The sequence below is a fragment of the Cydia fagiglandana genome, chromosome 13 (assembly GCF_963556715.1).
Source record: "Cydia fagiglandana chromosome 13, ilCydFagi1.1, whole genome shotgun sequence".
NCBI lineage: Eukaryota > Metazoa > Arthropoda > Insecta > Lepidoptera > Tortricidae > Cydia > Cydia fagiglandana.
The window spans coordinates 12,988,358-13,050,355 of NC_085944.1; the positions used below are offsets into that span (position 1 = coordinate 12,988,358).

At 37.2% G+C, this 61,998-nt stretch overlaps 3 protein-coding genes across 6 annotated transcripts in view; 2 read left to right on the forward strand and 1 right to left on the reverse strand.

Annotated features, from left to right (window-relative positions):
* Positions 1-3,641: 3,641 nt before the first annotated feature.
* Positions 3,642-12,913, reverse strand: LOC134670302 (putative inorganic phosphate cotransporter). The gene is made up of 11 exons (XM_063528051.1): positions 12,704-12,913; positions 11,573-11,712; positions 10,954-11,133; positions 10,341-10,479; positions 9,550-9,764; positions 8,928-9,077; positions 6,853-6,997; positions 5,940-6,061; positions 5,381-5,503; positions 4,635-4,773; positions 3,642-3,739 (listed from the first exon to the last, which is right to left on the reverse strand). Exons 1-11 carry the CDS (start codon positions 12,765-12,767, stop codon positions 3,666-3,668), a joined length of 1,491 nt encoding a protein of 496 aa, XP_063384121.1. The 5' UTR covers positions 12,768-12,913; the 3' UTR covers positions 3,642-3,665.
* A 15,959-nt stretch (positions 12,914-28,872) lies between these two features.
* Positions 28,873-39,141, forward strand: LOC134669890 (putative inorganic phosphate cotransporter). Its single transcript, XM_063527507.1, has 12 exons — positions 28,873-28,894; positions 29,882-30,006; positions 30,157-30,336; positions 30,894-31,032; positions 32,267-32,484; positions 32,563-32,697; positions 34,295-34,405; positions 34,873-35,005; positions 35,468-35,592; positions 36,025-36,144; positions 36,864-37,008; positions 39,092-39,141. Exons 1-12 carry the CDS (start codon positions 28,873-28,875, stop codon positions 39,118-39,120), a joined length of 1,482 nt encoding a protein of 493 aa, XP_063383577.1. The 3' UTR covers positions 39,121-39,141.
* A 14,832-nt stretch (positions 39,142-53,973) lies between these two features.
* The window catches only part of LOC134670301 (putative inorganic phosphate cotransporter), a 22,629-nt gene continuing 14,604 nt past the window's right edge, over positions 53,974-61,998 (forward strand). Inside the window, exons 1-8 of one of the 4 annotated variants that reach the window (XM_063528050.1) lie at positions 53,974-54,094; positions 54,543-54,667; positions 55,367-55,546; positions 56,831-56,969; positions 57,732-57,949; positions 58,031-58,180; positions 59,606-59,738; positions 60,722-60,846. In XM_063528050.1, the coding sequence (XP_063384120.1) occupies positions 54,073-54,094; positions 54,543-54,667; positions 55,367-55,546; positions 56,831-56,969; positions 57,732-57,949; positions 58,031-58,180; positions 59,606-59,738; positions 60,722-60,846 (1,092 nt within the window). In that variant the 5' untranslated portion in view covers positions 53,974-54,072. The remainder of the gene's footprint in view (positions 54,095-54,542; positions 54,668-55,366; positions 55,547-56,830; positions 56,970-57,731; positions 57,950-58,030; positions 58,181-59,605; positions 59,739-60,721; positions 60,847-61,998) is intronic. The other 3 variants (XM_063528048.1, XM_063528049.1, XM_063528047.1) reach the window with 3 other exon arrangements.

Sequence of the window (61,998 nt, forward strand, 5' to 3'; positions counted from 1 at the left end):
ATACTGTGTAATATAATATAGTACCTATATACAATCAGCTGGCTGAAGATAGAACTACAAAGTGAAAAAATTTAACCTATATAACCTAACAATATACCGAGGGACTTTTACTATGGGACCAACCCTGAAATTGCGAAAAATTAATTTACCCTCCCATCGCAATTTCGGGGTTGGTCCCATAGTAAAAGTTGCTCAGTATAATCCCGAAACCTCCCTGGCAACGGGAATGCACTTAATTTTTTGACCATCTTGAATATTCCATCCTCCATTAATATCAAACCAATATTAGTGAGATTATCATTCAATTTCTTTTTTAGTGCTGGAAACAAAAAGTATTTAATAATTTATCAGATTCAAGGTCAAATAAAATACTTCCGCTAAAATACTATTCGCTTTATCTAAGTCTCGTGTCTAATTTAGGTAATGTCATCATCAGGGTCTGTTTACGTTTAAATTACCGCATCTCACTCAGTGTGACACATTGTATAACAACGTAACAGTTCATAGTTATTTGTTCAACAAAAGTGAAAAGGTAGTTTTTGCTGCGAGTGATATCTTTGGGTCTCAAGTGAGCGAAACTGCATAAAACTTTGGTCTCGTTTGGCACATATTAACCCGTATACAAACATCTATTCGCCTAAACACCCGTTCAACCATTCACGCAAACATCAATTCATCGAAACACCCATTCAACTTTCAAAATCCCATAATAATTACGTTTCATGCGCATTCCAATTTGGTAATAAAGACACTCTGCATTCTGAGATGCTTTGTCTGACGCTTGCAGATGCTTTTTTTTAGCCTATTTGTTTGTCCCACTGCGGGGCAAAGGCCTCTCCCCTGGTTTTCCATGACTCTCGATTTAGCGCTTCCTCCGGCCAGGAAGACGTCAAAGTCGTCCCGCCATCTCCGCCCGGTCCTGCCCCGTCCACGTCCACGCTTCTTCGTCGGCATCCACTTAGTGGCTATGTTAGCCCACCAATCCGGATGCATGCGATGTGATAAACGTGGCCAGCCCAGTCTCATTTGAGCCCGCATAATAATAAATACTATAACCCCGCGGGGGCAGCTTGTGGCGAGCTGACGGTGAGTGGCGACACCGCGGACCCCTATTCCAGAGGCCTTCACCGGCCGGTCAGAGTGGAGTCGCAAGAGCGGGACCTATGCTCCAGGTTGGAATTGTAAAAAAGGCCCGGAACTTACGGGTCCGGGAGGTAATTTTCTATAAATAAGACATTAGTGTTCTGAATGGGTTACTCTGAGAATTAACAAGCTCGTAATTCCTCTGAGGGCCACTTGCACCATTCACCAACCGGGGGTTAACCGGTTAAACCTAGAGTTACCATGGTTACCAGTGCAATTTGACTGTTAGTGAATGGTGCGGGCCACTTGCACGCAGATATAAAGAGATACGTCAGTGTGCTCCAGTTTCAAAAGTTTATTTTGTTTGTTATATTGTTTTAATTATATTTTTATACATATTTATATATTTATTAACTTCTCTAAGAACCCTAAGATACAGGTCATCCTCAAACACATTTATTTCCTAACCACTGAACAACCGAACGAAAATAGGACACAGCCAAATCTTAATAGCAAGCAACAAATATTTCAAGAAGAATTTGAAAGACTTATAACTTTTAGGGCGACGTAAACTTCCTAAGAATTCAAGTACACTTTGTATACTTACATTTATTTTCAAGATACTCTTGAAAAGGGTTTGTTTAGGTCTGAGCAAATCTTTTCGAGACGAGTAGGTACAACTTATTGAAGCCGGATTTTCTTCTTTCCATAATATTTATAGTATATCAACTAAAGACTCAATTATTGCATAAAAAGTGCAAAGTCTGATAAAAAAATCCCGAGTTTGCTAGAAGAGGGCCTAGCCAAGATGGCAATCGTTTGCGCCGTTACGACCGAAACGGTAATCTCTCTCTATCACTCTTCCAACGATTAAACGATTGGCATCTTGGCTAGGCACCCTGAAGTGTACCATGACGTACAGCGCCATTTACATTTGAAACACGAAGCGCTATTAAAATTTTCTGCTACTTCTACCAAAACTGGTTTACGAAAGCGGATTAGAACAAAGAAGCGATTTGTAATGTCCGCTCTAATGCATCAAGTTGCAGTTAACTTCAGCCTTAAACGTTATTTGACGGATGTAACGGATGCGGCTTGCCCCAATTTCACCACGGTGACAGGTGCGACAATTGTAAAATATCACTTTTACTGACGTCACAGGCATCCATGGTCTACGGTTACCGCTTACCATCAGGCGGGCCGTATTCCCGTTTGCCACCATCATTGTATTATTAAAAAAAACCTTATTATATCGGAAAAAATACAGATATTTATCTTGCTAAGTTTATGATAATTGTCACAGAAACACTACAATTGTCACAAAATTCCGACATATAACTCATTACCTGTCAAAAATTACCTACAATTCTTCTAAATCTTGACAATTGTCAAAAACTTCGCAAGAGAAATATCTGTTTTTTTCCAATATAATAAAGTTTATTAAAATGATAATGATGGTGGCAAACAGGAATACGGCCCGCCCGATGGTAAGTGGTAATCGTAGCCCATGGATGCCTGTGACGACAGCAACAGTGATGTTTTACAATTCTCGCACCTGTCACCGATGTGAAATTGGGGCCAATGGCAGCAGTAGTAAAGATAGAGTGTGACCTCATTACTGCTACTTGATTGGCTTAAAACTTCCACTCATAAGGCACCGTCCCAATTAAGAAATACTACGTACTACGTACTGCTTCTATTTCGCACTGACAAGTAAAGAATGGACCTAATAAGAGATCTGTTTCCGTTTATTTTCCTATCACTGGCTTTATATAAATAAAATTTAGAATTCGCGAAGCGTCTGTTTAACGTACCTAACTGGTGATCGAAGACCTGACCTGGAATTATTGACTCGAAGTTTGCGCAGATCCACCTCCACCATGTCGCACCAGCGATATCTGGGGCGTCCGATAGGACGTCTTCCTGCTGGGTGGACCATGTATGCTCTTTTTACGTTCCGATCTTCATCCATTCTCTCAAGGTGGCCCAACCAACGGAGCCTGCGAGCTTTATGTCTCTCCCATGAAGTTAGGTTCAGCCACTAGGTCTTAGATTTAAGCTACTTATTAATTGAGTTTAGTAGTACCACAGTATATATATTTTATTATTATTATTATGAGCCTATATTGTCCCACTGCTGGGCAAAGGCCTCCCTCTTATTTCTCCACGTATCCCTATCACCTGAAGTCTCCCACCAGTCTCTCTCATAGGTGTCAAGCTCATCCCGCCATCTCCGACGAGGTCTGCCGTGACGCCTTACACTCTGTGGGACCCAGCGGGTGGCTGTTTTCGCCCACAGATCATCCGGCATACGGCAGACGTGTCCCGCCCAGTCCCATTTAAGCTTGGCGGCAGTTTCAGCTACGTCAGTGATTCGCGTTTTGGAGCGTAGTATTGTATTTTTAATGCGATCGGTCAATTTCACGCTCAAAATACTACGCTCCATGGCCCGCTGACAAACCAAACAAATATATATTTTACGCAAATAAAATATGTTTATTACTACAAGAAAAAAACAAAAAATCAAGGGAAAAGAATAAGGGTAGGAAACGAAAAACCGCTCTGCAATTGAAATTCGTTTATTATTGTAAGGGTCGGTCGTCCTTGGGCGAGGTCTTCGGTAGGCTGAGCTCCTCCAATTCTAGCTGATTTGCATCTGAAAAGGAATAAACACCCGTGAAAGCCTTTTAGATGGTTGTGAATAAATCTAGGCGTTCATTGTATGTTAAATAAGTTCAGCCGTGGTGCTATATAGTTATTCGACATGTAATGTATATTGCTTAAAATCTAGATAGAATAAGAAATTGAGATGTAGGTATTAAGGTTTAATAGTATTAAGAAGGTATATTTTACTGCCTTTAAAAAAAGGTAATAATTATTTAATTCTTAGACCTAGTGTAATAAAACGTACAGTCAGAAGTTATATTCGAAAAGTCATTTATTTACAAAATCGATGTGCTTCGAAAATCCGTACACTACGATTCTACTCTGGAAAACTAAAAATTATCAATTTAACACCATAATTATGTTTAGAATTTGCTGTTCAAGAAACGCATTGTTAAGGCGGGATTCCACCAGTGTGCGGCACGCGGCACAAGCATATTCAGTACAAAAATACTTGTGCCGCAAATTGCCGCAATATGGCGGAATCCCGCCTTTAGAAATAAAAGAAACGTTCTTCCATCGAGAAACTGGCGAGAGAAAGACAGCGCCGGCGCGCCAGCGAAGAATTGCCGTCTGAAACTTTTTAAGATTATGGCAGTCGAACTTTTCCTACTCTTGGTTTTGGTTGCCAAGCTCTCTAAGATACAAAGCTTTACGTTAAAAGTCTCTCAATTTTAGAATGGAATGGAACGTATGTTGTATCAATGAATTACACACAATGGAATTCTAAATTTAAAAGGGTGTTTACAGTTGTATGGTTATCACAGAGATGTGGATCCGTACGCCGCCGCTCTGATGTGTGCTCACGACAGAGCTATACATGCAATAATACGATAAGAATACAATATAAAACAAAATTACAATATTAACCACAATGTTATTCTTACCATTGTGGTACCCGAACTTGATCCGCTCTCGATCCCACTCGGCGCGATCCCCTCGACCTAGCACCGTATACAGCACGTTTCCCAATACTGAGAAACTGGCAAGGGAGAGAAACACTGCTCGCCAGCGACGGAAGTCCGTCTGAAATAAGGTTTTTCTTATCATTTTACATTAATCCACAAACTAACAAAACGCGTCTGTTACGATCAGGACAGATATGGCCGCTAGGTGGCGACAGTGCCACGCGCGGCTTATGCCTAGCCACCGAAATTGGTGTGAAACGGTTGTATTTGTAGCTAGCTGTTGCAAAGCGACGAAATCGCGGAGTGAGCCACGCCTGACAAATCCATCAACTTCGTCTTTATTTTTTCGTCGTTCGTCGTCGAACGACTTGTAGCTACATTGCAGACCTGATGAATACGTTAGTCGATGAGTAAGTAGTCAGTCCCTTACGAGTATATCATTTGACGTTTTTTATTTTGTATAACTTGCTTTCATGACTACTGTTAATGGTCTTCTGTACCACGTCATAACAGTAACAAAGGCGGCTAATTAGGTAAGTGGTATTTGTCTTTGGTGATCACCTCTGATTTTTTGCTTTTCAACTTCGATCATAATACCATTCCTATCTGAAAGCTTGTTAGCTTTACGCTACTATACGCTGTTGCGTATAGTAATGGTCAAATAAGAAAAACTGAACAAAAAGGCATATTTTTATTTAATATAAATAAACAATATTGATACTTACAGGGTCAGGACTCAGGATAGAGCCCGTGAAGAGAGGCACTCCCGCGCCAATGATGCTAGCGCCTGCGCTGCTCAGGATTACCAAAGTACCGTTGAAGTTCTGAGACAGGTTGCGATAGTTGTCCTAGTAAAAAAATATTTGTAAATTAATGTATATATCGGAGTGCAAACTCATCAACATCAAATATGAGTTCACAAGAACTTAATGGCGTCGCATATTAATTACTTTATCGTGTATTTCATTTACTATTTCTACTACATACTAGGTATTTGAATTCTTCTAATAGAATTGAAAACAAATGGTCAATACCACTCGATTTCCAATTTCAATCGCTTGCTTCGCTTTCGCTTTCAGTTTTCGAGTGACGAATTGAACGCTCAGAATGAAAAAATCGGCCCTCAAAATAGCAATTGCTACTGTAAACTATATCGGCCGCTCATCGAACGATAGCATTTTGTATTTTTAATAAATGTCGGTCACTCATTCACGCACCTACTCACCCGTCCTGAGCGGGACACATAAAAATAAATTGGTTTTAAAGCGACTTTTATAGACGTACCAGGAATCCAGAATATTGAAATCCAGTTACACCCAGTGCTATAGTCAATATGACGACAGCTATACCAGAGTCCGGGTTTACATTCGAAAGAACAGTCAGTCCAATTATTGCGCTAAAAGCTCCTGTAATTAAACAACATGTTCGTCAGTACGGATATGATGGTCATTCTTGTCTACGTGACAGCGTGATAAAACGGCGTTTGTCACCTTCTATCCCACGGCGTTAAAAAGTGACAGTTATTTTATCACGTGGATAAAGATGGAAAACCATCCATAATACGCCGACAGATATATACGAGTACATGGGAGCGGCTAACGTATTTAGAAATATCTAAACGCTGAAAAACATATCAAATGTATATTTAGCTACGTTTGGGAAAATTGGTTCAATATTTATTAAAACGATATTATAGCAACTCCAACAAATAGTGGGTTATACAGGTTAAGTACAAATTATTACAAAACGTGTAGGAATGAAAACTAGTGGGTGTTTTGAGCCGCCAAAACTGTCGGATTGAAATAGTTAGTATGTTTTTCGGGTTCCATACCCAAAGGGTAAAACGGGACCCTATTACTAAGACTTCGCTGTCCGTCCGTCCGTCCGTCCGTCTGTCACCAGGCTGTATCTCACGAACCGTGATAGCTAGACAGTTGAAATTTTCACAGATAATGTATTTCTGTTGCCGCTATAACAACAAATACTAAAAACAGAATAAAATAAAGATTTAAATGGGGCTCCCATACAACAAACGTGATTTTGGACCAAAGTTAAGCAACGTCGGGAGTGGTCAGTACTTGGATGGGTGACCGTTTTTTTTTGCTTTTTTTGTTTTGTTTTTTTTGCATTATGGTACGGAACCCTTCGTGCGCGAGTCCGACTCGCACTTGCCCGGTTTTTATTTTCGGTTACTCACCTATGGCATTAATCAACTTTCTGTAGTACGTAGTGCTGAGTACATAACTCATGAACCCCGAGTTGTATACCCACTCGATAGTTGGAGATGTGGTGAGATAGACCAACCACATCACCACAAAAGGCAACATTGCCAATACTGATGCCTGAAATTAATAATACTTATAAATATATTAATAATAAGAAATATCTTAAGTATCGTGAGAGTCAGGATGTATGCCAAAATAATGTATGCCTATTGTTATTTAGCAGTTATAATCACTGAACTCCAACAGTTTAGTATTATTTTATTACACTACCAATAGTCTAATATATCTATCTATCTATCTATATATATAAATGCAAGTGTCCTGACTGACTGACTGACTGACTGACTGATTCATCAACGCAGAGCCGAAACTACAAAAGATAGAAAGTTGAAATTTGCACACTAGATTACATTTATAAAGTGTACAAGAGATAAGAAGCGATTTTGAGAAATTCAACCCCTAAGGGGGTTAAAAAGGGGATGAAAGTTGTATGGGGTTCAAGTTTTATTTTAAGCTAGGAATTTGAAACTTCGTAAGAAGATATATTATTAAAATTCAAGAAAACTAATTTCAGCGTTTTTCAAAATTCATCCCCTAAGGTGGTGAAAAAGGGGTTGAAAGTTTGTATGGATATCAAAAAATTTTTCGACAGCGGGACTTGAATCTTGGTATTTGGGAATATTATTAAAAGACAGGAAAAGTAATTTCAGCGTTTTGTAAAATTCATCCCCTAACAGGGTTAAAAAGGGGTTGAATGTTTGAATCCACTACAAATGCTTTGAAACTTCTTAGAAAGGCGTAATAGCTGATTACAAAAAAAAGTAATTGCAACGTTTTTGGAAATTCTACCCCTAAGGGGGTTAATAAGGGGATGAAAGTTCGTCTTGGGGTGCAAATTTTATTTTAAGTTAGGAACTTGAAACTTTGCAAAAAGGTATTAAATTAAAATACAAGAAAACTAATTTCAGCGTTTTTGAAAATTCATCCCCTAAGGTGGTGAAAAAGGGGTTGAAAGTTTGTATGGATATCAAATTTTTTTTCAAACGCGGGACTTGAATCTTTGTATTTGGGGATATTATTAAGAGATAGGAAAAATGATTTCAGCGTTTTGTAAAATTCATCCCCTAACAGGGTTAAAAGGGGTTGAAAGTTTTTATCCATTACAAATGCTTTGAAACTTCTTAGAAAAGCGTAATAGATGATTACAAAAAAGTAATTGCAACGTTTTTGGAAATTCTACCCCTAAGGGGGTTAAAAGGGGGATGAAGGTTCGTCTTGGGGTGCAAATTTGATTTAAAGCTAGGAACTTGAAACTTTGCAAAAAGATATTAAATTAAATTACAAGAGAACTCATTTCAGCGTTTTTGAAGATTCATCCCCTAACGTGGTGCAAAAGGAGTTGAAAGTTTGTATGAATATCAAACATTGTTTTTTCAAGCTTTCAAGCTAGGAACTTCAAACTTGGTAAAAGGGCATTACATTATATTAAAAGTTTGTATTATAAAGTTTGCATCGATGAAAATTATAGGTACTCAAGATGATGAAAATGTTCAAGATAAGAGTCCACGCGGACGAAGTCGCGGGCAACAGCTAGTATTTCATGAGATTCTTTTTTACACAACTTAGCTGTGACATGCTAATCATTAATCAAGTAACCAATCTAATATTAATTAATCATCACGTAGCACTGGTAGCCTAGTAGTAAGAGCGTGCGACATTCAATCAGGGGGTCACGGGTTCAAACCCTGGCTCGTACCAATGAGTTTTTCGGAACTTATGTACGAAATATCATTTGATATTTACCAGTCGCTTTTCGGTGAAGGAAAACATTGTGAAGAAATCGGACTAATCCCAACAAGGCCTAGTTTCTGGGTTGGAAGGTCAGATGGCAGTCGCTTTCGTGGCTTTCGTAAAAACTAGTGCCTACGCCAGTTCTCGGGATTAGTTACCAAGCGAACCCCAAGCTCCTATGTGCCGTGGCAAAAAGCCGGGACAACGCAAGTAAGATGTTGATTATAATAGTTGCGTGCACATAGATTGTACTTACATCTTTTAATGACCTTCCAAAGATGGTAAAAAAGTAAGGCACGTCGAAAAGGAAGAAGACAAAAACAGCGTTGAAAGCTGCGTGGGCAGCAGCTAGACCCCAGAAAGGGGGCGAGCGAAGAATGTCGCGCCACGGGACTGGCTGTTGTTTCTGAAATTATATTTAAAAAAAGTAAGTAATTGAAGTATTCGAATGGTGGTGGTTGAGTGGATCTGACGTCCGATTTTCAATCCGGTGGTCGCGGGTTTAAAATAAAATCCTAGCTCGTACCAATTTATTTACCACAACCGTTTCAGTGAAGGAAAACTGCATACATCTGCGAAGGAATTCGAAAGTGTATAATAAAGCCCGCAACCCGCACTGGGCCAGCGTGGAGCGTGGGGACTAAAGTCCCCAAGGAGCCAAAGTTGCCCAGCAGTGGGAGATTTATATTTATATACTCAGCCAAGTTACTATCAGTCCCAATAGTATGATTATTATATTGATTAGGTATCTTGTACTGCTAATAAGAAGCTTTTAAAGCCTCTACTTTTTCGACTTACCTTACCTACTTATATGATTTTCTAATACCCATGGGTGTTGAGAAATCTAAAAATTCTGCTAACTCAAATTGAACACGCACCTTTTTATAAAACCCTTTAGCTTCTTCTATATATTCCTTCTCCTTATCCCCAATGGCTTGATGCTGCTGCGGAGTAGCTGCCGTTAGGATGCCCCATACAGCACATGATGACAATGCAGCCATGGCCTGCGCGTAGAAGATCAGTTCCCAGCCAAGTCGGTGCGCTGAGAGCGCGCCAGCGCATGGCAATGATAGAATCATGCCTAGAAACGTACCTGAAAAATATGACCAGTGCCCTAGCTGTTAATCAAAAGCTTCTAACTTGTAATGCAAGTGGAAGTACCTTTCTGGCAGCTTTTGTTAGAAAGGGACTTCCACTTATATTACAAGTAACAAGCTTTTAATAAACAGGACACAGTCCGTTCTTTCCGTCAATAATTAAATTTATCCTGAGTGACTTTATGTAAAACTGACTTGTGAGGATAATGGTAACATTCCATTTCTAACTGCAGCTGCACTACCGGTACTGAACGCGTCGCTGTCATTGTCAATTTCCATAGTAAAATTGACAGTAGTGCAGCCTGCTGTCGTTGGAAATGGAATGTTACCCTAAAGTATCAAAATTCATCGCGAACCAGCAATATGCACCTGGGTTCGGATAACTACATTAAAATTTTTCATCAGTAGTGGCAGCGAGTATCTATTTAGAAATTTCCCTTGAGTTAAGAAAATTTACTTAAATTTGATTACTGAAACTAACAAGAAACTTGTGCAGGAAATTTCTCATCGTCACATTCTTGCTTGTAAGTTGGCTGTTAAACTTATATTATTTTTATTATATACCACCTTACCTCCATAAACTATACTGCTAAAGAAAGTTTTTTCATTGGGAGGCATCCAGTTTTCGAGCATTATTCTATTTGCGGGAGCTAAACAAGCTTGAGACATGCCTAGTAGAAACTGGGTGTTGGACACTGCTATCCAGCCTCCCTGGAAATATAAAGATGGTATTTAATTATTTAATTTTTGTATTTATTTGTTTTTCATTTGTAGTGCTAGTGAGATTAAATATGCCAGCAATTTTATTAGGTAATGCGTTTCTATGTAATAATTTCCGTTCGTATGCAATACTTGAAAAACAAAAACTCTGCAATGCAATAGAAAAACACAAAATGCAATGAAATACAAACATTCCTCAGTGAAAATACTAAGTACTCATCTTCGTTATCCCGGCATTCTGCCATGGGAACCCGGGGTCCGCTTGGCAACTAATCCCGAGAATTGGCACAGGCACTAGTTTTTACATATGATCTTCCAACCCAGAGGGTAAACTAGACCTTATTGGGATTAGTCCGGTTTCCTTACGATGTTTTCCTTCTCCCAAAAGCGAATGGTAAATATCAAATGATATTTCGTACATCAGTTCCGAAAAATTCATTGGTACGAATTAAGATAGCAACATACCTTGTTCACAATATTAGGCATAGCTACGTTAAATCCGCCATTCATGGCAAGAACAGCGGTGACCAACATTTTGCTTCCAAACTGGCTGACGCAAAGTTCTGCTGGTAGCAGCATAAGAGCGTAGCCAAACAGAAAAGATGAGAATGTGGTGGATTGTGTTCTTCTGCCCCAATCGTGGATCTAAAAAAAAGAGTAGGCCGATAAATTCACGGTAGGTCATAGAACAATTTGGCCAAGAACTGTCTCATTTCAAACATAGACCTGATATTTAATCATACTGTATTTGTCTTACGTCTTACCCCAGTACATACTAACAAATAAAGGAAAAGGATGAGTATAATTTTTCCGGTTCTTACTGACTTGATTGTGTTTGCCAGATTATAGAAGATGAACCGACCATCAATCGATGATTTGGTCAATATCGCACGTTGTATTTGGATTAAAGCAGCGCACAGCCGCTGATATTATACTTGAGGTAGGTATATGGCGTCAAGCTTCCAAGGATTACAACGTGCACTAAAATCGCTTGCATTCGTTTAAATTGGGCGGGGCGGCGCATCTCGCTGTAGTTATCTCAGTTTGCACACGTAAAAGTTTTTCGACTGATACAATAACTTACTTCTATATATGTGTCGTTGAGTCGCGTTGGGTCGTTGATGGCCAGCATGGCTACACCGCTGCTGCCACGCAGTAGACCGAGCACAACGGAGACCGCGAACATGTAGAGGGCTTGAAGGTGACGCACGCCTATCTTGAACTCTGTAGAAAATGTTTATGATTAAAAAAATAAGATAGAAAAAAGAAACGAAAACATTTTATACTAAAAATCTTTGTGTTACAACATAATCTTACAGCCATTTCATGCCTCAGAATAAGTAGCGTTGACTAGCAACAGTACTGTTGTTCCCTACCAATTATGTATCTGCATAGAAAGCGATTTTTACCACGCGAATTGCAAGATTGCATAATCAAATGAACTGATCAACGTTATAATATATGCATTGCATATCGCTGGCATCCCTTAGAGAACTGTTGCACAAACATCAATCTTTTCAACAGTTCTCTATTTTTTTATTTTGATTTTTGATTTGATTTTGCATACTAACAATCTCCAATCCACGACTGTGATAACCGACCCTTAAAACTTTATCAAATTTGTCATAAAATTTCTATTTTTTCAGTTAAAATGCTAAATCATTTTTACATTCCAAGTTTTTAAGTAAGTAATTAAAATATTCAATTTTAGTACACTCCATAGCATTAAGTACGCATAATAATAAAAGTAGGTACTTAATTTGTTTAAAAACCGCGTAGAGACTCATAACGGTCTACGTGATCATATTTCTAATATTATGGTTGAGATTATTTAGTATGACTTTATGACTTTATAATAATTGTATAAGAACGTTCTCGAAAACGGCATAACTATAAGTATGACTTTCGTTTTTTAGAGCTCCGTACAAAACTTTGTTCATGGAGCACTTATGGGATCACTTCGGTCTCGCAAATCTGTTAAATGCGTTTTTCTCAGAGACCGTTTGACTCAGATATTTCTATTCGATACGGAACTCGAGCAACGAGCATACGCATACTTTTGTAAATATTTACCCGTTTTTTTTTACACTCATTGTTGACGACGGAAATGAATTAAATTTACTGGGGAAATTATAACAACGCACTAAAATTATAATAATTAGATATACAATATACATCATATACACATATTTAAACCCACTATTTAACTACTTACTTTTCTTCATAATAAATCCCTCCGCGCCATCTTCATATTTATATCTCAAAAACTCCACATCCATGTTGAAAACCACCTTTTCATTTTCATGTAATTTATTTAGTATCTAATTGTTTCTGATATTTGAAATAGTATTTTCTCCTATTCTCATTACAAACGTATCTTATTCATACACAATTCAACTGTATTTTCATAGACTACGTGGACATTATCTGTATGTATATTTGCTGAGCATCTGATGAACTTCAAATGAGATAAAAGGCCCTAGTTGCTATTTTGAACCTTAATTGCTGGTGTTAAAAACTACGTCATATTTTATCTCAGTGTCACTAGATAATATGTACCTACGTGCAGAGATTTGCAGACTAAGTAATTATTTTAATACCTCTGAGACGTTTTGGTTGCGAACGTGATGTGTTACTCGTATATTTACATGTTACAGCGTCATATTCAACTAGTTATAACAACGTCTACTGTCATGGCTACAGGTTTCATGAAAACTGCGTCACTGAGAAGAACTGTCAACATTTGAATCAAATCAAATCAAAATATACTTTATTCATATAGGCCTAGCAACAAGCTCTTATGAATCGTAATTAATCTTAATCAAATTTGCTATTCAAAGTGCAATAAAGAAAGAAGAAGAGGAAGGAAAGGGGGCTGAAGATCGCGACCACTGGAGGAAAACCCTGGGTGAAGGGGTGGAGCGTGGTTTAGCCTTCTTCACACTAGGCGAGAACTGAGACACCAGCGCGCCGCTCTCCCACCTTCGTCACCGGACACGGCTTTCTCCTGCCAGCTATGCGGTCGCGGCTGCCGCTCTCGCATTGGACTTAATAGTCATTTGCGGAAGTGCCGCACTCTTAATATAGACGCTGCTTAAACCATCATCTTATTGATGTGACAGGCCAATGATGATGATGAAAGACGTAGGGTAAGGTGGAAAATATTATCAGCGGGTTAAGACTATTACTTGTATGGAATCTTCATACTGTTTTTCTTGTCTTGCCCCGAGCAAAATAAACTATGTTAGTCTTACCCCAACTTACCTTAAATCTTTTGGAATTCTGATATAATAACGACCATGACACAAGGTTGTTCTCCTTGGTGGTTGTGCCTGCCTATCAGTGTCGGCGCGTCAAATATATCCATAGGCAAGCCGGGGCTAATTTGGCTTACATATTATTATGTCCTTTAGAAGTCTGCTCAAATGTCCAAAAACGGGCAAGCCGGTGGGAATCGGCTTTTATGGACGCGCCGCCACTGAGTGCCTATGCAGTTGAAGGCCTCTGGTTCAATTCCTGGTAAGGGCATTTATTTGCGTGTTTACCACGAGTGTTTGTTCCTATGATATGGATGTTTTTCTATGTTTATATATCGTCGTCTAGTACCTACAACATAAGCTTTATAGAGCTTACTACCTGTGGGACTAGGTTTATTTGTGTAAGATATGTCTGTTTTGAGACGCTCACACTTCCAATAGTTCGAAAACATACTTAATTAATATTAGGTATCTATTAGGTATCTATCTCCATGCAGTCAAGCAGCTGATGGAGAAAAGTTCTGAATACAACCGGCCCCTGTGCATGGCCTTCGTAGATTACGAAAAGGCCTTCGACAGTGTCGAACATTGGGCCGTGTTTGACTCTCTCCATCGCTGCTCGGTTGACACTCGCTATGTGGATGTGCTCCGGGAGCTATATAGCTCGGCAATAATGCAAGTTCGGCTTCACAAACTCAGTAACCCAATATCCATCCAAAGGGGAGTGCGTCAAGGGGATACCATTTCACCCAAGCTTTTTACGGCGGTACTGGAAGACGTCATAAAAACGCTTGCATGGGACAAAACTGGTATCAATATCCATGGTGTCTTCTTGTCGCACCTGAGATTTGCCGACGACATTGTTTTGTTTGCCGAGACCCTGGAAGATCTCCAAAGCATGATTGAAAGCCTATACCATGCTTCTTTGAAAATAGGTCTTAAGATGAATATGTCCAAGACTAAGGTTATGACGAACATCTCTAGTAAATCGATTCCAACCATTATGGTTGGGAACGAAAGACTGGAGGTGGTCGAGCAATACTTGTATCTTGGACATATTCTATCATTTGACAAAACACACCAGCAGAAGGAGATCTCCAGGAGAATCCAGCTCGGTTGGGCGGCATTCAATAAATTAGCGGACATCCTGAAACCTGCTAACATTCCACAATGCCTGAAGACTCGCCTCTTTAACCAATGTGTCCTGCCCACCATGACCTATGGTGCCGAGACATGGACGCTCACTAAGGGGGCTGTGCATAAAATCCGCGTAGCACAAAGAGCCATGGAGCGCGCCATGCTCGGTATCAAGCTTCAAGATCGAGTAAGGAATGTCGAGATCCGTCGCCGCACCAAGGTGCATGACGTGGGTTTCGTCATTACCAAACTAAAATGGAATTGGGCAGGACATGTTGCTAGGCAGAGTGATGGCAGGTGGACTAAAATGTTAACAGAATGGTGGCCGCTTTCAAATGAAAGAAGCGCCTGGCGTCCGTTGGCTCGTTGGGTGGACGACATCAGGAAAATTGCGGGTCACTGCTGGATGAGATTAGCTCAGGACCGGGACAAGTGGCGTACTAGAAGAGAGGCCTATGCTCAGCAGTGGGCGATAAAGGGCTGATATGATGATGATGATGATGAGGTATCTATTACACACCACGATATTTAAAAAATCAAACGTGTATTCTCAAATCTAGGTTGAGGTAAATGCCCAATACATGTTACATTAATTATTGAGGAGCATTTCTCCGTTTCATCGTGCCAGCATTATTTACCGAAGTTTCGCTTTGTGAATCACTTATTTACCTTGTTAATAAAGGCAACTTTTATATTAATAAAAATGGCCGTTCACGCGTTAATAATGAATTCGAATACATTTGCTTAATAAAGTTAACATTGAAATGAGTCCTTTTTAAAATTCATTGAGTACAAAATTACTGGGAGAAATTGGCTCAAATGTTTATTAATTTAATTTATGTTGGAACGTCTTTGATAAAAACTATTTATTCGTGACTGTATTTATAATGTTCAATCAAATATATGCTTACGAAGTTATAGACGCGGTATTTAAACGCTTTTGAAATTACAAATGATTATATTATTCCTTAACAGTTTGTAAGAAAAAAAATATTTTCCAGATCATTTTAGGATAGCATACTAAGCGCCACTTTCACCAACAAACCCGGGGTTTAAGCGGTTAAAGCATTAGCCCAGTGTCAAATTGTACTGCTAACCATGGTAACTCCAGGTTTAACCGGTTAACCCCGGTTTAGTGAATGGTGCAAGTTGCCCTAAGTTTACCCTTTGGAAGATATCGACAAAAAACTACCAACATATTATTTTTCCTTGTGTAATTTTTAGGGTTCCGTACCCAAAGGGTAAAACGGGACCCTATCACTAAGACTCCGCTGTCCGTCCATCCGTCCATCCGTCCGTCCGTCCGTGCGGTCGTCTGTCACCAGGGTGTATCTCACGAACCACGATAGAACCAGTTGAAATTTTCACAGCTGATGTATTTCTGTTGCCGCTATAACAACAAATACTAAAAAGTACGGAACCCTCGGTGGGCGAGTCCGACTCGCACTTGTCCGATATTTTTATTTCAATAATAACTAGAGCAGTCCCAATCCGCATTGGGCTAGCGTGGGGACTATAGCCCAAGCCCTCTCGCGCATGAGAGGAGGCCTGTGCTCAGCAGTGGGACGTATACAGTGTGGAAAGATAAGTCGGGCCCTGGAGGGAAACTACCTTAAATCCTTAAGCTGGCTCATTTTACTTAAAGGAGACATTCCTTTATTTTTAAAAAGATACAGAACTGCATTCAAAGTATTCTTAATTTTTTCCTCAATTTGGCTTGTCTAAAAAATCTTGAGTACTTAATATTAGATTATATGGATAATTTGTACGACAGACGAGTGTAAGACCTAATGTTTCTTGGAGAAATGTTATCATTAACATTAACTGTATCGACTAGTAGAATAAAATTGCAAATTTTTATTTTTTTGAATTTTTAGTCGGTTCGAGACCCGGGCGAGGCAAGCGAGTTTTAGAAAATATTTGAATGCAGTTTTGTTTCTTTTTAAAAATAAAGGAATGTCTCCTTTAAGTAAAATGAGCCAGCTTAAGGATTTAAGGTAGTTTCCCTCCAGGGCCCGACTTATCTTACCACACTGTATAGGCTGAAATGATGAATGATGAACTAGAGCAGTAAAGAAGTACAGCATTACCGCCTATAATAAATTTTCAATAACTGTAATAAATCCTTTTACGCCCAAAGTTTGCATCGATCATCAAAAAACCTTGTTATAACAGTGTACGAGTATAATGTTGTTAACGTATAGTAGCTTTCATGAAGCCATGACTTCGTTTCCAAGTGTCTTTATACCAAATGCTACTGAAATTCGATGTTTCATGAATGAAAGACTAATTGGGGATTGCCTGGTATCATAATTCAGCGCGCATGGAAAAGCTATTCAAATCAAGACCTTGTGAAATAAAGTGGACCTGAAATCTGAATCGTGAATTTAATCGTTGGGTTTTATTTATAAGTTTTAGTGTTTTTATTTAGTTGTTTGGGTTTATTTAAGTGGTCAAATGGGCAGCCAACTAAACTTGCTTTGAGTAAGAAACTGCAATTCTGATTTTGAAGAAATGACATTACTTTATTAATTATAATTACTTACAGCTCTTTACTGCTTTACAATGAGAACCAAAAAGTATTTTTTTTAGTTTCCGATTTTCCTTTATGAAAGCAGTTGTCATACACAGTAGCTGTGTGGTCAATTGGTCATACACCTACATTGTGCGGTCTCTTTCTGTTAAGATCAATTTGTTAGAACAAGGCTTAACACCCATGTTTGATGACACAGAACATTTAAATAATAAAAAGGCATAATGTATTTAGGTGTGCTCGCAGCACCTTTCGCTTCAATAACGATCAGATTTTGAAAATTAGATTTTTTATAGTTAACTATACATAATTATTTAATTCATTTGTGAAAGAAATTTATGTAGCCTTCGCATTAAAGTCCTTACAATTTCTGGACTGGACATAAAATACCATTTCTGAACGACTTCAACTCAAGCCATTAAGTAGCCTATCAAGAAAAACGTTTTATACGGGAAATGTCGTAAAAACTACACTGAAACCAGGACCCCTATTCGACAAGCGACGTTTGACGTATCGTGTTGATCTCCCGTTGATGTGGGAAAAATCATAAGTTCTCGAATACGTACAATGTCAAAATTTGACATTAACAATCCACAGTTAGGGTGACAAGCAAACGAAAACGAACCACCCTTAGTTTAGAGTGGAGTTTTGGTTGAACCAAATGATATTATCCACCGTTGATGGAATCAACACTCAGTATGCGATAAAATCAACTGTTGATTTGACGTGGATGCGAAATCTGACAGTTGTACGTGTCGAATTTGGCCCCAGCTTAATAGGTGATAAAATATGACCTAAATACTTTCCTATGAAATCGACGCTGTTAAAAATTAATGTTCCATAAAAATTAGTCTGATGTTTGAATGTTTCACTGTGAGTATTACATATTTTATTTATCCTTTTATTTATTTGATGTTTTAAGTAAATTTTAGGTTTAGGTCTACATTTAATTAAATGCAGTTGATCAAACCAATTGTATTTTCCAGATATACCGTTAAAAAAACGGTGGTATGTGTAAGTACCTACTTAGGTACTACCAACAAAATATATCAAATAATTCGGATACCCTTAAAACATTAGTACCTATATACAACCCTTATCTTCCCGCGTATTTCCTATTAATATCAAACTAGCACTTGTTTATCGCTTCTCCAAACAACCCATTCAGTAAAACAATGGCAGAATCACGTCAGACTTTCATAACTGATACGTCTTTTGAATACTAGACTTAGAAGAGTTTCCGTGTGTAGGAACATGCGAGGTGTAACATATCAAGTCATCCACGCAAAGCCACGTTCTGCCTGTTATCAAAACCGAAGCATAACCGTTTAGATGAAATAAAGAGAAGACACGTTTCTGAAAATTCGGTTGAGCAGAAGTTTAGTAACTTGGTGTCATTAGATTTGAGTAGGATAAAACTTCTGTATATTTGTCATGTAACATTCTAAGATTGTGTCGCCTTTAGGGCAACGATTTGAGTTGAGAAAATAACAAAACGTGACGTGATCTCGGTACAGCTGTCATATCGCAACTTATGCGATGTTACAGTCGTTCTATCGAATTCGAAGTTAGTTGTATTTTATAATTGTTGATGTAAGTATTGTTAAAATGTTTGCTTGTATATACATTCAATGTTGACGTGTAATAGTGCCCTTGTAGCCTATTTGCTGAATAAATGTTAAAGTTTGAAGTTTTGCAAAGGAATTTTATAAAAATAACGTTAGAATTGTATAAAACTTGAGGATAATGTAAGCCATTTTGAGAAAAAAATATGGTTGTCAGTAAAGACGGATTACGGACGATAAATTTGCGTGATAACGTTATGAGAAAACATGACCATTACATTACGTGACGTTACCATGGAGATCTGTCCACAACGTTACCATGGAGATTTGTACACAACGTGACACTTTTTCGTGCATGCTACCGGTGTTCATCGATTTATAAGACGTTATCACTTCAAAAACGTTTTTATTTATCATAAGATCCACTCAAACCCGTGCTCATCCACCAACGCTTGTAAATGGTAGCTAATATTTCTATATTATGTCAAGATAAATAAATATCTATGGTTTTTACATAAACAAAATTTTAACTCAAATAAGGGTACCTAAAGTAAGTGTAATGTGCCTAAGTAGTTCAAATTGGTTTTCACATTCTAAAAAGGGCAACTTACCTACATATGTATGAACAAATATTGAAAGTAATATAATAACCTTTTAAAAAGGACCTCTCAGATTGAAGTAGGTATCACGGCTTGTTGTCTGTCTTTTCTAGGCACAACAAGCTTACTTGGAATCGTGTTAACGCATAAGGCACGTAGCACGGACACTCTTGGGGTACTAAGTGGGTAAAAATCAGTCTAACCTCGGATTTTGGGCCGTGATACCGGGTATATTCCAGAACATTCTTTTTAGAGGACGACAAGGTTGTACCGCCCGACATTTTCAGATTTTGTTAACATTTTAACTGCGTTACGTAATTTGTTCTGGTAGAGTGGAATTGGACTTTTTTGACAGTTCGTGAGTTGCAAATTGTGTTAAAAACTTGACTGAAATTAAGAGGGAAGAGCACGTATTCGTCTATACAAAGAAGAGAAAACGTTTTTTCACTTCTAAATATTTTCCAATCTCCATGATTTTTAGTAGGTTATTGACACAATGAAAATCTAGGTATATAGGTTTTCTGTTTCTCAAAATTTGTAACCCATTTTTTTTTAAACTAAACCTATAAACCTAGAATGTATTATGCTGAAGCAATTGACATCAAAGTAATATTTTGTGATTCTGATAATTATAATGTCGTAGTGTATATATAAAGTAAGCTAGAAAATATCCAAGAAAAATCACTCTGAATTTGTCAAATTTGTTTCGAATCAGGCCTTATGTTAAGATTTAGTAAGTTTTCTCCCGATTTCTCCCTAAATGGAAATTGTATGAAAAAAGTACGTTTTGTTACTAACTTTACTTCCGTCTTCAGCATAATTATTTGTTAAACTTTATTATTTTAGATGAAAGAGTAAGAGTTTATAGACGGACAAAATACAGTAAAATCCCAACAACACTTACAACGATTTACGTCGCCAAAGGAGATTTAACGGCAATCCCTTAAACTCGTTTATAGTTATGAAGCCTGAATAGGCTACCACACAAATCAGTTACAAGCAATATGTTCTGGCGGAGCTTCTAACATATTTATTATTAGTCATGAGAATTTTATTACATCCAATAAGGTAAAACTTCTCATTTGAAATTAATATTAAGCAGTCGAAGGCATCCTTTCCCAGGCTTCTGAGCCGTCAAGGTTTCCAAACCGAAACTTCCACGTGGGATATATTAAGAAAGAAGCTATCGCGACGCGGACGACGTATTTTATTGGAATTTTTATATTTTGTCATAGGAGAGCACCATATTAAACACAGGAGAGCACCGCGAACGACAGAATTTATTGCATTATTCATGTCAAATTACCACAATATCAAGAAAATATCAAGTTGTGGGCACTGCAGCCTCACAACTACCGTTCGGACCAAAATCTAGCTGGGCAGTTACATTTCCGAAAAGCGGAAGAATTCATGGCAACAAATCCTTTAAGGTATGACAGCATGCATTTGTGGACTCTTAGGGACAAACCAGGATTTGTGAGAGACGCTCTCGTTCATCTATGTAAAAGCAAGAAAAGGCCCTAAATTTATTTGTCTTTGCACTTCGCTTCGCACGTTTGGCTAACAGGTCTGTCCCCATACGTGTTAGAGCCGTAACCGCCATTGGTAAACGCATTCAATTTTCTACCATACCCTCGTGCGCTAAATTCCAGATTCGAACTGACTTTTCAATGGCTCTAAGTTTTAATTCAAATGTAACGTGTACGTTGGACAGAATAAAGCATGGATTTATATGCAACACAGGGCTGTTAGCTCTACTTTTTTTCTCGTGTGTGTTTTTTGTGTGTTTACGAAGTAGGCTAGACAAGGTTAAGTGAAAAAAATTTTTTTTCTCAAAAATGAACGGCAAGGTTTTGCCGGTTTAAAATTTGGAGGTGAATTAGTTTGTGGTCAGTCAAAGCTTAACCCATCTATGTTTAAGCAAGTTCTCTCTGCCAACAAACTGTCCTGCAGATTGGCAGAAAAAAAATAGAAATAGGGTTTATTTCGCCTGTTTTTTTAAGTTAAGAACATTTCAGTCTCGATTTTGGCAACAGGAATATTGCACAAAATGCCATTACTTGGCGCCCCTCCCAAGGTTCTCCAATATCTAATATAATTATACTTGAATTAGTAGTTATTAATTTTGTATAGTGACACTATATTTCTCAAGGAGTGGTATGTATTAATAAATTCGAGATGTTTGAAATTAAGAAAATAAACTAACAATTATGATGCTACGGTACTTCAAGTACTTCATTATGGAAATAAAGAGGCTTTATTATTATTATTATGATGCTACGGGTGACTAGAGGGCTGGGTACTTCCTTGCCATTCAGCGCGGCAATGCCACCAGCCTTCTGGGCACCCTACCATCCGGCGCCGAGCTAGCTCCCATTTTTTATCTGTAAATATGTGTATATATAGTTGTTAGAGTTTAGTTTTAGTTTTAATTTTATTGTTTAGTTTAATTATTTTGTTAATAAACACCCATTTATAACTAACAATTCTAAAAATGTGTATGTACTTATTTGTGTGTTGTAGCGGTATTAGACGCTGCAGTCTTTAACAGCTTTAAGTACGGTATAATGTGAACATGAAATATTTAAGATAAAACCGTCTGACGGGCCCTTAAATTAAGGGCCTATCAGACTTTTACTTATTAAATTATAATTTTATTAGTGCTTAAACTCTGCTTTTGAACATAAAGATTTTACTTGTATTTTTTTTTTACTAATCGTTTAAAACTTCGTAGACATGAGATTTCTTTATTATTTAATGTCAAATTTAGTCGTACAGTTTTTACAGGCAATTTAAAGGATGACCCACACTAGACTAAGCCGGGGCCAGGCCGGAGCTTCTAACACGTCATTTATGTCGGCGGCCGATCGTAAGATCAGGCATATCGTGAAATTCCTAGGCATATCGTGAAACGTGAAAATCATTGATCGTTCCCTGAGTCGACGGAGCCCCGCTACGCGGGGCTCCTATTTCTAGGCAGTTTGCCCTTCGGGCATCTAATGCCACCTAACGAAGCTATTCTACCTATATATTGGTTTAATGTCACTATCGTCAAAACATTTCACAGGAACATTACGATCTGCCTGATCTTACGATCGGCCGCCGACATTTATATGACGGCTGATTTGTGATCACGTGGTGCTTTCAATTTCATTCTTAATACAAACGTCCTTAAAACGCCATATTTAGGTTCTTTATCTCTACATATTAATAAAATAGTTATTTACGATACAAGTGCAGAAAAGAGGGAATTCGAAACGAGTGGCGATAAATTAAAACACGACCGAAGGGAGTGTTTTAAATCGACACGAGTTGCGAATTACCTATCCGCACGTGTATCGTACAACGTTTAACAGTACATATGGCCCTCTAAACTTTTGACATCGCACGAAAAGGGCTATTTTACGCACTAGTGCGGGAAAATAGGACCATATGTACTGTAAATATATTTTTCGTGACCCACTTATAGGTTGTTTATTACAGCTTGATTAAAATCCCTGGAGCGGAATGCCGATAAGAGCATTTGTATGTTTATTACAGACGTCAATATGGTAATTGTATCAAGCCATTAATATTAAAGACATCCGAAATCAATTTCAGTGTTCTGGATACTTTACATTCCCAGCAGCAATTCAATCGACAGAAATGCTTTGACAAACCAACCGGGTTAGCATACGATTGGCGCGACAATATCTCGCCGCGAGATAGACTACCCGTCTCTCTTTATTTAATACAGTTAGAAATAGACGGGTAGTCTGTCTCGCGGCGAGGTACTGTCGCGCCAATCATGTGCTTGGCCTACAAATGCTACCTGAATGTGTTTGGGGCGAGAGGCTGGTTTATGTGTATCCTCTAGCCGCCCAGAGACCTATAAAAAGGTCTCCTCTTCCATTTTAATTTGAACTTTGTGTTGACTGAATCAAAGTTTCATTTTGCTTGGCAAGGTTTGACCTATGAGCGGCTAGAGGTTAATGTTGCCAATTAACTCCGAAATTAATTTTATTTCATCGAATTCATTTTGTCGCGGGTCATACTAACATTTATTTATTTTATGGTTTAATACTTGAGTATTTTAAAAGTCATTCGTGCGAGATGTTTCCGAGAGCCTCCATCTTCAAGCATTAACAGAGTGCATGAGCAGCGGCACAGAATAAATAATAGTATACTAGGGACAGAAGACTCACTCTCTAACAAAACGCGTCTGTCACGATCAGCACAAATATGGCCGCTAGGTGGCGACAGCGCCACGCGTGGTTTATGGCAAACCCCAAAATTGGGGTCGAACGGATGGAGTTTTAGCTACCTGTAGCAAAGCGACGAAATCGCGGAGTGAGCTACGCCTGGCAGCGGTCACGATGGCTGCGCGCTGCATGCCAATATATATAGGTATACTACTATGCTGTGTGACATGTGTAGATACTGTACTGTATAGGTATTTTATAGTTGTTGGATTCTGTAAAGAAACTTTCATACGCATAAACAGCAGGAATAAGTTCTATTAACAACAAATAACATTACAACACAAATGAGAAAAAAAAACATTTAAATGAATCCTAACAAAACAATTTTAACAGCTAGTTTCAGGAAAAAGCAGTGCTACTTTTAAATGAGCTATTAACATTCAAGGTAAGCATCTAAAGGATAGCTGACACGGACGAAACAACCTGTTTTACTATGAGAGAGGCGATGTAAGGCTCAGTTGGGATTTGTTTCGCTGAAATCTGGAGCAATCCAACTGGGGAATCACCTTGCAGGAAACAACGTCGAAAAATCACCGTTCAGTGGCTTGTTTCTGTGAAAGTAAATAAAACCGACATAAATTACGATGAGATCCTCCGATCTATCTAGTCTAATTGCAGCTTCAATGATAGCGACAAACCAAAGATCAAAAATAATAAACAAGAGAGCTACCTTTAGCGTGAGCACTTACTCTAATGGATTTGATAGGTATGTGGTGTCACCTCTATACATCAATAATCTTTATTGTAACCTTCGTGTATTTAAGGAGGAACATTAGAAATATAGTCAGTATTATTCCAGCATTCGCTTGTTTCATTACTCATCCTTTCCGAACCTTACATGGCAACCCCGCCATTTTTTGTGCCCCAGAGTACAACCGGATACCGCGTTGAAGTAAAAGTGTCAAAATAATATAATCAACCTAATAGTTCAGCGATATTACAACAGTGAAGACTCTTTTTTGTTATTGTTAAGTACCTAATGCGTTCGGTTAACGCAAAAATTGACATTATTTAGATCTTGGGAAGTAGGAACATGTATAATATTGCTGGGTATTCACACTCCTGTCTCTTAATATAGCAGCAGGGGAGGCGGAGTAAATTTGGGGTTACTCGAGCGAGACCTATTCTGTTCGTAAGATTAAATGATAGGAAGAATAAAATGTTATGGGCCCGATTCGGATTTTGAAATAGATATCTTTTAGACATCACCAAGATACGATAACGATATGTTTAAGATCTAACCTGTCAAATTTGACATTTGCGCGATTCTGGAGATACTCTTGAACGATTTCCACAGGATATGACTTAGAGATCCAATTCACATCTAATATATATTGCCCGAATTGCGCTGCAAAAGAGGACTAGTTGATATCTAAACTATAACGTATCTAGAATAGATCTAGTACGTGTCGTCTCTTGTGAATATCTTGAAGTTCGAATACTGCAGTATGTAATGTTTTCTTTTCCAAAAGTCACGGAAGGGTCTACCGATGTTTAAATATGTAAAAAAAATCATACCATGGAAATACTCGAGCGAGTCAGATAGGTAGTTTCAGTCACGCAACATGTCTCTGATGACAAGGAGATGTGAGTCTGCCAGTTGACATGGCAGGGGTGGCCATTATTTTATCCATTAAGGTGTATTCGGGTAATACCGAATGTCGGATAATTCCGAAATTCAGATGAAAATCACCCTTAATTCCATCATAATAAAAGTCTCTTTTCGGAATTATCCGATAGTTTTCGACATTCGGAATTACCCGAGTAAACCTTACTGCACGAAATGTCAATTTAAAGTGAATCGAAATTTCTTGCAACAGGGTAGTCTGTGGCGAATAAGCGATCTAACTAGAATTGAAATTTTACCTGTATACGGTACCTACAGTACGCTCGGTGCTCCATCTTAAGTACTCAAGTTACCATACTGATTGTATAGAAAAGTGGATACCTTACTTATATAAGGGAACCGACTTAGGTACGGCTGGATTCGGGAAATGAATTAGAGACTCACTGGATAATGAAATAGTAAAAATATGTGACGTTCCACTGCAAAAGGTACCTTATGGCGGCTGGCGCCGCGATTCAGGAAATGAATTAGAGATTCACCAGAAATGAAATAGTGAAGATATGTGACGTTCAACGGAAAAGGTACCTTATTGCGGCTAGCGCTTACGTCACATAGCGCCGCAATAATATTGGAGCGGGGTTAAATAATAGCGTAAGCGCCATCAAAGTAAGAAGCTATTTCGTCACAGGGGAGATGGTCCTCTTAGCATTGTTTTGCAATCCATCTAGGAGAAGGATACTCAAAAATAAAACCCGGAATGGAGTTTCCGTAAGGCGCGAGTAGGGTCCAACCTGAAATATGCGGCAGATTCCTGCAGCTGACCTGTCTCCACACGTATTGGCTCGCCTTTCCTGTGGCATAAGACAGTGAAGCCGAGAGGGTAATGCAGGTGCTGGGCATCCCTGCGTTTCCTTAATTCCGTCCCAGGCGGTGTAATGTATGTTACACCATAAATCGTCTGCAATAGACGTAAAGGCCAATGATGATGATGAAGCGCCAACTACCATAAGGTACCTACCCGTGGGACGTCACATATCTTTACTATATCGTATCTAGTTAATCTCAAATTCATTTCCCGAATCGCGCCGTTACGCTCCAATCAACAACGCAAGTTACAGTAAGTAAGTTACAATACTATTCGGCAAGTGCTCATGGTTAGTTACTAAAATAAGTAATACGAGTAATAACTTTGTTGTTGTTGAAAGAAACTAACCAGATTTTACTTCTCGCATCGACAAATACAGTTGTGTAAACTTTAACTATTAGTATTTACTTTCCAGGAATGGCGTTTGCTGTGTACCAAGAGTATAATAAAATGGGAGGAAGATTTTTCCGAATTTTGTTTGTATTGCTCGATATACACGAATATAACTGACGTGGAATATTTCTGGATAAAAACTTTTAGTTGTATGTATTTCCCTTGCATTTGACAATAATACCAACACAATAGATTTATTTTCAGGAGGCATCATCGAACAGATGTCGCTACTGCGCATGTATTGTGATACACGCAGCGTCAGCGTCCGTATTGGGTAAAACTTAACGGAAACCGTACGTAATTTATGTAGACATTAAGTAACGTAAAATGGTCTTACTTTGCTCCCCAGTGGGTAACTATGCTCCAATGATAAAAAAAGGTAACACACGGTTTCAACCGGTTAATCCAGAGTTAGTGGCTAACCCTGGTAGTGACTAGTCTACTAGTCATACAAAAGTGTCAGTACACAGAAAACAAAAGGTTATGTATTCGTTGCAACCGGGAAAAGTGTCCCACCGGAACCCTAATATAGTTTTACTGCCAAAGTTTTTATTGTTGAGAATAACCGTCGTCGCTTTGGCAATTTGTCGCAGTCCCAGTTAATTTTGCGTCTAGGGATTAAACTACTCAACAGGATGCGGACATCTGTTTTCGTTGCAACGAAAACTTTGTCATAATACATACTAGCGACCTGCTCCGGCTTTGCACGAGTTGACAAATTATATACCTAAACCTAAACCTTTCTCAAGAATCACTCTGTTCTAGGTGAAAACCGCATGAAATCCGTTTAGTAGTTTTGAGTTTATCGTGAACAAACACACAAACAGACACATACGTCGGGCGAATGCTAGTGATAGTTCGCGAGGAAAAGTGAAGTTTACGAACGGCGTGGAGAAAATGACAAATTTCACGGGATGACTAATTGTCAGGTTAAACCATTAGACAAAATAAAAAAAGTAATTGTGTGGTTTTATGAAACCACGATGCAAGTTAAACGTTTTTTTCAGATTGTGAATAGATAGGGCCATAGGACATTTAACTGAATATCCTCGGAAAGTTATTCGATTTAAGGAGTTAAAATCGCTTTTTTTATCTTAAAATTTTGTATGAAATTATACTTAAGTATGCCGTTATTATAATATGTAATGCGATATGCTGATAGACACTCCAAAAAAATTGGGGCGATAGAATAATAGTTTCACTTTAAAATGTCAGCTGTCGGCGCAGCAGTTTTGCTTTTTGTACGAATTCGTGCTACGCCTAGATTAAGATACATAAGAAATGAAGATAAAAAATAATCAATAAAAACACGAACAAGTGGCACTTGTAAGATTCTGATGCATAACGTTGAGAGTGTCGTGACAATATTCTCGTTATCAATTTGCTGATTAAATCTTTTTTGCTTGCATTGGCTATCTTGTGACATAATCATAGTCACTATAATATGTACACCTTATAAACAAAGTCTCCCGCCGCGTCTGTTTGTTTATGTGTTTGTTCGCGATATCAAAAACTTCTGAACGGATTTTCATGCGGTTTTCACCTATTGAGTGATTCTTGAGGAAGGATTAGATGAATAATTTGTTAAGGTTCTGTGTATATTTGTTGAAATAATTATGACGATGTTTGCTAATAATGTCGGAAAAAATCACGTTGTCTAAAAGCTTTAAACGAAAACGCTGCCTATAATCCGTTTGAAATATATAATATAACAAACCAATGTATGTCGGGATTGTCCCTCTTTATTGGTGTACAAAAAAATTCGCGATGGTATATGTCTATCTTTTAAGAATAGCGTAATATACTTACCAATTATTAACTTCTAAAAAAAGATCACAAATAATGTCGTATTTGCAAAGTTATTTACGCGGTAATAGTATTAATACAGCAGGCGTATTATGAATGGCTTTATCCACGTGATAAAATAACTGTCACTTTTTAACACCGTGGGATAGAAAGTGACGGACACCGTTTTATCACGATGTCACGTAGACAAGATCGACCATCATATCCGTACAGGCCGCTAGTTAAAAATAAAAACAATGTTCAGTCCGATGCTAAACGGTCTCAACGCTATTAATTGTTATTGTTATGCGCGGAGATTATTTCGATAAAGCTAGCAAATATTTCAGAAACTTATATCAGAAACTTGATAGTATAAACTTGATAGTATAAAGTATTCCTTACATGATTCTAGTAGTAGGGGTGATTTAGTTAAAGTGGAAAAATGCAGGAAATAATAAAACCAAGTAAGTCATATTTATCTGAAAGTGTTTTATAAAAAAGCTGGATTTTAAATAGTTTAGTAAAGTGCCATTAACTCAATAATAGAATTTATTTACGGACTGACAGTACTGACACGTTAATATTGTGATTTTAAAATATAATGTAGCGTTAAGAAAATACTAACAGTGCGGACTCGCGATTTACCTTAAAGTGACATTCCATTTCCAACTGCAGCTGCAATACTGTTCATTTTACTATGGAAACGCGTCGCTGTCATTGTCAATTTCCATAGTAAAATGAACAGTACTGCAGCTGCAGTTGGGAATGGAATGTCACTCTTAAGGATACGAGTAGTTATATTGCCTGTAGTTATCTAATAAAAATAATAAGGTACGCTTAAAACATGTCAATTCAATATGTTTACTATACAATATTATGATTGATGTACGTACAACTCGTACAAATTACATACAATATCAATTGAAAAACATCTGTTGTGACGAACCTATTTGTATTGACATAACAGTAATTTATCTTTGACCTAAAAACTAGAATAAATCACGACGATTTTAGATGGACCATGCCAGTAGAATGTTGTATCTATTTGAATCAAGTAGTGAATGGTTTTGCCGCATTTTACTTATTGACATTGAATAGGGAATATTACGTGAAACACAGCGTAGGGGGCGACACTACCACAATCCATCACAATCTGGGAGTCTACCGCGAAACAAGAAAATCGAAATTTTGTTATCTAACCTCTCTATCACTCTTGCGTATTTGAGCGGTAAAGAGGCAGATAACTAAATTTCGATTTTCGCTTTTCCCGGTAGACCCTTGTTAGCAAACCGCCTTGATGCACCAGTGTCATATTTTAAAACTTGTCAAAGAACAGGTTAAGGCACAGTATGTATAAGTTACTCTATGGTTGCTAGAGGCGCCAGTGCTGCACTCTGGCGGCAGAACATTGCATTAATATCCCCTATTACTTACTACAATTTTTTTTACAGAAGCGGTGTTAGGTATACGTCACGTACAATGTGTGATGTTGTTCTTCGCCATGCTCTTGGCCTTCGGCATGAGGGTAAACATGAGTATGGCTATCGTCGCCATGACAGACTCTTCTGTGGAAAACGTGAGTACTGCATCAGTAGACTTTTTGTCCCGCTTGGCGTGTTTTGAAAATCCCATAGAAAATGAGACAACGCAAACGTGTACGTCACGTCACACTATAGAATGAAATTTACACTAGGGGTTCTGATCAGGGTACCCGTTTTGTTTTCAGGCATTCGATTGGAACATGCAAATGCAGAGCGTGATATTGTCTTCTTTCTTCTGGGGCTACATGATTCTTCAAGTGCCTGGCGGCCTCCTAGCTGACAAAATCGGCGGCAGTCTCCTTATCGGCATTAGTATTGGATCCAACTCCATCATCTCACTGTTTCTGCCAACTGCTGCGGTTTACGTAAGTTCGTATCAATTTCAAAATAATCGAAGATTTGAAGATTGTAAGTTAACAGTCTTCTCATTGGCAGCAGTTACCTCATCACCTCATCAGCTAAGGCGTTGTATGTACCAGTTTATCATTAGCCTTAATTGATACGTACTGAAAACGTCATCGTGGATTTATGAGGTTATAGAGTATGTACACTATAATATCCCTAAACGACATGAGACGAACGAATCTCCTGCTGCAGGTAAATCCATATATTATGTAAAATTTGGGACTTTGGGAAATTTGAGATTCAAATGGGACTGGGCAGGACACGTCTGCAGTTGTATGACCTACTACTGTTCCACAAATTGTAAAGGGCCACGGTATACCTAGTCGGAGATGGCAGGACGAGCTTACGCCTTTGACAGAAACTGGTGGGAGACTTCCGAGGATAGGGATACGTGAAAGAATAAGAGGGAGGCCTTTGCCCAACAGTGGAACAATATGGGCTCATAATAATAAAGATATGTAAAATTTTGTGTAGGCGTGTGGAAGCGTGGGAAATAAAAATAATGTAGTAATTTCAGGGTGGCTGGTACGCAGTATGCGCTTGTCGTGTGCTGCAAGGCTTAACGCAAGGATTCGTCTATCCAAGCACGCACAACCTTATCGGAAAATGGGTGCCTTTGGATGAAAAGAGTAGGATGGGCGCATTTATTTATGCAGGTAATGTAATATGATTTGTTTTTCTAGTATAAATTGATTTTTTGTTGATAACTACTTAATAAATTGATTTTTGTGTTGAAACTTATGAAAATGAATGAAATAGAAGATGTATGCTGGGAGTAATTGTATGCCCTTGGGACAAAGGAGTAATAAATATACTTTTGCATAATCAATGTGTGTGAGAGTGAACTTACATTATAAAGTGAAGGTTGGTAACAATACACAAGAATAAAATTGTGAGGAATGTCGAAAACCGACGCCGCACCAAGGTGCGAGACGTGGGTGACGTCATCTCCAAGCTTAAATGGAGTTGGGCGGGACATGTTGCTAGGCAGAGTGATGGCAAGTGGACCAAAAGGTTGACGGATTGGTGGCCGCTTTCGGATGAAAGAAGCGCCTGGCGTCCGTTAGCTCGTTGGGTGGATGACATTCGGAAAATTGCGGGGCACTTTTGGGTGAGACTAGCCCAGGACCGGGATAAGTGGCGTACACGAAGAGAGGCCTATGCTCAGCAGTGGGCGACTGAAGGCTAGAATGATGATGATGATTGAGAATCACTCTGTGGCTCATAAAATGTTAAGGGTTTACGGTAAAAAAGAAACCGTAATGTCAAATCGCAATGCGTAGTAAAAAACAAAAATGATGCAAGCCTTCTCATACCTACTATAAACTACAACACTATGCTATTAGGCTAACACGCACACACCGAAGCATGTTAGCCGATAAAGCAATGAAACAAATCGTTATCCCTGGAATAAAAATGCTCAAGTACATTTTATAAAGTTATTTTATTATGTAAATACAATTATATACGTTACATTTTCTTGTTCTTCTTCTTCTTTACTCTCTGAACAGAGTGGCCGTGGACATTATGTAAATTTTTTGAGTGACTCGCTTAACAAAATGTATAAGAATGGGGCTTCTTGTCACAGGTAATAATACATACTTACTAGGAAATCCCAACCCTGAATGTGTAATGTATACTATTTGACGAAATAAATGCTTTTTGATTTTTGATTTCTTTGACAACACGTCGCTATTCCTCCCCTAAAGCTACTTTCTGTGAACAATCGCTTACTTTAGCCGACACACTGGCTTTGATTTGGTCAGTCCACCTCCTTGGCGATCTATCTCTAGCACTGTCACCTCCCACTCTTAATAATTGCACAACCAGACGTTCCGCTGTGTGACATTTTGCTTGAATGGAATCAAGAACTTGTAATATTTTTCCCAGGGGCTCAACTGGGTACGGCAGTTATGCTGATGTCAGCCGGTTTCTTGGCCAACTATTGGGGCTGGGCCTCTATATTCTACTTTGTTGGTATATCTGGACTCATCTGGACCCTCGTTTATATCTTTATCGGAGCTGGAGAACCTCTAAACTCGAAGTTGATAAGTGAAGAAGAGAAGTTGTATATTCAGGCTTCTCTTGGTCAAGTTGGGGGCAAAAAGGTTTGTTTTAATAATCTTTCAAAATAATATTTAGTTTATTAGAACTTATTTTATCATTTATTTTCTTATGAATTTCAGTCACTTCCCATGCCATGGAAGTCATTGTTGACGTCCATGCCCTTCATCAGTGTGATCATCGTGCACTGTTGTCAAAACTGGGGATTTTATACACTAATGACTGAGATGCCGTCTTATATGAGCCAAGTTCTAGGAGTCATTTTCATTTTTCATTTTCATTTCATTTATTCACTTCAATCAATTAGCACTTACAGATAAACCTTACGTGCTAATTGGCATTACATTACTTAATATCTAACATGCATTAACTGCAATAAATACAATAAAATAATATTGGACTAAATCAAAACTAAAATTATATGTACAATGCCGAATGATTATGGAATTAAAAACGTCAATATTTGTCAATGTCACAATTTTCTAAATAAAATCCTAATAAAATTTAAATGAAATCGATTTCTACAGACTAAATTAGAATATAAGAGTATTTGTATAAAATGATGAAATAAAATAAATAAATATTACTATTTGCAATTTGAATAACATGTCACATTTTACTCTAATAAAATTAATAATACATTCATTTACTTATACAGAATCAATAGGCACATAACTGATTTAATTTTCCTAATAATGCATTCATTGGTAAATAATGGAGCTAGTGGTTACGATTTTCTCGATATAACGACATGATGCGGCTATGAATTTGGTCTCGGTTGTAGTGAAGATATCGAGTTCGTCGTCGCTGTCTAGTATGTCGTTCAGTAGCGACTGTGCTTGGTAAAGAGGAGAGTTAGCAAGCATGCGAGTTCGAGCTGTGGGGACAGCGAAGAGACCGCGACGTCGAGGGCGTAGCACTTTAGCGGTGAGTCGGGGAACACGAATTGTTATTTGCGACAGTAATTGAGAGTTAGTTATTGTCCCACGTATTAGTTGGAAGAAATATTTGACTAGATATATACTCCTGCGGGTTTCGAGGGATGTGTAGTCTACCATACCCAACACGAATAGTGTTGGATACAATAGAGGATAATACCCGTATAATTTCTTATATAGGAACCTAACGAAGGATTTTTGGACTCTTTCCACTAGAAGCGTGTAATGTTTTTCGTGGGGATTCCAAATTATCGCATTTGTTTCTAGCTTGGACCGGACGAACGAGTTGTATAGGACGGTTAGTGCCTGTCTGTTGGTGAACAACTTGGCTTAGCGTATGACAAACCCTAAGCATCTTCGGGCATCGTTACAGGTCTTAGTAATGTGCTGGTTGAACGTGAGCTGTGTGTCAAACCACGTACCAAGGTCCTTGATTTCAGTGACGCGTTTCAGGGGTTTATCTTCTAATGTATAGGGGTGATTTACGGGATGTCGATTACGCGTATATGTAATAACTGAGCATTTTTCAATGTTCAGAGTCAGACTATTATTACAAGCCCAGGCAGAAACATTATCGATATCAAGTTGCAGTAGAGAAGAATCTTCAATACCGTTAATTGGTAGTGCCAGTTTCAGGTCATCGGCAAATAGGAGGCACGTTGAATGACTGAGTACTGATGGTAAGTCGTTTACGAGGATAAGAAATAGGAGGGGTCCGAGGCTACTTCCTTGCCCAATACCTGACGTAACCAAGAACGGAGAGGAACGCGCGCCGTCGTACTGAACGAATTGATTTCTTTCCGATAGGTAGTTGGCCAGGAATTCTAGTAAGTGGGTGCTGAATCCCGCGATTGACAGCTTCTTGAGCAGCACATCATTATCGACTTTATCAAATGCCTTTTGGAAATCAAAATAGGCAATATCTACTTGTCGTCGCTGGTCCAGATTATTAGATATTAACGAGACGACGTTTATTAAGTTAGATGCTGTTGAGCGCCTCGGTAAAAAAGTAGTCAACGTCAAAGCGGTATGTAAAGTACTTGTACCTACATTACCATTATCACTACACCTTATAAAACCCCCGCGGCATCTGTCCGTATAAATCTATCTGTTCGCGATAAACTCAAAAACTTTAAAGGTTGCAAAAGGAAGGTTTAGGTGTAAGTATTATTTGTCCAGATTTTGTGTAACCCGTGCAAAGAGTTTTGACATAATTATTTTTAGACTGGCACACATAGGTACTTTTGTCTTGAGATTTTGGGTACACGGTTAGGTGGAGCGTGTAAATTCGTACTAATTACAGGACATTTTTCATAGCTTACACGCTTATAACTATTATGGGGGATACGAGAACCCAAATTATTTTTTAAGTAGGTGAAACTCGGATATTAAGATTAATTAATTTTTAAACATTTCATTAATTTGTATTCTAGAATAACGACGTTATTTACCTAGACGATGAAGTAATGTTTAGAAAATGTATTTTGTCTCCAGAATGGCGTATTGTCGGCCACTCCTTACATCGTGATGTACATCCTCAGCTTTCCCGTTGGCTTCCTATCTGATTATGCCCTCGGTAAGGGCTGGGTCAGTACTACTGCTGCCAGGAAGATTAGCAATAGCATCGGTAATTTAGTTTTAGCAATAATTAATATTTATAATAAGTATAAACATACCTCACATAATTGTAGTACCCACAGTCTTAACACCGTTTGTGGTAAACATATGGTTTGTTGGTGCCTTATTAAATGGAGCTAACTAAACACAACTAGAAAAAAAGTCTTAAACAACCTTCCATACCAGGATCATTTTGAATTCTTATTCCCTCATTTTGAAGACCAATTAGATTGGTACCAGGCGTGGCTCACCCCGCGATTTCGTCGCTTTGCTACAGGTAGCTAAAAGTACATCCGTTCGACCCCAATTTTGGGGTTTGCCATAAGCTGCGCGTGGCGCTGTCGCCACCTATTTAGTGGCCATATCTGTGCTGATCGTGACAGACGCGTTTTGTTAGAGAGTGAGTCTTCTGTACCTAGTACCTACTATTATTTATTCTGTGTTGGTACTAGGTATTTGTTTTTGTCGACAGGTACTATAGGCCCAGCATTGGCTTTGATTGGATTAGCGTATGTGCCAGCTGGTAACATAACCCTAGCGGTCAGTGCACTATCCGCCGTGGTGGGACTCAACGCAGCGCTGCTCACCGGCTTCATGGTAAGACTATTCTCCGTGCCAAATCACCGTCTATGTACCTAAATATCAACGCCCTTATGTAAAATTCAATGCCCATAATATACTGGCGGATTGTGGAATATTCAATTACTTTCTACGAAACAAAAAATCGGAAAAGTACGAGTCGAACTCAGACCGTCGAACCGAGGGTTCCATAAAATTTAACTTTTTTTTAAGGTATATGTTTTTGATACCTCCACGCGTTCCTGAGATAAAGGGTCTTGACGACAGGCATACGGACAACAAAGTGTTCGTAAAAATATGTAGATAAAAAACTGCCAAACTACGCAAACTACCTATGCTATTTCGTTTCAAAAAATGTATCTAACCATTTATGCAGACACGGAAACGAAATCGAGAAAAAGACGATGTGTATAGTTGTATACAGAAAAAAAAATGTCTTTATCATTTCAGCTAGTTCATCTGGACATGGATCCCAATTTTGCAGGAACTATGCTTGGCATCTCAAATGCTCTTGGTAATATCATCTCCATCATTGCACCATTAGCAGCTGGAGCTATTATAAAAGACGAGGTACACTTTTTCAAATATATAACGACATAGAAAACCTAGTCGCAAAAGTACTTTTTCATCTCTCCTGTTCGGAAAGTTCACCTTTCATAGCCTGATAGCCGGGTGGAAAATTGCATTTCTCTATGTCACTTCTTAACACCACGTGATTGAAAGAGACGGATACTATTTTTATCACGCTGTCACGTAGACATACACGACCATAATATCCGTGCAGGCCTACTGGTTAGAGTTTGGCGATAATATATATTTTTGTATATAAGCATGTACCGTTTGTATGAATACATTTAAAAAAGGTTTTTATTTATTGAAATGTACATGTGGCACAGAATACAGACATTTTTAACTTTCACGATCATGAAATGATGATTGATGAATATCAAATTTAGTCTCTGTCAATTTCAAGTCAATCTAACGTTGTGAAGGAGGGTGATTCCATTCGGGATAGGGTGGTGTGGAAATTCTGTATGAAATGTTATCTATTATGTGCTTGAAAACCATGTATTTGGAGTATTTCGGAAGCTTAATAAAAGCGAAAGGCTGTGCGTTGTGGTGTCATTCACGATGACGCGTGTTTTGACTCGTACTGTCATGTTATTAAAGGTTAGATTTGACAAATCTGCGCGTAGGTAATCGTGAATGACACGAACTATGTATAATGAATACATTTGACTATTTCTTACCTCGTGTTCAAAATGTAACTGGGCAATGTTTTATTTCAGACTAATCCAGGAGAATGGCGCAAGGTATTCTACCTGGCCTCATTTATTTATATATTCGGAAACACTATCTTCCTCATTTTCGGAACCAGTGTACGACAGTTGTGGAACGACCCGGAGCAAGATATAAACGTCGATATTATTACTGGTAACAATAATTTATTTTTACATATTATAATGTTTAATAGTAAAGCTGGCTATAGGTACAAGTACCTCGTCATTTTTGGGATTAGAAAAAGGCTACAAATATAATGACCACCAAAAAATACTTTGGTACCCTAAATAAAAAAATCATGCTTACCAAAAAAAATTACTGAACACCAAAAAAATAAGGCCTAAAATTACAAATGTACCACCATTTTAATTACGACTGCACTTCAAATTGTATTCGAATACCAAATATATTAAATGATCACCAAAAACCATTAATGATCACCAAATCTTGAAGACCAAATAAATGCGATATTTTCACCTAAATAAACCACTATGATACCAAAAAATTTATACATATTACCAAATAAAGTAAAATGATGCCAAAATTACTAGCTCCTCCCGCTCAACCCCCGTACCCCGCACCGCATAACTTAGGTAGGCATACTGAAATGCTACTAGAAAAGTATGTTAGGTTAGGTGTGTACTGCTATCAGTTAAGTGGGCTAGGTTAACACTGCGACCCTTACAGAAACGAATTGCTACTAGAAAAGTGGGTTAGGTTAGGTTTGAACTGCGACCCTTACAGAAAAGAAATGCTACTAGAAAAGTGGGTTAGGTTAGGTTTGAACTGCGACCCTTACAGAAACGAAATGCTACTAGAAAAGTGGGTTAGGTTAGGTTTGATCTGTGACCCTTACAGAAACGAAATGCTACTAGAAAAGTGGGTTAGGTTAGGTTTGAACTCCGACCCACACAGAAACGAAATTCTACTAGAAAAGTGGGTTAGGTTAGGTTAGAACTGCGACCCTTCCAGATAAGAAATGCTACTAGAAAAGTGGGTTAGGTTAGGTTTGAACTGCGAACCTTACAGAAACGAAATGTTACTAGAAAAGTGGGTTAGGTTAGGTTTGAACTGCGAACCTTACAGAAACGAAATGTTACTAGAAAAGTGGGTTAGGTTAGGTTTGAACTGCAACCCATACAGAAACGAAATGCTACTAGAAAATTTTGCTTTGCTTTAATAGGATAGCAAGATTTAAAAATTTGGTTATAATTTTACATTAAAATGGAGTTCTAATTTTGGTGGTCATTTACTATTTTTGGGTATACAATGATTATTTTGGTGTCATTTTATTTAATAGGATAGCACGATGTAAAAATTTGGTTATCAATTGACATTAAATTGGGGTTTGAAATTTGATAATTATTTACAATTTTTGGGTTAATAATGATTAATTTGGTGTCATTTCCTTTAATAGGATAGTAAAATGTATTAAAATTGGTAATCATTTCACATTAAAATGGTGTTATCATTTTGGTGATCATTCATTATTTTAGGGTGGTAAAGTAGATTTTTTTGGTATTAAATTTTATTAAATCTGGTGATCAGTTAAATAGCAGCCTTAGAAAAAGGATAAATATTCGTGAGGATAATTATTATTGAAAAACGCTTTTAAAAAATAGTGACTATTACTTATGAAACAAAAATAATGTAAATGAACCATTGACATATATCTAACAATGACATATAACCGTCTTTAGATATATTTATGTCAATGAAAAGAACATATATGCTATACAGGTTGTTACTGACCATGGGGCTTTAATTCGCTAAACTGAGCTAATTTTATTGTGGCACCAACCCCGAAATCCCGAAAAAAAATTTTACTTTTTCATACATTTTGGTTGATCAGATGTCGACGGTTTCTATGGAAAAGCCATAATTTTTTCCCCGATTTTAGGGTTGGTCCCATACTAAAAGTAGTTCAGTTTAGCGAGTAAAATCAAGCCCTGGATTTAAAGCCCCATGGTCAGACACATACTGTATAATTGTTACATATTTGCTGTGACTTATTTTTCAATAAAAATACACGTCAAGATTGTTTAAAAAAATTCCAATGCTAAACAAAACGAAGTACCTATAGTAACCGAAATCTGAATTTCAAATGTACAAACCTAGAGCGCATTTTACGAGTATGTAGTAAAGTGTATCGTTTGTAAAGATTATGTCAAATGTTATTTATAAAACGATTATCAAATATGTATTGCAAATTGAATTATGTTTGTCTTTTTTTCAGATGCTGAAAAAAGAGAAAAAGTTATATGAAGTGTCCTGAAAGACTTAAAATGTTTAAATTGTTAACCAGACACTGTCAATAGCAATAATTTCCTACTTTAAGTTTAATATAAATATTCTTACAATCTCAAAACTCAATAATTTCTATTAAGAGAGTCAACATCATCCGTCTATATCTACATCTAAAGGATGACTCACGTTAGACCGGGCGGGGCCGGGACGGAGTTTCCGGCGCTTCGTTTTAACGTTTTAACGCTCTTCATGTTTTGCCAATTTCTTGTACTATAAAATATAATTACAAAGTTGACCTGATACCAACAGTTAGGCATTAGTAGTGAAAAAACTCAAGTCGCTAGTAGATGTCGCTGGGGTCGGCTTGACCTAAATATGGTGGAAAGATAGGCTGGCTATGGACGAGGTCTTGGTGGCTCAGATGGCAGCGCGCTGGAGTATCGATCCAGAGGCCGTGAGTTCAAGTCACCCAAGACAGTAAATTTTCCACTTCTAAACTTAATAGCATTGTTCACAGACGTTTCTGCTTGTTAAAAATTAAAATAAAACATAGTAATCAAAAATATAAAAGTTGTCATGTTTAGTTTTTCACTAGTAAAGTTAGGTTAGGTTAGGTTAGGTTAGGAATTTGATTTGTGACAATTTTTTTTTTAATACAATGACATTAAACCCAATTGCCATTTCTAAACTCTAAACAGGCAAGTTTTGTTTATAGCTCGATTTAATCCCGAATCCGATCAGACTTGCTCAACGTGGCATTCAATAACACAATTTAATTATATACCCTCACTTGATTGGCTAAAATACGATTTAAGAGGGTTCTGTATAATTAATACAAAAGCTTAAGTTGATTTAACTTCTCTTGCTTTGGAGCCCCTAATTTATCAAAACATATACTCAAGTTGGGCCTCTATTACGATAACGTTTAAATTAAACATGATTTAGACGGTTACATATCAGAATACCGAAAATCGATTTACCTAATGTTGAATCACCTATGCTCGTTTGACCTATTTTTTTAAATACCTAATGATCAATTAACCTAAGCTAATAACACCTAATGAACGAATTACCTATTGCACGTTTCACCTACAATTGGTTTACCTAAGCTCAGAATACCTATGCTCGATTCACCTAAAGTTGAAACACCTAATACTCGAAATACCTAAAGCTAATATACCTAATACACGAAACACCTAATGTTGATATACCTAATGCATGAAATACCTAAACTCGGTATACCTAATGATCGAATAGCCTAAAGTTAACATACCTACTGCACGAATTACCTAAAGTCGGTATACCTAATGATCGAATTACCTAAAGTTAACATACCTAATGAACGAAATACCTAAATTCGATACACCTAATGCACGAAATACCTGAAGTCGATGCACTTAATGAACGAAATATGTACCTAAAATAAAAAAATATAATTATTGTTTAGTAGAATATTATTAGGACATACAACATTTAGTATACATTTTTTAGCCAAATTATTCAATTGGCTAACTATTTTTTATTATAATATAAGGTCTAGTCATTTGCCAGAGTCGAGATAGGTGCGACGACGAGTAAAGCGAGGAGGAGCGTGTTAGGTTAACTGCGACCAAACAGTGCCAAAACCGACTTTTATTTCATCGTCATGATGTTAACTTACAAAAATTAAGTTTTTGATAAGATAGGATAAGATAACTTTGTATCAGACTTACAAAATCATTCTACTACCTAAAAAGTAGCGTTTCAAGTTGTTATCCGAACAAACAGTTTCTACTGTAAGATTGAGAAGTCATACGAATTATTGGGTGGAATTGCCACTTGATCATTCGGCAAAATGATATGAATTTTGTTCTAGGTATATAGACTTAAGGTATTCCGTGCATTAGGCATATCGACATTAGGTAATTCGTGCAGGAAGTATATCAACTTTAGGTATTTCGTGCGATAGGTTTAACAGTTTTAGGTATTTCGTCCATTAGGTAAATCAAGTTTAGGTACATCGTTCATAAAGTATATCAGCTTTAGGTGTATCGTCCATTAGGTATATCAGCTATAGGTGATTCGTGCATTAGGTATAATAGCTTTAGGTGAAACGTGCAATAGGTAAAACGTGCATTAGGTACATCGTGCATTAGGTGTTTCGGCCATTAGGTTATTTGAGCTTAGATATTATAAACTTAGGTCAGTCAATGTTTAGGCAAAATGATCGATAGGTCATTTAAAAATAGGTGAATCAAGCATAGGTGATTCAACATTAGGTAAATCAGTTTTCGGTATTCTGATATGTAACCATTTAGACTGGCTGTCAAGTGAAAGGCTTGATATATACCGAACTAAAGACGTTATTTGAGGTGGGGTTGATCTGCATCTAATGTTGCTTGCTTGTTGTTAGATCCTTCCATCTTAATTAGGGTTTTGTTATAATTGTGGGTATTCGCGTGTTTCAAGTAGACAGTTTGTGTCGCGCGGAAACCATAGTCCACTTAGAAAATGTATAAGTAAGTATGACGTGTCTGAAATACGACGCCACCGCAAAGCGAAAAGTGGACGCGTTCACATAATTTATAAGGACGTGTCGCACGGTTGCGTTCGTGGCCCACAAATGGTCTCACCGGAAGACCAACGCTGACTTTCGGGTTAGCATTATGTTGAGGCGGGACCATTTCGTGTTAAACTATACCGTGTGTTTTCTGTAACAGGAGCAATAAATTAAACATGAGTTATTTTCAAAAGTTGCTGAACAAATGTTGGTCAGTTTGAGGAGTACAGCCTGTAGTTTAATTTATTGCTCCTGTTACAGGAAGCACCCTGTATACTTTATACTTTAATATACTTTTTGTAATACGTTTGTAAGAAATGTAGTTTTAGTTTGCCATGAATAAATAAAGTTATTCTTATTCTTATAAATATGAATTATTTTTACGATTTCTGCGTTATTGCGCGCGTGGACCGGTCTTTTGCACAAAACGAGATTTTTCAAATAGGAATTAGAAAATATCTACTCCATGGCAAAAGAGGAGCAAGTTGAATCCTTTAATTTTAAAATGATGATTGATGCTTTGACAAGACGCGTTCAATAACCAACCATAATCATAATTGTATTGCTTCCATCTAGTTACCTGGAGTTATTTATGTTAATTAATCCAATCCATGTGGTTAATGCAATCGAAGCTCGGTCGCCAACTATTCATACCTCTAACGCTACGGGCATGCCTACGAACAGTACGAACGGATTATTAAATGTCCTCACCGCTGTAACTGTATTCCTTAATTAGGTATTGCAATCTGATTTTCCACAAATAAACAGACATATAAATATAAGGTAAACGTACTAGTGTTCGACATGCTAATTCCCAACAGATGACACCTTGCTGTCACCTCTATTGGCAATGACTTAAGTTTCAAGATAAGTTAAGTTTTAAGAGCCAGATGAACTGGGACCGCGTCGAGCACCAGTACGTTTACCTTAATTACATTGGGTTTTGAAACATCTCAGTTTATTCATTTTATATCTCTCGGACGGGCTTAGATTGTCTCTGGTGGCTAACTCTGTTGACAATGCACCGAGAAAACAATACATATAAATAAATCAGCCATTATCGATTTTCCGATTTTGCCTGCCTTTGTGAACATCTAAACTGCCGGTTTGTGTATGATTTATTGTGCTTGCTTGTCACGGACGTCGGTAGTTTATTATACACCAATCTGTGATAAACACAACAATGGTTTCAAACAGGTCTAATAAATTTTATTGTTACATCTATACAGATTCCTGTATTTTCTGTGTACGCATAGCATTTGAAGGCAGTTAAAATACCTAGAAGGAAGTTACAGAAAATGCCATCGTTTATTTAAGTAAATATTTCTATTTACCCGTATACTTAAAACCGTTCTAGATGTCTCAACAAACTTTATTTTAATCAGTATTTATTTAAATCTGATTCTCACCAACTGCATTTTCAAAAGTACCTACTTTCATTTTATTCTTAGACTGCACACCAAAAGCTTTCACAACATCTGCTAGATTATAACATCGTGTAAACCAGTTTCATTTAAATACAAATTTCCGCTTAGCTATGCGGATACAACTTTAATAACGAATATAGGAGAATAATAGTCATAACTTCCGCCGCAAAGGATTTTCTACTGAATTCCATTTTAACATTAAACTTCATAAGGACGCCGCGAATGTCTCCACGGTATGTAATTAAAGTAATTTTTGGACACGTACAATATTAAATTGAAAATATGTACCTACATAATTATGGTGTATACGAGTATGTATATCTACTTTTAAGGTGCAGACTCATACAAATGTGACCCGCAATCTTCTGAACGTCGTCCACTAAGGTGCTAACGAACGATATATTATGTGCTTTTTCATTCGAAAGCGGCCACCATTCCGTTAACTTTTTGGTCCACCTTCTATCACATTTGTGCCGCCTAACTCCGCGCCAAACTTTTCTCAAAATATGACGTTTATAACACTTTCACTACAAATTGGGTGGACAGTTAACATAAGATGGACTTTAGATAATATGACAGTCTGAGTACGAAATCCAAACCAGATCACATTCCACCTCTCATAACTTTTCTATGCCGGCTCAAGTACTCTTTCAAAGTTCCATAATTACTGTTCTTTGCCATGGAAACGCCAGTTAATGAAACTCCTCGTTGCTTTACATACCTGTTCGGAAACCGTATACCCTAATTAAGGAGTTCGAATTGTTTAAAACGAACACGGGAGAGAATAGCATCTACAATGTGTGTATAGGGTAGTGTAGAGTAGATCAAAGTAGTCACTTTGAACGTCGGTGTTTCACATTTTACTCTATATATCCTGTTTTAATCGCTCGATCACGCGGTGATGCGTTATGACACGCGATTCGCTCCACCGGTTCCTTTACTTCAATAATAATTAAATATTTATGTCTGTAAGGGTTAATTCTAAGGAAGGAAAGCTTAAGTATCCTGTGTGTTTGATTTTTTACGATGTTTTTTGTGTGATTTTCACAATAATATAACAGAACTAGACTGCGTGCCGTAGTCAGTTGTATTTTAATAGAATCACTGTCACGCAACGTCAGATAAAAAAAACAAAGTTGCAACACCAACTTGAAACTACCTTAAAAATGGCAAACTTATAGCCTTCACTGATTATCTGAAATGTCGATAATGATACTAATTGTCTAATAAAATTGCTTGTATAGAAATTAAAGGCGTTTATACTTACTGTATAAATATATGGAGTTATTCATGTTTTTAAGTGGTGGATTTTTATGAATAAGTGGAGGTAGCTACCAAAATAGATCCCGTGTTACAACACAAAAGTCTTAGCAAACTTTTAATTAATTAATGTCAATTCACTTCGTTACTTTACTCCTGCTCTTAAAATAACTTGTGTCGCCCCACGACTTCAAGTTTTATTAAAAATCGCACGAGTGAACTATGGTTGCTTAAAATCTATTAAAAACATAATTCAAATCCTATTTCAAAAAGATTTGTGTTAAAAATGATTTCAAAGACGTTAAAAGTTAAAAATACACGTTTAAAAAGAATGAATAACAATGGAACGTCTCTTTTTACATCTCTCTTCTATCACCACATATTATTTTCGTTGCTATTGAATATTATTATTTATGCCAACGGCAAAAGCATTTACCGCCTGCGGGAAGGATATCCCACTTCCTGCCCAGGGGAAAGCGGAAAATTACGTGTATATACCCTTGACGTGCGGTAATAAAGAAGGCCTCGGATACTTGCTGAGGGCCTACCGCGAACCACGTCCGACGTGTTGCCTCTCTGTCGCACTTGTAAATTCGTACGTAAATGTGACAGGGAGGCAACACGTCCAACGTGGTTTGCGGTAAGCCCTTTGTTGCTATTAGCGACCGCAGGTAAGTGTGAGCGAAAAGAGAACCAGTAAAATATCTACTGTCTCCGATAAAATTGGATTACTTACATACAAAAATTGGTAAATTACTTAGGTAGCAAATATACCTTTGTGTAAAAAATACGGTCACAAAAGCTCTGAAGTTCAATATTAAATTATGCCCATATTCAGTAAAAAGTTAAAAAAATCTTACTCAAACGCCACAAAAATGGCTACCGTGGCGATGCGATAAGCACTATTTGCATCCGAACTATGCAACGCACAGTATTTTGGATATTCTAACAGGTGTGGTATATTATACTCGTATCGTCTACCTTTCAGTAGTATAATTTGTGGGTACGTCAATGAATTTTAAGTTCCTATTTCACAGCAGCCAGCAATATTGATGTTAATGTTGAAAGATCCTAGAAAGTTCAACAACTGTCATGAATTCAAATTATATGATTTGCCGTAGTAAAGCAACGGTAGTAGGCGTGCGACGTCTAATTCGTAGGGCAGTACTGATTTTTTGAAAGTAAGTGAGTGAGCTTGTGTAAGTGAGTAGGATTTTTTTAGATAAGTGTGTTAAGTGTATAGGGCTCGAAGCTCGGTTTCTGTGTTGATTTTTCTGAGTCGTGTGCGCGACAGGCGACTGTAGAATAAATGTTTACTGCCAGTCATTAAGCATCTTATCTAGAAAATGTACATTAAGCAAGGAATGGGTCTCAGGGAATTGTAAAAGTAAAGAACGTTTACGCAGCTCTTAGCTGGGTAACGACACCAATTAAACGTTAACCGCAGTTTTGCCTATTTATAGTTAAATTTGTGGCTATCTAATTTTTGCCACCGGAAGGTATGGCAACAGAACCCTAAAGATGAGCTTGTGATGCAGAGGCCGTGTGTATGTTACACAAACCATTAGGGACTACTTTTAACACCTTCATAACTCAAAAGAAGCTACCACCGCTTACATACGTGAAAAAATGTTTATTTAACCTTCTAAAAATGTCAAAGGAAAAAAATACATTTTCAATTCGTTGGATTAATATTATATTATTATATGGATATTTTGCTGATATATTGATCATTTGATCCTGTAAGAATCGAGGATTTTTTAAGAATTTCATATAGATAAACCTAAAGTTATCGATAACAATGCCTGAAAATAACGTTTGGTGAAATGTAACATCAAAACAAGAGCATAAATAAATGTTTTTGAAATTTGTTTTTGAAATCGGTTGTTTTCTCTTCAACATTTTACTTCATTTACTTACGCTTAGGTGAATAATATTTCCTTTAAACTTAAGGGCGTTTCTATCTCTATCACTTAAGCCTAGTCTTATCCGGGCCATGGAATTAACATACAAATGAACGAGTCTAGAGTCCTCTTGCATCTTACTGAGTACGAATTAATTTAAGTAGAATCGGATTTTAAGCACCACTTTCTTACTGATAAATTGGTAGAAAGATGGGACTGAGTATCGCCGTGTAAGTATAATTATGTTACTTAATTGACCGAGCGAATGTCTCCGTTTTAGCTTGGCCAAAAATATTTTCGTATGTGAGTGAGAGACACAATGACTATGGACTAGGCTTTAGCCTATAGCCTGCTTTAGCAGGTGGAGAATAGCTGCTCCGTCAGGTTTTTTGGCTTTGTTCACAAGATACTGTTCTATTGAGAGGGAGCTGAAAGCGTTCCATATACCAATAGCAACCAACTGGGCGCCATTGGGGTGCAATTTTTGTGCGCCATTGGGGTTGGCGCACCAAGAGCCATCGACTTCAAAGAATTCGTTCGTTCCTATTATGACTGCCTTTATACGAGTGACACGGGTATTGTTCGGTGGAATCGAATGGGCCCCGAATCGAAAACTCGCTCTAAAGGATGTTGCAATCGTAAATGGGTAGGTTGGTCTGGATCGAGCCAGTGTTTTTCAAACTTTTGTTCTTACTTTGCTAGTTTCATTCCTGTTATAATAATACAATTTCTCGTTCGTCCTAGTCAACTTTCTTTGGTTTTCATTTTGGGCATATTGCAATTAATTTCGATGCAGTGTTGAATAATGTCAAGTCAACGGGTTACGGGAAAAAAATATTAAGATATACAGGTATATTTCTCAACTGAGTCCAGAGTAATGAGACCTCTCGATGTCTTTAGATACAAGTTGTAACAAAATAGGGGATCCGTTTAAGGGTATAGGAGTCGGTGTCGTATTCTGATTAGGAAAAAGTAGAAGAGAAAGAATTTTAACATTTTTTTTTCTTTTTAATCATTATAAAATATTTTAAAAGAAGCATAAAATTGTTTTGAAGAAGAAGGAGTGTTAAATGTCACAAATAACCTTACTTTAAGTTTATTTGCAGGATATTTTACAGACCACTATTTCACTAGGTATCTATAGAGATACTTCAACATTTTTCTTCCCCTCCTTTTTCCTGCCTGATACGGTAAATATTTAAATTCGGAGCCTATGTGCAATTTATGTATTCTCTCTCTCCTTTATATAGTTTAAGAAATTACGGTAAATATACTGAATCCGGAACACACTTATCTACTGAATAATCGTACCTTGTAACAGTTGAAATCAGCTCCACTGGTACTTCACCGGGTCGCAACAACGTAGGCATGAAACTGTTAATATTTAACCTCAGGGCGCCTTTACTGGGTTGTAATGTAAATGAAAAGAAGTAGAAATTCTGGAGAAAGTCTTTATTCACACTGGGTCACACAGCTACACTTTTATTGTCCACTGACGTTGAGTTAAAGTTCAAATTAAGTTTTTAACTAACCTGGATTGTTCCTAAAGCACTTGCGAACACTCTTTATTTATTACACATACGGAATCCACTACGCAGACGCCGATGCCTCCAGGAAGCAGGTCCAGGGTTAAGTGGTGACGTGGATGACCAGCTCGGACACCAGATGCCGGCCGGAGCTCATCCCTCGAAATCGTTGTCAGGTCAACCTAAGGACCCCTACAACAAGGCAAAACCCAGCTGTAGAACCAAAGAAATCTTGCAAAGCCAACGTGCTAGACATTTGAGGTTATATAACAGTACTTACAGTTTTGGGATTTTAAGTGTTCATGAATGCGACGACTCCTCCAGTTTTATAATTTATTTTTACATACTAACTAACGTTGTGGTAACTTTAAATGCCAGGATTGCGGCCTACAAATATCTTTTGGCTTCATTTTGAATTTAACTTTTACAACGTCCTTCCACTCACCTCGCCGTTCGTATCGAAAAAGGCAGCATCCTCCGTGATGCGCCCCTATCACGGTTGCGGATTACACCTGAACTAATTACTTATCTAATTCGCTAAATTCGCTTGCGCACGAGTTGGGTTCATAGGTGAGCCTAATCGTTTTGTGAAGCACACAGAGAGGGCTTTCTTATCAATAACTAAATTTCTTTATATTTATTAAATTTATGTATTTATCTTAAAGATTGTAATATTTATGTTACAACCTAGACTTAATATGTAAACAGACGAAGTGTTCAAATTTATCCACGTTTAACAATAAAGTACCGTGTTGAATCCTTTGCCCGCTAAACTACTTCGGCTGCTAATTGTCCTTTGACTCGGTTAGCGGTTGGTATAGCACCTTACAGTAAGTCGTAACTGCTGTAAGCATTCGGTTGTAAGGCACGTAAAAACAGTAAAACTAGACGCAGGGTTCGAAAAGTTTCTCGTAAACGTAAAGTTGAATTGCGGTGATTTTTAGGGTTCCGTAGCCAAAGGGTAAAACGGGACCCTATTACTAAGACTTCGCTGTCCGTCCGTCCGTCCGTCCGTCCGTCTGTCACCAGGCTGTATCTCACGAACCGTGATAGCTAGACAGTTGAAATTTTCACAGATGATGTATTTCTGTTGCCGCTATAACAACAAATACTAAAAACAGAATAAAATAAAGATTTAAATAGGGCTCCCATACAACAAACGTGATTTTTGACCAAAGTTAAGCAACGTCGGGAGTGGTCAGTACTTGGATGGGTGACCGTTTTTTATTTCTTTTTTTTTGCATTATGGTACGGAACCCTTCGTGCGCGAGTCCGACTCGCACTTGCCCGGTTTTTAGAATTATATGAGTTGTAGTTTTGTTTTTAAATTGTGTTTTGCCATTATAGAATAAAGGTGTAATAATATGTATGCTAGTTTTATGGTATTTATCTATGGGCCAATAGTTTCCTGAAAATAAATGTTTTCATTTCATTAAAGTATAACTTATAGCACTCATTTTATGTGTTGTATAATTTTTTAGAGTTCCACATAACTCACAAAAGAGTAATTTTTTTTTTAAATCACATGTTTATTACGAAAAGTTAGCATTCCAATCTGGTATTTTGTTTCGCTATTGGTATTATAAGGAGAGTAGGGGGAGTAGCTTTAAAAACGACTAAAACTAAACTAAAAGCTTTTTACTCAGTAGATGAATTTATAAATCGAATAGACTAACGTAATATGCCTGTGGCATTATGAATTTTTATAATTTTTATATTTTATAATTTAATGATACCTAATAATTTAATTTTAGTTTAATGTAATTTAATTTCTAAATGAATGATGACATATTTATTTATAATTGTTTAATTGTAATCTTTATTGGAATGTAAACTTGTAAAGTGTGCTAAACAGAAATTGTTAAATGACGTGTAACGCTTGTTATCAATAAACGATTAATTGATTGATTGATTAAAACACTAGCGTAGAGCTTTTAGACAGCTAGATTTGTTTAGGAACTGCGGCGAGCGTACGTCGGCATTTTACTATTGGTGCGCATAGCTAATGTACTTATCAACCGAAACCGACCTACATAAAAAGCATAACTATTATATTTCATCCAACAGACAAAGCCGTATTACAGAGTCTACGTATTTTGAATTTATGGTTTGGTAACTTACCTACTATTTTACAATAAGCTAAATTATAAATACCTGCAAAATTTCGTCCCGCACTCATAACCCTGGAGTATGGTAATTACACTATTTCCAGTCTAGACAGAGCAAAGTTTTAGGTCCTATCTTCATACCTAAGATATTATTGATATCACGGTTAGATGCCCCATTGGAGCTAAAACTTCAATACCTACCTACCGAGTTTGTAACTTGTGAATTTCAAGTATCTATATTATTATGCGTGCTTCAAATTGATAAGTTCTGGTTAAGTAATTGAGTTAATATTAATAGATAAATATCTGGACCCCTATTCGACGTTTGACGTATCGTGTTGATCTCCCGTAAATGTGGGAAAAATTGTGATCTGTCGAATACGTGCAGCTTTGACATTATTTATTAACAATCCACAGTTTGGTGACAACCAAAACACGGTGTACTTTCGTTTGGGCTAAATACCTTTCGCTAAATTACACTTCCCAACAAACTTATCGCAATAGTTTCATTTCCCAAAGAACCTGCACCTTACTGTCAATATTGTGATATGTATTCAAAAACAATGTTGCTGTGTCCATGTTTTCTCCGTTACCCTTTCAAGTAGCATACGACATTTTTGAGTTGTTGGAATTTCGATTATATTTTAATTAATCTTTCAAATTTAAATGATCTTCCTAAATTGTCCGAGAGCCGTTTCCTGACACTTCAAGGACTAAATGATTTTAGTTTTTTTTTTAATTATTAAGCCACAAACAGTTTCAAAACTCATCATCATCATCATCAGTCGTTCCCTCAATGCTGAGGATCGTGCCCTAATGTTGCTGATGCTCATCATGTCATGTTGTGTGCCTAATGTTGCTGACCAGTCTCTTCCATAGGCTTCTGTCACCCGCCATATTATGTACGGCTTCCTGCAGATGTAGATGCAACGGTAAGTTTTCAAAACTAGTGTGGTTTTATTTCTAGTGGTTAAAGTGATCTCAGAAATACCTGACATTTCCGTATTCCAGACCGTCTGTAATAAAATCCAAAAATTCCATACGCGTGGTAACCCTGACTCTATGTAAGCCGGGATAGTGTTTCTACTTGTTATTGAATATTTTTGCCGATACCGGGATTAATTTCCTGTTTCCTAAATCATTAACATTCTGACCAGCTTCGGATAAAATGGGAGATTGGTCATCTAGAATCAGAAAGTAATTTCTTATATTAAATAATTATAAGAAAAAAAATCTGGTAGGTAATAAAATTACACTTTATATAATATTTGATTGATTTAACACAAAGATTACGAGATCCTTAAGATATTCGAATACCGCAATCTTTGAGTACATAGATATGATGATAAAGCATAACTCCTGGTAACCTTGGGGAGACAGGGTGAATTTCTTTGAAATGGTATAGCACTTCGCAGTTCCGATTAATTGGAATTCTTTTATGAATAAGAGACGTAAATATTTTCGCACCTCCAAACTTCATTTGTCGCTATAGAGGTGTTAAAATAGTGTCTTTATTTTTTTTAAATCTTGATTTGTACACGATTGAATTCTAGAGCAGGGGCGAGCCAAACTAGCGTTTGCGTCCGCACGTCCTGATTTGATCGTCAAATTTAATCATTATATAGTTAACTCATTTAAACGGTGAGCTGTGATGACACTTGACATCCAAGAAGATAATAATACAGCCCTTATCTTTATATTTAAATATGATTATTTAATGAAATGGGGATTATTTTGTGACAGTTGGTATGTTCCTAGCAGCGTGAAATAAGAAAGGATATTTTTATGGTGTCCCCGACCCGATGTCATAATCATAAAAGGATAAAGGGGACCAAAAGTTACTACGGGAATACTAACAATGGAAGGGATGACGCTGTTTAAGGGATACGTACGAAGTCGCAGACAAAGATAATATTTTCCAGATTTAGGCGTTCTTAGTGGAGAGACTATTAAAAAAAACCGGGCAAGCGCGAGTCGGACTCGCGCACGAAGGGTTCCGTATCATAATGCAAAAAAAAAACAAAAAAAAAGCAAAAACAAAAACGGTCACCCATCCAAGTACTGACCACTCCCGACGTTGCTTAACTTTGGTCAAAAATCACGTTTGTTGTATGGGGGCCCCATTTAAATCTTTATTTTATTCTGTTTTTATTATTTGTTGTTATAGCGGCAACAGAAATACATCATCTGTGAAAATTTCAACTGTCTAGCTATCACGGTTCGTGAGATACAGCCTGGTGACAGACGGACGGACGGACGGACGGACGGACGGTCCCGTTTTACCCTTTGGGTACGGAACCCTAAAAAGATATAAAGATATATTTAAAGGCATGTTGGCATTTAGGTTGGTAGTCAAGTGGTAAAACGCGCGGCTTCCAATCCAGAGAACGGAGAGTGGAGAAGAGGGTTTGGATTGGATGCTAGTGCCACTAGTGTCTATAAAGTCTCAGGAAGAGTAACGGCCCTAAGATACTCTCCTGAGGCACACCGTCAGTATGACTCATGTCGTCTGATTTGTAGCTTACATTTTCGTTATCTTTGTTAATGTGCGAGATCTCCACATATTGCTGTCAATTACTAAGATAATTAATAAGATAATTAGTAAGATAGCTTTGTAACCAACCCAGTTTTCACATTTGGACAAAAGCAGGCTATGTTACACCAAATCGAACGCCTTGCTCATGACGGAAAATACGGTACGTAGGACCAGAATTTTAAAACAGCCCGAAATCCTAGTTATAACGACGAAATAACACATTTATAATTATATGAAAAATTCTTCAGAAATACCTTGTAAAACCTAACTGTAGTAAGTACTTAAACAGATAAATGGAGTAGATTAATAAGTCAATGTCAAAAGCTCAGAAAAACAAATAAAAAATATGTCCCGTCATCTTCCTATATTCTTATCATTATGTTACTGGATTTCGTCTCATGGCCTGTCAATTTATGATAACGTGAGATGAATTATTATTTTTGATAATAACTACATAAACATTCACCATCGTAAATCATATCTTTAATCTTATTATGACACTGTTATGTATCTTATCTCGCATCTCACAGTTCACCCAGACAAAAAAAAATCGATAACATTAACCTTTAAAACAAATTGTTTTTGGTATGTTATTACTCGCTCGCATAGACATACATAGAAGGTATGTACATGAGAGATTCACGGACGAAAGGATGGCAATTTGTAAGTTATAATCCACATTCCGATGGTATTGGAAGTTATCCATTGTCTCGCCCCAACTGCCGAGTTATAGGAGCTGCTACGGAGGAGGAATCGGGAGTCATTTTGATGACGTCATTACGCTGAAGTAACTAACGTTATTACGCTAAATAAATAAGAAGTACATTGCATGTTTATTGAATTTTTAACCTTATTCCTTTTTGAATGGGGTTAAAATAGGTTTAAAAAGATAATATCATATTCAATCTTCTGGTCCAAATGCAAAAAAGTTATGTTAGCTATTATTTTGTTAGTGTATTTTGTAGTCTATTGTTTAAAGAAATAGTCCTTAATCTATACTAATATTTCAGGCGGTTATAATCTGCTTTTACTACGAGTTAGTTATCCTAATTTGTGGTTTACCACTCAATGGTATTGTATTCTCTTTGAGTAAACTAGTTCAGTTCAAAAGATTTACACTATAAACTGTTAGGCGCCTACGAGAACAAAAGCAGATATTAGGATTGTAATAAAACAATGCCATTGTTAGTCAGGTAATTGAACAAGCTCAGTTCAAAAAATGTTAACTATACATAAGTTTAAAAGTATAAAAACGCGTCTTGTAGATTAGGCAATCAAATCAAATAATACAAAGTGTCAACTATTAGATTATGATATATAACAGATGTCAACTATACATAAGTTTAAAAGTATCTAAACGCGTCATGTAGATTAGGCAATCAAATCACATAATACAAAGTGTCAACTATTAGATTATGATACATAACAGATGTTGAATTTTGTGTAGATACACAAAATTCACTAGACATTTTATCAATGATTTATGGCTACCTTGCGACATATAGTAGTTAAGGAAAACAATACTCAGTCTATGTGAATGTGCAGCGCTATGCGTAGACTCGCGCGCAGATATTGCAAAAAAAGTAACGACTACAATTTGAAAACCCAAAGTTAAAGTATTTGATATAAGTACAATTCTAGTCATAAGCGTATTTAATTAAAGTGACACAATGTCAGAAGTAAAGAAACCAAGTAAGTTCTGATTTTCTGATTGTATTCTATTCATCATCATCATATCAGCCAGAGGACGTCCACTGCTGGACTTAGGCCTCCCCCAAAGAGTGCCACAATGACCGGTCTTGCGCCACCCGCATCCAGCAGACTCCCGCGACCTTTACCAGGTCGTCAGTCCACCTTGTAGGAGGTCTACCCACGATGCTCCTTCCGGTACGTGATAGCCACTGTAGGTGTATGCTGTATAATCTTTCCGCTCCAATGGCCATCGGTTCTACGGGCATTCTGCCCCAATGTGTGTATTCTTTCATAAACTGGATTTCATCAACGGTTTGATTCACTTGAAAGAACATGCTTCGTGACATATAAACGCTAACTTCTTAAGTAACTGGAGTTCATTAACTTGTATGTAGGTAATTTTGGTTGTTTACAATATTTTGACATTGAATTACCTACTTAATTTCAGAAGCGGCGTTAGGCATCCGGCACGTACAATGTGTGATGCTGTTCTTCGCGATGCTGCTGGCCTACGGCATGAGGGTGAACATGAGCATGGCTATCGTCGCCATGACAGACTCTTCAACGGAAAACGTGAGTACAGCATCATAAGAATTCTTACTGTATCCCATTTATCAGTTAAAATTTTCATGTAACCTATACCTGCCTACCTATATATAGTAGACTATAGTATGGATTTTAAATACGAGCCCTGTGTATTCTCGCCTTCATTGGGATGGAAGACCGTACTACATTACCAAAATATATTATCTCGAATAGGCTGTTATAAATATTTGACCTTTAATACTATCACGATACAGTTGCCTTTTAAGCGGCATTATTGCTTTGCCACGCGCCAAAGTTAGAGGCTTGGGTTCGTCATAAAGAAACAATGGCTTTTGTTTTATGCACGATCTCAATCAGCTGGCAGGTTAGGTTAGGTTAGTACAAGTTGTGATTGTGATTATTATTCGAAGTACTGAGATTCGAAATATAATTAGATTATGCTATCAGGAAGGCTTATAACCTTGGCCTTACTTTCAAATTATTTATGCCCAATATATTATGATACTTTCGATTCGATTGCAATGCTGTTTAGAATAATAATTAAGTAGATGAGGGCAAATAAATATTACGAATTTATAGCATAATAGTGGGTACCTATTACATATCGTAATTATGTGCGCACGTTCGATAGTTCACGTTTTCCTTACAACAGAGAAGTCACGTCAGGGTCAAATGGTCCAACGAAATGGTGTATTAGGTACTTAACAAATCTGTTATTATTTTCAGACATTCGACTGGGATATGCAGATTCAGAGCGTGATATTGTCCTCTTTCTTCTGGGGTTATGTGATTCTCCAGGTTCCTGGCGGCCTCCTAGCTGAGAAGGTTGGCGGCAGTCTCCTTATTGGCATTAGTATCGGAGTCAACTCCATCATCTCTCTGATTCTGCCAACTGCTGCAGTTTACGTAAGTTTTGTCATCATTAACTTAGGAGCTATTCTCTTATCGGTGGAGTATCTTACAGCTTTCCCTATCTTGCGCCAGCTCTTTGACTTTTTGATACGTAAGTTTTGAATTCACTTCAAAATACTAAGACTTAGGTAATTATTTTAGAAATGTCTTGTCTCCTGATTAGCAGGCATCATAACATATGGCGTTAGGTATACCATTTTCTAATTCTGGTACCTAACTACCTACTATCATCATTTGTATTTATTGAAAATCCAATTAATATAATTTTAAAGATTTTAATTCCTATTAAGTAATTTTATTGGTAGTATTTTTTTCTAGTTATGTTTCGTTTTATTTAGTAGTTTTATTAATTTATATTCAATAATATCAATCTTCATCGTTATTGTAACTTCTGTATTTATCATCTTTTTAATAAAGAATATTCACTCACAATTTATCATATCTTAGATATCCTAGATGACCTTGGTTAAGTGCTCTTACGTCAATCTTTAAAATATCATCTGTTATCTGCTAATCATCATCGATCAATACGTCAGTACTGTTAGCTCGTGTGAGTAGTCAAATTTCAAGATTTTGTTGATTTGTTTTTTGTTTTGTATGCCATGAGATATTGTTATCATCTGGTAATGTTTACTTTACAGGGTATCAAGTTCAGTACACATTAGGGATCAAACGAAGTTCAATGATCGAGCTACCGATTTTACCTTAGAGGCTACCGATTTGATCCCAATTTATTGTTTAGCGTACATCATAACAGTTTTTGGTAAAATCTGGTCAATTGTATTTACTATTAGTACCTATTTAGTATTTAGTAGTCTGGTCTTCTGACCATTCTTTTTTACGGGTAGGTATATTCGACTAAATTTCTTATTTTTCGAAATTATCAACTAACTAAAAGTTACAAGGATACTTCAGCAAAAAAATTAATGTCATAGTTAAAAAAATTACGCTGAGCATTCATCATCATCTTCCTCGCGTTGTCCCGACATTTTGCCATGGCTCGTGGGAGCCTGGGGTCCACTCAACTAATCAACAAAGTTACGAAAATGACTGCGATCTGACCTTCCTACCCAGAGGGCAAACTAGGCCTGACGCTGAGCATACATGCTGGTCAAATACGTCTCTTAAATTCCTCTGTTATTAAAACATCTATTTAGTATTATTTATCTATTTATGGTTGATAGTGTTCAATGGTATCAAACGACATCAGGCAAAATAATTTTGTAACATAGGTATGTGTAAAAGTGGAGGAATTAAGGGCAGAAATCAAAATTTCAGGGTGGTTGGTACGCAGTATGCGCATGTCGGGTGCTGCAAGGTTTAGCCCAAGGAGTCATTTTTCCAAGCATGCACAATCTGATTGGAAAATGGGTGCCGTTAGAAGAAAAAAGTCGGTTAGGGACATTTATTTATGCAGGTAAATTAATTTAAGTAATTAGTTTTCTAGTCAAATTATTTTATATAAGTACCGTAAAATGGGGTGAGTAGGGATGAAATCGAAGTCCAAACCTGGATAAAAGTTTATTTTTATATGTGGCACAGTGATTTAAGTACTTATATACAAAAAAAAGTGTTCCGGATGTATGAATTTTAGTTTGTCATTGATAATTTGTTTTTTCTTTTCATAACTTTAGAGATAAACACGAAATACTAAAAAATCCTAGCTCACCCCGTAGTTAGGGTGAAGAGGGATTTCCTACTAAGGTGAGTTTTGAAAATTGTTGGATCGACACTTTGGGATTATGAACATTATATTATAAGAGCATGATTTGTTAATGTTATTAGAATATATAATTTACGTAGCAGTAGCCTGTAAAAACCAACTCACCCCTCTGACATCCTTCCTCTGCTCACCCCATTCATAACCCAACTGCGCTCGTAATCCCTACTCAACTCATTTTACGGTATCAAAAAGTGAAAGAAGCTAAATAAAGCAAAAAGTTTGATGTGTTAGTTGTGAAGTCAATGTACATATTTAAATTGTACAAAATTTAGTACCTGTACCTATACCTAACTCATAGAGTCGGACCAAGAAAAGTCTGCAGAGAAGTGCTTCATAGAAGTTTGACGTTTAAAATAACACGTGCATTGCGTGGGCTATCAAATCCGCTGCAGACTTTTCGTGGTCTGACTCTAAAACGTAACTACATCTACATACCTACATTCAAATTTTTCCCAGGCGCTCAATTGGGTACAGCAGTTATGCTGATGTCAGCTGGCTTCTTGGCAGACTATTGGGGCTGGGCTGCCATATTTTACTTTGTTGGTGCATGTGGAGTCACCTGGACCCTCGTTTACATATTTATTGGAGCAAGAGAACCTCAAAACTCGAAATTGATAAGCGAAGAAGAGAAGCTGTATATTCAGACTTCTCTTGGTCAAGTTGGAGGAAAAAAGGTTAGTTTATAAAATTCAATATTTTAAACAGATATATTTTATTACTTTACAACTTTTTTTTATTTGTCTTATATATTTCAGACACTTCCAATGCCATGGCTATCAGTATTGACGTCCATGCCCTTCATCAGTCTGATCATCGTGCACTGTTGCCAACACTGGGGATTCTGGACCCTAATGACTGAGATACCATCTTACATGAGCCAAGTTCTGGGAGTCAACATCAAAGCGGTATGTACCTAATGCTTTACATACTTACATATAATACAGGGTGTTTGGCACGTCGTTAGCCTAATTAAAACGGCAGATAGGTTGAGTCGTTTGCTATCTCCTCATGCCTTCAAAAAAAAATTGGCCATGGTTTTTTTTACTACTGCCCAAGAAAAAAATTGAAATTAACGAAAAACTGGCATACCTATAGAGCTGAAAAAAAAACAAACATGCGCAAAATCAAAAATTTCTAGGCCTGGGAAGATAGCAAATGACTCAACCTATCTGCCGTTTTTATTTGGCAAATGATGTACAGTCACCAGCAATAATATGTTACACAACAAAGGCCGCAAAAAAATCTGACACGATCTTATTTGTAGACTCATAAGAGCTTGTCACATAATTTTGCTGCCTTTAAAGAGTAACATATTATTGCTGGTGACTGTACCAAACAGCCTGTATACTTATTAACTTAAAATGTTTATGGATTTTTTAATACAAACGTTTTTAAACTTTTATCATTTTATGATAAGTCATAATAAGATATCATGGGATGGGAATTTTATTGGTATTTATTTCACTACGTATTTCCCTTGAATTTCGTGCTATCCAGTTAAACTGTACATTATCTAATGGTATGACATGACACACACATAGTTATCGTGTTACATAATTCACATACCTAACTATTAACGTGATAAGTAATCTATGTGATGGTTAGATTTTTATTCAATCGAACCTTAGCTTTTTTCAGGGTCTCTATTGTTTCCCACAAAGTTTTAAGTCATAATGTATTGTTTGTCCGCCTTTTCGTTAACTTTTCAGGATTGCCGTAAAACGAACCTTACCAAACCTAACTTATAAATATATAAGGTGCTAACAACTTAGTCACGGATATTTTTACAGCTAATAGTACTCGGTTCTCGGAGTACATTTAAGTATGAAACATCATTGGTTTTGTTATGTTTTTTTGGAGAAAACTAGGAAACTAATTTGCTACGTTAAAACACCCTGTTAATAAGATAATTAAATGAGAACTTTTTAGACATTCTAGAACCTATTTAAACTTGACGTGACGTGACATGACAGACAGTGTTAAACATCTTGACAGATAAATAATAGGGGTGATTATTTTAAAAATTAATTACATTTTTTTTTCTTTGGTAAATGAAAACAAAAAAATGATATATTATACAAAGTTTCCTTAATTACAGTTAAAAGTTAATTGTTTTAATGTAATGTATTATCTCTTAAAATATCCGTGACTAATTTGTTAGCACCTCATATAAATAGGATGATCTTACGAATCAGTTTTAAGACTAATGATAATATGGCAAATAATAAAATACAATGATTTTTTTGTCAAACAAAGGGACTCCCTTTTTTTACCGTCGATGCCGTGGTGTAGACGACTGAGAAATTTTAAAAATATATTTGTGTTTTCAGAATGGTGTATTGTCGGCCACCCCTTACATAGTGATGTACATCCTCAGCTTTCCCGCTGGCTTCTTATCTGATTATGCCCTCGCTAGAGGCTGGGTCAGTATTACTGCTGCCAGGAAGATTAGCAATAGCATCGGTGATCTATTTTTTGTAATAATTAAATATTCAATATAAATACCTACATTTATTTATTGATCAAATGAGTAACACTTACAGCATAAAACCAAGGCATTGTGAAACTACAAAGTACCGTAAAACGGGATGAGTAGGTTTCGTGGGGAGAGGTGGGTTATGAATGGGGAGAGAAGGTTTGAGAGGGGGGTGAGAAGGGATTTTAAGGCTACTGCTACAAAAATAATGTATTCCAATTTAAAATGGAGCTATAGTAATACGCATAATAAAAAAAAATCGATCCAACAATCTTCCAAAATCACCTTTGTTTGAAAACCCCTCTCACCTAGTACGAGGCACTACGGGGTAAGTTGGGTTTTCCTCTTTATCGTCAAAGTTATGAAATGGAACTACCCAAAATAAAATCCAAAATACAAACGCCCGGAACACTTATTATATACACCATTCAGTTTTCATATGTAAAAATAAAATGTTATCGAGGTTTGAATTTCAGTTTTGACCCTACTCACCTCATTTTATGGTAAAAGAAAAGACAAAGAAACACAATACACATAAAAAAGAAATTAACTAAACATTAGATTTGGGCGACGATATAACGGCGTAAATAATATCGTATGTAATTATTCATTGCCAATTGTGGAAATGGAACTACATGGACTATGTGCGTTCGGTCTATGGCCAATAACTTATATAGAGTAAAAATGATGACTCCCGCTAGACCAGGCATTGCCCGGGCCGAAGCGTCCGACATGTCATTTTCTATGACGGTTGATCAGTGATAGCGTGGTGCTTTCCATAGAAAACGAAGCGCCGGAAGCCCCGGCCCAGCCCCGACTCGGTTATATCGTGAGTCAACTTTAAAACAATCAAAACTAAACCTTACTTGAAACTAACTAGTTGAAAACGACATATCAGGTCATCATCAATCATTCTCGAGTTACAAAGAGAAACTACATAGTTTAATACAACTTATGTTTTTGTTGGCAGGTTTCATAGGCCCAGCAATAGCCTTGATTGGATTAGCATATGTGCCAGCTGGTAACATAACCCTAGCCGTTGGTATACTGTCTGCTGTGGTGGGACTCAATGCGGGACACTTCACTGGCTTCATGGTAAGGCAAAGTATCCTTTCAACTTCTATGCAAAAACAGCAACGACTGCTTGCCCACTCCACCCCGCGTAAATGTAAAGATTGCCTACTATTTTGGCGGAATAATATAATAATTATAAAAACGCACTTGCTGCAAGAGGATAGATTTTAACCTATTTTCTAATTTGAACTTTATCAATAAATAGCAAATACAAAGACTGTCGAGAAATTCGAGCCCCCTCCAATTTCTCCACAGGGCAGCCAGAGCGAGATGCCCAAGTGATTAGTAAAACAATTTAACATTTTTAGGGTTCCGTACCCAAAGGGTAAAACGGGACCCTATTACTAAGAATTTTCACAGATGATGTATTTCTGTTGCCGCTATAACAACAACTACTAAAAATAGAATAAAATAAAGATTTAAATGGGGCTCCCATACAACAAACGTGATTTTTGACCAAAGTTAAGCAACGTCGGGAGTGGCCAGTACTTGGATGGGTGACCGTTTTTATTTTGCTTTTTTTTGTTTTTTTTTTTGCATTATGGTATGGAACCCTTCATGCGCGAGTCCGACTCGCACTTGCCCGGTTTTTGAAATAAAAATTGAATAAATACTTATCTTTATCATTTCAGCTAGTTCATCTGGACATGGCCCCCAATTTTGCGGGAACTATGCTTGGCATCACCAATGCCCTTGCGAATATTATCGCCATTATTGCGCCATTAGCCGCTGGAGCTATTATTAAATTTATCATGAAATTTTAAAAAAATATAATTATTTAATAATCCTCAATCTGAACAAAAACAATAATTGAAATCAAGCAACTGTTCTTTTCTGGTGTCGGTGTCGCAGTGATGTATGTAAGAAGGAAAGGAAAAGGTGGATGAACTGGGTTGGAGACGATATATAAAAAGAAAGCAGGTGAATGATGAAATGACGAACGACAGAGGAGTAAGCGAATGATGGTGATGATAATGGTTTATGATAACTAAGAATTTAGGTACTATTATTTGAAGAAAAATATTACAAATATCATGTGATATTAAATCCTATTAATAACGCACGGCTCGCTACAAGTGGGTACAGATTCTACACGAAAACCGTTAGTTCGGTTCCTGAGAATGGAAAGGGTGTTACCACACCAGTTGATCGATAATCGATCGATGGTAGAAT

Coding starts and splice junctions, on each gene's coding strand:
- LOC134670302 (XM_063528051.1), bottom strand. CDS start 12,767: ATGGATGTGGAGTTTTTGAGATATAAATATGAAGATGGCGCGGAGGGA. Junction 9,765..10,340: donor TAGCAGTATAGTTTATGGAG/GTAAGGTGGTAT, acceptor CATATTTTTCAG/GTACGTTTCTAGGCATGATT. Junction 5,504..5,939: donor TTCAATATTCTGGATTCCTG/GTACGTCTATAA, acceptor TTTTTTTACTAG/GACAACTATCGCAACCTGTC.
- LOC134669890 (XM_063527507.1), top strand. CDS start 28,873: ATGCAGGAAATAATAAAACCAA. Junction 28,895..29,881: donor GCAGGAAATAATAAAACCAA/GTAAGTCATATT, acceptor TTTTTTTTACAG/AAGCGGTGTTAGGTATACGT. Junction 30,337..30,893: donor TGCCAACTGCTGCGGTTTAC/GTAAGTTCGTAT, acceptor TAGTAATTTCAG/GGTGGCTGGTACGCAGTATG.